Below are 72,089 nucleotides of genomic sequence, written 5' to 3' on the forward strand. Positions count from 1 at the left end.
AGGAGGCAAGGTTCAGGGTTGCTCCTAAATATTAAATTTAGGGACGTTACTGAAAGGTACAGGTCAGGACCAATGGGTCCATTCCTTGGGGTGGGTACACTCCCTATCAAGCCACCCTCCAGTGGGAAGGGGTCATTTGCCTCTCTCTGGTATGCAAGATGGCGAGACTGAGAGTTGTGCTTCACCTCGCCTCCCCCACTTGAGGGGTGGGGTAGGGAAAGGTGGGCACACCTCCCTTCCTCACTTGGTTTTCCTGCCGATCCTCCTGCCCAAAGTGAGGAGCAGAACCGGTGGGGACCAGCTGCTGGAAGCAGAAATGGCTGGGGTAGCTCACAAAGGTGGCATGCCTTTGAAGCTTCCCCTTTGTGGACCCTTCCCATCCTATCCTATGGAAGGAGGCTTGGCACCTCTTCCCAGGATACGCATTGTTTCAGACCACAGAGAGCAGCTGCTCTCGACCCAGGGCTCTGCTAGTGGCAGCTGGCTAGTAGCCACTCAGCCAGGACACCAGAGTTAGGTCGTTTTTTGGGGTCATCTCTAAGATGCCCTTTGAGTGCATTTTTCATTAAATCCCACACTGGCATCTGTGTGGGATAAATGTGCTGAGAAGTTTGATACCAAACTTCCCAGTTTTCAGTAAAGCAATCATGGTGCTGTGGAGTTCGTAATGCAAACTCCCAGTACCATATACTCTTAATGGAATTACTGCACTTACAATGTCATGGAATTAGCTTAGTCACTGTAGGGGTGTAGGGCTCATGCACCTGTACTCTCACCACTAGTATAGTGCACCCAGCTAGATGGGTGGCTGACCTATGTCAGGGCAGTGAGTTGTAGGCATGGCACACACGGATGTGTGCCATGTCAACTCTTCACTTTGTTCTGCACAAAAACATGCACTGTGTGTGTGTAAAGGTACAGGGGCTCTAAGGGTAGCACAATAAGTGCTCCAGCCCTTAGAGGTCTTCCCTGCCACGGTGACCTTGGTACCTATAGTACCATTTACAAGAGACTGCCATGCGGCAAAGAGTGCCAATTGGGTTTGGTTTTAATGCAGTTTAGGGAAAGAGCATAGGCCTTGGGTACCTGGTTGATAGGAACCCAGGGCACACTCAGTTAAAGTACATCAACAGTTTGGTAAAAAATAGGGGTAACCATGCAAAAAGAGGGCACTTTCTTACAATTCACAAATAATTGAGCTTTTCTAAATTCAATTTGAGGCCACACATCACCCAAACCACATTTTGTTTGATTCACTGCTCCCACAAATCGATCTGAGGATACCAACTTAATTTTTAGCCTCCAATTTCAAATTCCTTCAATTTTGCAAAACATTTAAAAATGTTCAGTTTTAAATTTTTCTTCTTTATATACACATCATTAATCTGTTCATATTTATTTTTCTAAGTCTATGGAGCACTGGTTAGCAACTGCTGATCTAGCCAGTTGACAGTATCCTTGTGTATTGTGCACATGTGTTTTACATGGGGACCCTCCTGAACCCCCTAACAAGACAAACTGTCCAAAATTGCTAGGAAAATGTTAAAGAGCAAGGGAATGAGGGTCCTGCTGGTGGGACAGAACTGTCCTCTCCACTTCCTTAGTTGATCTGCCTGCGGAGACTTTTACTCGAAAAACTTGTTGCACTAAAGTCGACGGTTTGTATCACTTTGCATCATGGGAGAACCCGTGCAAAACTTTAAAAAAATCTTAGACACTGTATAGTGCGTTAGAGGTTGCTCATGCCACAAGTCAAGGTTAATGTATAAATGATTTTGTTTTCAATTGTTGACCAGATGCAGAATTTTTCAGTTTATATAGATGCGTACCATGATGACACCAAGCTGAACAAGGGGGTTACCAGCGGGTGTGGTGGTGAGGCGACTGAAGTGCCAAAAGTAACCCTTTTTAGCTGCAAGTAGGACTGCCTTGCTCTCCCTTTACTATCATGGAAAAGTTGTCTGAGCTAAAAGTTCAAAACTTAATAGCTCATGGTTTGTCATAGTCAGAAGAATACCCTACAGTGCCAAGTATGGTTGGTTGCAATTAGCTCTTTATTTCAATGCTGAAACGTGAAAAATGTGATGCATGTGACAAACAGGGTAAACTTACAAGTTCAAACAAAACCGTGATAGTTATGATGATTGTAGCAGTCGGTTGGAGAAGGATACGTTATGGCTGGCAAATATTCACACTGCATTTCCAAATAATGGCCCAATTATTTATTGCAAGACAGTAGTTCCGGCACACCTGGTTACTGGAGAATAACTTCTGCTCTCACTTTCAAATTCCTAAAGTTGTGCGTGCAGACCGGGTATCGCTCTCTGACTCATGAACGTGGAGAACGACTAGGAATAGCACCGCCCCATTGGGGGGGGGGGGGGGGGGGGGAGGAGGTGTCCACTCAATGCATAGCGTGATGTCCGTTGATTTGCATTAAAACAAGAGACCACAACGCTTTAAGGAGTTTAACATTAACCTGATGAAAGGCTCCCAGCAGCCCGGAATGCATTAGGATTATAACTTGGAGTTTTCAGTTCTATTTTTCTTTTCCAAGTTCACTACTTATTGAATTAATGTGGATCACAAACTACATTTAAAGTGAATAAATTCAATTCATGGAAACAGACGAACTTGCCTCAAACTGTTTTAATGCAAATCAACAGACATCACGCTGTGCATTGAGGGGACCCCCCCCCCCCCCCCCATAGGGCAGTGCTATTCCTAGCCAATTATTTATTGGAAATCTTCATTACTATGAATCATAGTCTTCCCAGTCACATCCTTACACAATGATCTCTCACTCCTGAAGGCAGAAATGTTATCTAAGCACTAAAATACATGTAGTCAACCATTCCTATTTATTGTAATTTCCAAGCCTTCCACCATCACTTGAAAATGAAAACAGTCACCTCCAAAGGCCTGGGTGGCATGGGAAACCTTGCTGCGATGTGGGAGAAGGAACGCCATCCACTTCAGCATTGGTAGATGCGTGGAGTATGGGAAAGTGAAAGGAAGGCAGAGTGTAGTCTTCTCAATGGTTGGTGGAAGTTAAGGCAGTGGTTAATTGTGGTCAATATATACATTATCTTCCAGACTGAAGTATACTAACTCCATTATTGCTTCAAAAGTGAATCCACACGTTGGAACCAAAGGTTGAAGCCACACTCCTTCCCTATTGTTTATCTGTGGTGTCTCAGGAACATATGAGGGTGAACCTTGTAGCGCCATACAAGGTATCAGTCATAGAAGCTGCCTTCAATGCTGCTCAAGATGTAGTACTTCCTTGCACTTGAGCCGAGAGAGACATCCCCTGATTCTTGTTGCAGATTATAATGGCTTGTGTGAGCCATCAACTAATGGTTGGTGACAATGGTTGCAGTCCTTGACTTGAGAAACCAATAGTAACAAATAAAAAAACAGCCTTTCTAAAAGGGTCTGTCCGCTGCAGTACATTTCTATGACTCTTTTAACATCTGCAATAATTCCTCCACAGGAAAAGAAGGGGTTGGAATGTAAACTTGCAAAACCAAATCATTGGAAGTATAATGATTATGGAACATTTGGACAAAATGAGGACTTGGACACAAGACAACATTGTTTTGGAAAAAGTAGTTCTGAATCCAAGAGAGCTTCAAACTGTCTGGCCCTTCTACCTGAAGAAATTCAACTAAAAATAAAACCTTGTACGACAAAAACATAATGTCCACCATTTTCAGAGGCTCAGACATAGCCTTTTGCAAAACCTGTAGCACTAAAGGAACAACAGTGAAATCACTGGCTTCTTCAAAAAGAAACTCCTTAGCAGGTTCCCCACCTAGGGAACTATGTGATACAGCTGTGGACTTCTAGAAGCCCTAATAGTTGCCCACTGATATTGCAGAGGAGAAACTATGACAACAGTAAGACGCTGTCTCAAAAATTCAAGTGCTGAGTAAGGACCCCGAGAAGTGATTGTTGAATGAATGCCGCCACTTCAGGAGAACACCAAACCATCTACAGATGTGCCATCTCAAGTAGAATACACCAACAAGAGGCAGTCTAGAGGATGTGAAAGAGTGCCCCTCCACGGTTACAGAAATAATGGCAACATCAACAGTGCCTGCACTACCAGTTAGAGAAAAAGTTAGAGGAGAGGAGACCATGAAAGGCAGTTCCAGCATGGAGGCACTAACAGAACTTACACCTGGCTGTCCTGAATTCGCCTTAGTACTGTTGGGATTACTGCAAGTGGGGGAGCAGCAATTTAGGCCCCTGGAAAATAAGCGCCAACTCTCTATGCCTTTGGACACAGAGGCTGAGGCCATCTTCCCAGGAGCAAACAAATCTACTTCTGGCATTACAAATCTCAGTTTTTTCTAGTAGAAGATCGTCTGGGTCAAAACCAAAGACTACAAGGAGGGGGATAACCTGCTCAGCTGGTCTGTAGACCGATTCTCCCTCCCTGGGAGTATGTACTGTGCACAAAAACAGGAGGTTGGTATATGGTATTAAAAACAAATAAATGGTGCTATGGGGAGAGTATTGTCCCCTCATCGTTGTGGGTGTGGTCGATATGTTTCTGTCTTTTGGCCCAGTTGGGTCCATAGCATTCATCAGGACCTAAAGAAAAGAGGGGGCTCCGTTCTTACCAACTTTGTGGTGATATGGTGCCACTTGGTGGGGTGACCTGTGTCACACTCCACTGTAAGCCCTAGGACAAGAACCTAAATGCCCCATGGGAGGAGGGCAGAATGAAGACCCCTGTAGTCAGACTTGCCTCAAGGTTTGTCACCCGTAAGTGCACCTAGATGTGTGCTCCTCTCCTCCCTGATGAAAATCAAGCCCCAGCTCATGGGGACCCTTAGGACACAGGGTGGGTGAGATAGACTCTGAATCTCAACTTTGTTGTGTTCCAGAACAAAGAAATGTGGACTCTGGGTTGCATTTCTTTATTTTATGACGCAGTCCATGGGCTAGCGCTCCAGCAAGCTTCACTTGAGCGATGGTAAGGGAATGAGAAATTCTGAGTAGGAGCACCTCAATGACTGTGATCTCTTGTTATCTGTGCTCCAGGGCAGGCTTCATAAAAGTTTTATATTGCATGCAAACCTGCGTTCCAGTAGAGCTTACAAATAATAGAAGCTCTATATATAATACAGGCATTGGGTTGCATAATTGCATTTTTAGTTGGGGTTTCTTTGTCTGCAAGGTTACGTTTTTCCTTTGCTAGTTTGGGTTTCTTTTTTGTTGGTAAATTCCGGCTCCAGGCCCATGTTTTTTTCCTTTCTCCCGCTCCTCATTGGCATTCCCTCACGTCACGTTCCTTTCTGGCGAGTGGCCAGGTCGGATGGCTTAGTGGGCTAACTCGTCCACTGTAGGGGCCTGTGTTTGACCTCATGGTCACTGGTTAAAATTCCAGCAGACAGGAATCAGCATCTTCAATTAATTTTGATAACTATCAATGTGTCAACAATTCCGTGATTAATGTACAATCTTTCTATTGTAGATTTGTCTTTTTAAAAAAAAACGAATTTTCATCTCTTTTTTTAATCATGTATATTATTGAATATGTTCATATCAATTTTTATAAATGTAATTACATTTTCTATGTTATCATATAATAATTTTCTTTGAGCCTTTTTCTCCTTATGGAGTGTCTACCTCCGTGCATATTTGTTTTTGTCAGACATTGTGTTTTCTATTTTGCCTGGGCTTTTACCCTTGCACATAAAATTCCAGCAGATCCATTCAGCCTTTCATCTTTCTGAGGTCGATAAAATGAGTACCATTGAGTTGGGTAACAATAAACATCTGTTATTCAGCGCCAAAATACCCTTTGGGGTGAACATGTGCTTTACAAATACATATGTTATGTTATTCATCACATATACGTAACCTCTAATGCCATCTGTGAAGGTAAAGTGCGGAGAGCTTAAAAGCCGCCCCCTGATGGCTCGTCCTCGTTTGAGCTTGTAATGGCTTTCAATGCAAAGGGCCACGGATGGAACCCCGGCTCCGTCACCTCCATCTCTTCCTCCAGGTCTCACCTACCCAAGTCTAACCACTACTTGCTTCTATTAAAATACAGTCCCTCTTCCCTCTCCAGTCCCAAACAGTGTCCTGACTAGTGGGCTGTGCCTCGGTCTCTGACTTGGCTCATTAACTAGACAAATCCACTGGTATCCTTGCTGTGGTACATTCAAGAGCTGACAGTAGCCAGCCATCCATGTACAGACAGACCTGAAAGCCTTGCCACTCAAGTTAAGCAGTGACCTCAGCAAGACACAAAAACATGGTTGGCAAAGATTTAAGGATACAGGGTGAAATGTGAAGTGACAGTGAGAGTCTCCCACTATGAGATGAAGCAGTGGCCTTTCCCGACTATTACACGAGATAACCATTTTTGAGGTCTATTGGCAGTGCCTAATTTGTAAAACTGTAAGTACCAGGGTCTTCGTTAGGAGGCCATTGGAGCATGCACCACCCATTACACCTACCAGCGCTTCCAAAGACAGCACCAAAACAACTTCTACCCGTCACACCCCAACAATTGTGACAATTTTGACGATTCCAGGCTCCCAAACCTATCAGAATGGCTAGGGTGGCAGGTATTATTTATTTTTAACATATATTGAAATAAAAAACAACTGATGTTGTGCTAGGTAGACCAACAGTGCCACCATGTGGCAGACGGTCTTAAGTGCCGGTGTTGACAATTAAGTGTCGGTGCTGAGCACGGAAACACACTGCTCAAATTAAGCACTATTGTAACCAAGAAGCCCTCTCGATTAAGAAAAGGTGCAAATGACTGCAGTGTAAGCCAAGCCATGCCAAATTACAACTTGGAAACTAAACCAGACTCTGGCCTGTGATGAAATCCTCAAAACCAGAGTGGGAAGGTACCCGACTCTGTTTAGCCAAGCCATACCAACGTCGGGGTGCATGCTCCATAACTATGTATTACATGACAGTAGATATTGGTTTAACAGAGGAATTGGCCAGTTTTCATTCTTCAAACCACACAGCAAGGCTATCACTATGGCAACCAAAGCAAACAAAAATACACATCAAGATTAAACACTTTTATTAATAAAACATCCTACAACGGAAAGGATTTCAAGAATTAAAATAGAAAGTACAGGACATATATTTTGGAGGCAATATTTACTGGTCAGCAAATATAAACAACAAATGACAAAAGAAAGTAAGCTAAAGCTGCTACAAAAATAGGAGGCGCTCCATTTGTCTACTGATAAACCCTATAGCTTGTGTTTGAATGTTCCTTTATTAGGTCTGGCATTAGCCAAGATCTTTAGTTTCTAAAAAAAAAATACATATACTGTACATACTTACAGGTGCTTTCAGTCAGAACCCTTCATACATTGGGCTGCTATAGTATTATTCACTGTCTGCTTCAACCCTCCATGACCACAACATACAGCATGGGGAATCAGGATCAGCCCATTTGCTAACCTGACTGAGTGATGCAAATCTGCTTTTGCACAATGTGCAAACCCGCACAATAAGTAGTCCTCTTCAGTGCTAGGGACTACTGGTGAATATATATATATAATACATTATTATATCAATCGAGCACTCTCCAAGTCAAACTTCCCCCACGGTCCGAGGACTTGGAAAAAGCAGCACAGCCAGGGACCAACGAGTTTGTAAGTAGTCCTTACTTTATTCAGTTCTCATAATTCATCCACCAACAGTGCCTTCAACAGGGTCATCTGCACCCCCTGACCATGCGTGGGGGCTTAGTGTAAGAACCTGCATGGGGGCTTAGTGTAAGAACCTGCATGGGGGCTTAGTTCAAGAACCCGCACAGGGGCTCGTGACCATCTGAAGGGCATCCCTCATGCATGTCCTGCGTGGTAGCGCTCACACTCTCTCGCTGCCATCTTGGTGCTGTATTCATTTCCCTTCTTTGGGCAACTTTAAGAATTATGGGCTAACAAAAATTGACCAACTCTTCAAGAATATCAGCTCATCATTATTGATCTTCGCAAAAACACTGATTCGCTATTCAGCATGATGCATGCATCCTTCACTACAAACCCACATCTCTCTCGCTGGGATCTTCTTGCTGTTATACTGGCGCAACCAGGTTGTTTTTGTTTTGATGCCAAAATGCTTCTTGGGCTCGGCCAAGTCTGCAGTAGTGTTGTAATTCTTGAACGGAAGTGGGGTTCAGCTGCATGGAGTGGCCAGGGAAGGTGGACTCCTGGTTCTGGTCTCGGTCTCTGGCACAGGAACTGGATCTGTAGGAGGAAGAGGAGAGAGATGCGTCAGTTGCACCAGGAGCAGCGCGCAGTGACTAAACTCGCCATTGCAAGGGAGTGTGGTCGCAAAGTGACATGTGCAGAGCTCGAAATTGGCTTTTCAAATGGCGGGTGAGAATGTAGCTAAACCCGTCTTTACAAAGCCCTGAATTCGTTCTTCGTGAGTGTATCTATAATAGTACAATCTGACACTCAGACGGAGTCTCGCCAACTTTTGTGAATGCCCTCAGACCCACCAAATAAAGGCACGTGCAAATAAAAGCATTCAGGAGGACTGGGGAGGCAATCAGGCGTGAGAGTAAAATGGCTGCCATGTGTGTCTTATTCAATCGCTTGGAAACCCTCTTAGGTGAAAAGTGCACTATACAAACCAACATAACAAAACACACACACAAAACACAACACATAACACAACAGAACATATAACACAACATAACATTTTGCTTAGCAAACATGAGCACAGAAGCTTGGGACCCATGGACAAGCAGTGTGAAGCAGGTTACATACATAGGCAGTGCCAGCATCTCGGTAGAAACATACCGTGTGAGGTAGCTTGGGTCACAGACAGCATAAGGTATTCAGAACATACACAGATAGCATGAGGTAGCTTGGGTCACAGACCGCATAATGAATTCAGAACATATACAGATAGCATGAGGTAGCGTGGGTCACAGACAGCATAAGGAATAAAGAAAGTAAACAGATAGTGTGAGGTAGCTTGAGTCACATAGATCGGTAGTGTTTTTTGTACGTTAATTTAGGGTGCAGGGGTAGCATGAGAACACAGAATAGACAGAATGTGGTAGGTGGATGCATCTGGTATGAGATCAAAGATGATGTTTAGGGGCCAGATGTATGACCATTCAATTTTGCGAGTCCCAAATTGCATCGAATTGTGACTTGCAATTTGTGACACGCAAAATTGAATGTACAACAGTGTCTCAGACATTGTTTGCGATTCCTAATGGGGTCGCAAATTGCATGCCTCATTAATATTAATAAAGCAGTCGCAATTAGCGACCCCATTCGGAATGGCTAGCACTACCAGGGAGGGTGGCCTGCAGGGGCCAGCAGACCACCTTGTCTGTAACTGCTTTTTAAATAAAGCAGGTATTTTTTTAATGCAGCTCATTTTCCTTGGACCACTGCCTGCTCTTAAAAAATATTTTCCCACACACTCACAAAGGGGAAAGGGTCACCTGGGGACCCATTCCAGTTTGTGAGTGGTTTACCACCTACTTGAAGTAGATGGCAAACTGCAAGTGTTTTGCAACCGCAAATGCAGTCGCAAAACAATAGTACATTGCATTGACACTCGCTGTTAGGAAGGGCTGCCCCTTCCTAATAGATGAGTCGCAAACACTATTTTGCGAGTCCTTGACTCCCGCTTGCGACTGCAAAAAACAGTCGTACATCGGGCCCTAAGTCCTTCGGGATCTTGCTCTGATCGGCCTGCAGTACCAGCTGGCTGCTTTAGCTAGGTATGCTGGTGCCATCATTTAGTGGTGATGACAGTAAATCAAAAGTAATGATATTTGGTTCATGAGGTCTATCCTTACTGGACAAGGAATGATAATCCACTGGACGTTGTTAAGAGCTATCACTGTCTGGAGAAACCAAGGGCAACAACTGTTTTTGGGCTTCCCATATGCATTATCAATACCAAAGGTTATCTGTGTGGGTTAAGGCTTATTATGATTTTTTAATGTCCAGAGAAAAAGAGACGTCATGTTCCTACTGAAAACGTACGGCATTGGCTCTATATGTGGCAGAATCCCAGCGTTTTTTTTTTTTTAGGTACAATGGAAACAGACTGATTCTCTAAAACTTTCCACAGGACTTACTAAATCTTCTTCAATAGATGCCTATCAACTAGAAATGAGCCTCCTTGACTTGTATTTCAGAGGTTGTGCTAAACTTCTACTATTTAAGTAAAACCTCTGAGATGTATTACAAAATAAACTTATATAGATTGAGATGAAAGATGATCCTATATCAACATTTTCCTTCTCTGAAAACCTAATTACCTCATTGAGAATGCTTGGAATATCTATCACAGATATATTAAGCCAGGACTACACACTGTTAAGTAAAGTCCAGCTGAAATCGATTAACTATAATAATACGGATCATGAGAGTTGCCTAATGTTATCTCTATGTACTCCCCGTTCACCCTCAATTTTATATTCAGGTAAACCTCGATTCTATAGTAAAAATACTATACATGATTCTCTATAAGGAGGGGCCTGATGATTGGTGATAACGTCTGTTTAAAAACACCTTCTGAAACAAAACTCGCTGGTGGTGCACTTGTAACTGCTTGGGATAAGACCTATGTGATGTACTCTTTTATTGTCCAGGATTATTGACCTGGCAAACTATTTAACTTTCCTATGTTTCCATCTTGAGAGACCCCGATTCAGTTAATGTCTGTGTTGCCTTTTTAAATCTTTTCTGTATATTTTAACTTAGTTATTCATAAAATGTATAGAATATATTTCTGCGAACATATCACCAAATAAAGTTCATGATTATGACATAAAAATATTTTTCATATCTATTTCGGGAAGAGTTAGCCTCAATAGAAAATAGAAAGGCCTGTTGCAAATCGAAAGTGCCTGAGGGCCACTGGGGATGGGGAAAAGTCAGCTATGTTACTCGAGCCTGTCATGTGACTGAGGGAAACAGCCATCACATCACATGAGAACAATGCATGCGAATACAACGCAGTCGTTACAACAACTGCTTTGTTACATCGCAGTACCATTACAATGCAAGTCGTTACAACAACTTTCTTTAGGGGCTGTCCCAACTAAGGAATAGTATAATTTACTATTTCAACACCTTCCCTACTGTTGCACACACTGGAGTTGGAATAGTAAATTATACTATTCCTAAGTCCAGCGCGCCCCCTAGAGCAAGTCGTAGTAACAACTTGCTTTGTAATGGTATTGCAATGTAACAACGCGGTTGTTGTAACGACCATTTTGTACACGCCTATATTCTGTGACTGACTGCGTTAGAGACTGATTTCTGTAATGAACATCAATAGCACACTAGCTCACGGCACTGTAGTGCTTAAACTGCTTGCAGGTGGACGACAGCAAACAGTTTGAAACAAATAGGGTTTCAATATACCCCTAGAATGGAAGCCAGACATTTCACACTAATAGCAAGTGAGACAAATCTCAAATTGATCACAAATCACCGATGACAGACATTTCTTTTGGAGTTCATTATCCTTCTTAGAGACGTGAGACACAATAACCAATTTTCCATCACCTTTTTATGTGGCCAGAGCCTAGTTACATTCAAACTCTTTCTTGGAGTACACTTTTCCTTTTAAACGTGTTGGAGCCCCTGAGAAGTCTTACAGTCCCTGGGCTGCTACAAAATCAGAATTAATCTGTCAGCCTGCCAGATGTGCCCCTTTCTTTTTAGAGACATGCACAAGATAGTTTAATATCCATATAGGTATTACAATTTTCACCCATTACACGCGTTTACAGGTGTACTCGATTAAAGATGGCCTTTTCTCCAATCCCCAGTTTTAAACATACTTAGAGCCAGTCGTGGTTCTTATAACAATCAAGACTAAGTTGTAGCTTCTTTCTCGTCTCACTGTCCAGTGATTTAGTGTCTCCAAGTGTGTGGAGATTATATTTAGATCTAACTTGCCAACGCAGCTGTCTCCCGACGGTATGTCATCAGCAGAGAAACTGATGTATATATTGCTCCCTAAATAGGGAGCAATGGCTCCGCCCCCATGCTACCTTAGCAACAGCATTTGATAGGACACAATTTGTGGTCTTTCTCCGAAGAAGATTGCCTGTTGCACAGTTATTGGCCAGTGAAGGGTAGTATCTCCTCAGTAATATGACCTTCGCGTGACCAGCAGCAAGCGGCCGGTAAAAACGCCACGCGCGCGGTCTGTGATCGCTGTTCCTAAACTCGCAGGAAGATCGCCACAATTAATAAGGGAAATCATTTAATTATAAACAGCTTTTAACTTCTTCTTTAACGTTATTTGATATGAGAGACAGGCCCAGTCCAAACAGCTCTGTTTTGGTCTGTATCTGAATGTATATTTCAATGGTAACACTTGCAGCAACAGTTGGTCCCTGATAAGTAGCAGGCAGCTGTATGGAAAGCTTAACATTTCTTTGGAGAAAGGAAATTCCTGGATTGGAGTCCAAACGTAAGATAGTTTTCGAAACAATACCTTATGCTAGAAAGCACCAGGCTTCTATCCTGACTGCACGGTGACGTGTACCAGTGCGTGTGACGTTGTGTTCACAGAAGACACTAGGCGCCGCTGGAAGAGTTAAGGAGCGAGGACAGCAACAATGCAACCGGAGCTTTCTGGCCTATCCCCACCTCACCAGAAGTCCTCTGACCTGAATGTCACCACCTCACCGGAAGCTCTCTGGCCTATCCCGGTCTCACCAGGAGCTCTCTCGCCTTTTCCCCAACTTACTGAGAGCTATTTGGCCTGTTCTCGCATCACCGGGTGCTCTCTGGGAGCGTAGCTGAAGTTGCAAAAGTTGGTTGACTTTTGTTTCTCTTCTCAAAGAATTTAAAAAGCAGCAAGTTTTAGTTGTCCCCAACTCCAAATGGTAACATGCAAGGGCATGTCACAGGTGATTGATTTCTCTTTTGTGTACTTTCTCAGCTCTCCGTGGGGCATATCATCAAAGGACGTCGATAAATAATGCAAAGCACGCTTAGCGCTTTTTTTTTTCCGCTGTCTATCTCTGGAATTTATCGCCCTGGTAGCGCGTTATTAACAAGGCGTTTCACCAGGGCGATAAAAATTCCAGCGATAGTGGGGAAATCGCAGTTTTGCATGGAACATCGCTGGTTTTCCAGCGATGTTCCCTGCAAAACGGCGATAACCTTGCTGATACGACCCTGTGGTCATATCAGCATAATCCAACCCCAATGTTAGGGATAGGTAAGTCTGCATTTTAGTAGACGTTTGTTTTTGTCGAAAACAGCTGTTTTCTCCAAAAACTAACGTCTGCTTAAATGCTGGGGCAGCCTTGTAAATATTGCGATGTGCACATCAGTGATATTTGCAAGGTTGTACTGGCCAGTGACGTCCACTTTGCATCTCATTTGAGATGCAAAGGGAGCCGTCGGGTAAAAGGGTGCTAACATGCCCTAATGCATGTTAGCACCCAGTTGTAAATTGGGCAAAAAGATTATCTCTGCTTTTTTGGCATTTTAAAGCCGAAAAAGCGGAGATAATGCCCTTGCTTGTTGGTTGTGTTGATTGGAGTCTACCTTGCTGTTTGTACTTGTCCGTGTTTGCATCCTGTCCTTGTGGAATGGAGGAGGAATGCTTATGTTATTGTGCAGATGATCGTTTTGGTAGATCTTTCTGCCCAGCTGTTCACTAACGAGTGGTTTGCAGTGTTCTGTCGGATAGAATGCTAGGGCTGGCTGTCGCATGGGAGCCTCCCTCCGGTGTGTGCAACAAAAGGAACTGGATTAAAGGAAGTGTGAGTGCACATGACCATTAGTGCCAATATCGGCAACACACCCAACCCGCAAATACAGCAATACCATAATAAAGAACCCACAAGACACATTAGTTGTTGGAGAAAACATTGCGGCAGGTTTACTTTGCATAAGAAATATGCCAACATTGTGGGTATACCTGCCCCTTGGTGCACCAGAAATAACTCAGTAGCTCCGGACCCCCGGGGGTCCAAACACTAGCCCCGTCAGGTTTGTGCCCTCATGTGGCACTAAGGTGGCCGCCCTCCTATGGGGGCCCCCTGCATGGGCTGCGGGCAGCCTCAGTTATCTAATCCGTAAAACCACAGCAGCAGTCTTCAGCCTGGTACAGACCCTGAGAAAGCGGGCTTAAGGAGCAGCAGGAAGGGAGAAGACTGCGGATTCTAAGGGGTACTGAAAATTCAATATTTTTTAAAATAATACTTTTTTAAACTTTAAAACAGAGAGGAGAGAGTGTGTGTGTTTGTTTCTGTCTGCATGTGTTTGTAAAAATCCCAGGTGAAATTTAACAAACACCTCATTTAAAGCACCTGTACCCAACTATTTGCTACAGAATGCATTTATTAGGGGAGTGTAAGACCCCAACCAATCCCCTCCCCCTAGGCTACGCCCCTGTACAGCAGTTTAGCTGTGGCCATAAGCAACAATTCACATCTCAAGGATTAAATCCAGGGACCTTTTAGACTGGTTCCAGTTCTTTTTTGGTGCTCGGCACCTGCACTTGTTTCACAACGGTGCTTATTTCTGGAAGTCCACCACAAGATGGCACTGCGTATTTATTTTTAAGCAGAGGTTGTTTAAAAATTGATGTAACATTTCTATAATAATACATCTGCCAAGCTATCCTTACAGCTTTGGGTGACAATGAACAGTGCAAGCTGCAGTAGTCCCCCGTTAAATTCCTCGGGCCTGGCACTTCCTTTTTTTTGCAAATGAAGCACTGCTTTAAGGTTTACTCGCGCGAAAGAAACAAAATCCTTAGTACCTGCCCCGAGTTCCCTGTTACTAAGCGAGTAACACTCGAAGCTTGTGGATTTAACTCCGGAAAGAAGATCTAACATTCAGGCACAGAAGCAAAAGATAGGTTACACAAAACATGGTGAAGAAAGCCCCAAAGGAATTATTATCTCTAGGGTTCAAAGTTCAAACCATTCCTCTCAAGTTGCTGATTACTGATTTTCCACACAAAGCCAGTTTTATCCTTCATTCTCCAAATCTTCCGTTTTTTTATTGTGAGTCCTTAACATATCTTTGCTTCCCATTTCTCCTGGAGATACTTATATTATGTGAACAATAAAATGATACCACCAGTACCTACACCAGGCCCGGTTCTAGCGGGTGGGCCAGGCCCACCCAAACATGAGCCTGGCCCACCCAAACATGAGCCTGGCCCACCCAAACATGAGCCTGGCCCACCCAAACATGAGCCTGGCCCACCCAAACAGGAGCCTGGCCCACCCAAACAGGAGCCTTGGCCCTCGCAGTGAGGGCTTGAAGGCAGGTGCGCAAAGGCATTGGGCTCAACAGGCTATCTGTGTGTGTGTGTGTACGCCCGGGCTGAGACAGCTTCCTGGGCGCACACAGACAGTTTTAGAGATAATCGCAGCCACACCGAGCACTTCACAGGTCTTTAAAAGCCCATTAACATGTTAACAAGGTTTTGTTTATTTTTCACCCCTTCCTCTCCACATGGCAAAGGTCACAAATCCTTTTTAGGTTTCGCCTGTCGAAAGCTGCGCAAGCAGCGTTTTGCGCAGGTGAAAACTTTTGTGAAGAGTATGGTGCCTTTGTCACGCCTCTCACTTCTATTGGCTAGCTCCATGAATGGAGGCTAGCCATTGGAAGTGAGATCTGTCTGTCATGGTTCGAGGCGACTCGTGGGCGTTCCTGAGATATTTTCTCATCCAACCCCTCTGGTAACGTCATTGCGGTGGTGGGCGGTTCCTATTTTTTTGGGGGGGGGAAGGTTTGTTTTGGTCATTGCAGGCCGACCGCCGCCGGAAGAAGTCCAGGTGATTGCTTTTTCTTGCCGTTTGCCATTCCCGCCCCCCCTCCCGCTGTCCGTACCTTTCCCGCCCCCCCTCCCGCTGTCCGTGCCTTTCCCGCCCCCCCTCCCGCTGTCCGTGCCTTTCCCGCCCCCCCTCCCGCTGTCTGTGCCTTTCCCGCCCCTCTTTTTCGAGCTGTTTTTGTCGGAGTGGGCTGCGTTTTGCGTGTCTCGTTTGTCTCATGTCGTGTTTATGTTTGTTTTACTTCTTTGTGTGTGTCTCGTTGCTGTTGTCTTTGTTTTCTGTCCATGGAATGCTTGAAGCGGTACGTTTATCCTGTCTTATGTTGTTTACCTCTTTGTTTTACGAAGGGTGCCGAGGCTGCAGTCACCAAGTCCGGAGAAATCTATTCCCGATTGAAGCGGGCACGGGGGGAATGGGTTTCCTACAAGGGTTTTCTGCTAGTTCTTTTTTTTTCTCGAGGGCCACCCCGCATTCCTTGGATTCCGGATAGGCTCACAGACCGCCCCCGAGCCGCGGGTACTCGCACGGTAACACTGGTGGGTACTCACGACGGGCGCACGCCTCCGCTGCAAACAAGTACAAATCTGTGAGGCGGAGAGGGAAAGAAACTTTCCGCCGCTAGCTGGCCTCCAAGGGGACCGCTCCGTCCTCCAGATGTTATGTTATGTTATGTTAAAAAGTTTATACCGCGCACGTACACCGAGACGGTTTCTTGGCGCTCATAACAGACATAACGAGCCAGGGCAGAGGGTATTATTCTAAGGCCGCTTTGAAAAGGAAAGTTTTTAAAGTTTTTCTGAACAACTCATAAGAGGGGCAGTGGCGAAAAGAAGAAGGGAGGGAATTCCAGAAGGAAGGGCCTAAAAAAGAAAAACGCATTCCGCCGTGTTTTTTGCGGCGGTTAGATGGAATGCAGAGAAGATTGTCAGCAGAAGATCTTAAATTACGGGTAGGGAGGTATCTCTTTAGCTTGGAGGAGATGAACTCGGGGGCGCGGTTATGGAGAGATTTGAATATGGTGCATCCGAGTTTGAAGGAGCACCGTTTAGCCACTGGGAGCCAATGGAGGCTCCTCAGAAGGGGGGAGACATGCTGGTGTTTAGGTTGATGGAACACCAAGCGGGCGGCCTGGTTCTGAATTAACTGGAGTTTTTGAAGCTGATAGGCAGGAATCCCCACATACAAGATATTAGCAAAGTCAACCCTGGAGATGACCAAAGCCAGTATGACTAGTATGAGTGCCTCTCTGGTAAGAAATCGACAGATCATACGGATCCTGCGCAGTTGAAAAAAGCAGGATGATGTAACAGCCGTGATCTGAGATTTCATAGATAAGTCCTCAGAGATGACCACTCCAAGGCTTTTCACAGAGCTGACCGGTTGAGGGGGGGTGCCAAGAGAAAGGGGCCAGTAATTGTCATCCCATGGATTGGTAGGACCACCCACCAGAACAAGTTCCGTCTTAGACGGGTTCAGCTTGAGCTGGCTGTGAGCCATCCAGTCAGAGATGAACAACATTGTTGTTTGAAAATTAGAGCGGGAGGAAGGTGAAGTGTCCAAAGGGAAGACCAATTGCAGGTCGTCTGCATAATTATATATAGTGGCAGGGGAGTGACGAAGGGAGACTGTTAGACCTGTCTGGCTTTTTGGCGAAGTCCCTCCTAATTATTATTTATTTTGTCCCCTTTTTGCCCCTCATACCCTTGTTAATTTTTTGTCTACTGACTTTTTTGTAGGTGTTGGCCAGGGGGATAGGTGTTCTTTCTCCCCCTCCTAATCTTTTACCTCAGGCCCAGAGGCCTGTTCTGACAGGAAAGTTGGCACCACCTAAAATGGTGGCCACCAACTGCCCCAACTGTCACCAACAGAACTTGGCCATAGCCTAACATAGGGCATTCCAGAACCTTCTGGTCCATTCTGGACCACTGAAGGGCAGCCTATATAAGGCGGAATGCGGGGAAGCCATTTTGTGCTGACCAGAGAGTGGAGGAGTGAGGCAGTGGTGAGAGGAGGAGGACGCACTGGGAGCAGTTAGTTTGTCCCTGTGACAGACAGCCACTACAGGGAGACGTTCCCCCTTCAACCCCTGACCAATCCCTCCCAACCATCTTCTTCGGCTGCAGCTGCATAGGACTCAAAAGACGTCGGGAATCCTCGTTGACGGACCAGGAGCCTGGAAGAAAGAAGTTGCTGGCAGGCGACCAGTGAAGAAAGTTCGGTGGATCCAAGCCTGGATCGATGGAAGATGACACCTGAAAGCAGAGGGGACCAAGTTCGAGACTACTAGCCAGTAGTCAGTGGGCACCAGGAGGGCACCGGATGGTAGCCACCTCGACAAGGCGTGTGGGTGACGCTGGGCTCGGAGATCTCACGGACCAGGAGGCGTTGTCGGCGACCAGGAAGGAGGATCGAGCTGGCCCACGAAGATAGAAGCTGTCGGCGTCGCTGGACCCAGGATTGGGCAACAAAGCCTTGGCAAATTCAAGCCCACGCGGTGGACCTAAAATGGCGTCTGGAGTGGACCAGGAGGGTCCGGGGTGCCTCTCTTCAAGAAGGAAGCAAGGGCCAGTCTGGAGCAACCAGACCAGCAGCAGTGATGTCGTCGGGCGTCGTTCAGAAGGCCACAAGCCAGCCGGCTAGTAGCCAAACAACGCGGTGCACAGCAAACAGCCGAAGGGCCCCACGCAGATCGTGGAGATGCAGGGAGGCTGATCTTGGGTGCTGGAGCTGCGCAGGGTCGGGGCTTCTCGGACCCCAAAGCACTCACCCGTGGAGGACACGGTGGGCTTGCAGTAAAGATGTCGTGCAGTCTTGGCGATCGTCGGTCCCTCGAGGTCTCGTCGCACTCACGGTTCTCAGCTTGGCTGTAGAGGTGAGTAGAGGTCAGAGGTGCCAGGGAAGCCGGGTCACGTCGAGCTGGGTCGTCGGATTCGTGATGAAGGACTTGCAGCAGACCGCAGTGTTCTTTAGGATGGTGCCTGCGGATGCAGGGTGACTACTCCTTAGCCACAAGGGAGAATCTTGATGAAGAAATCTTGAAGTCCTTTCGAAGAAAGTCGTGTCTTGATTCCAAAGATGATCTAATTTGAACAGGGGGCCCGCTCCCATCTTTATACTAAAAAAGGGGGCTGACCCGGTGACTAGGTCCTGCCTATGGGTGGGACTAGGTGGGGGGTGGTTACACCCCTCAGCCATGCCGGACTTCCCCAGGCCAGGGGCTGGTGTGCCCCTGGAACTGGTTCAGACCGGCCTATGCGTAGTGAGCACCGGGGTGCCACTCAGCAGTCACCTTCCTGAAAAGCCCTGCCTACCCAGGATACACAAAACCATGTCTGGGACGGTGCTAGCACCGCCCCTGACAGGAAACCCTTTGTCCAGGCTCCCCTCACTGGGAGGACTCCCAGCTGCAGGGGGTCAGACTCGTGTCTGTGGTGGCAGCATCCATTTTGTGGAGCTGAGGCTTCGTTTAACTTTAACCGGGGTTCACAGTTACATACATGTCGTGTCCCTCTAGAAGGGTGGAATGCTAACCCCGTCGCCAGAATTGGCGAGGGGTTAGTATTCCAATTCGTATGACACCTTACTCGACATGTTTTGATAAAGCAATACCAAAGTTAGCATTTAACCGCGAGGATTATAATGCACTTAAGAGTATATGGTATGCGATATCATGGAACAGCTATTAGGACTTGGTTCCGCAAGCTGCAGACAGGCTCAGCTCATGCCAGAGCACCATCTCACACGATTCCAAGCACTCTGCCTTCAGGATTGTCAAGGCCTGCCATAGGAGTGACTGATAGGAATCTGTGTGTCCATTTTAGGGTTAGGTATAGGTATACTACACCTACAGCAAAGCGTGATTACACGACTTTGCCCCAGCTGTCATGCAGCCAGTTGTGTCAAATTTAGGAGGCCAGCCAGGGGTGGCATAATACATGCTGCAGCCCCTGGCAGCCCTGGGTACACCTATGCCCTGAGTTACAGGGTCTGATAAGGTGGCCCAGTGCCAATTGGTAAATGCACCTAGGGTACATGTCGTAATTTAGAAAGAGAACAGCCAGGCTGTGGGTCTGATTGGCAGGCCCACAGCCAGAGAAAGTCGTAAACCAGTGAAACAAAAGCAAAAAATCTGGGTGATCATAGGATTGCAGACCCTACTCTCCTACAGAAATCAATCTACTTGTGAAGAAAGTCCCTTCTAAATCTGAGCCCCAGTGAACCCTGTCAGGGAGCTCTCAATAGAGGATTTCCCACACTTCCAATTTCCCCTTGCCAGCGCCTGGGGGGCGAGTGCGCAGCTCGAGAGTATACTTCCCCTGGAGCCAGGTGAGGGAAGTGACTGCGTGAAAGGAGCGGCGCTGTTCTGGCCGTCTGCGGGACCCCGGGGGCACCAGCCGCGTCATCGTGGAAACCCCAAGGGTTGGGAAGTAAGAGAGCGCTACCGCGCATGTTCCAGGCGCGTCCGCTTCTGGAACCAGGAGGGGCCTAGGATCGGGCAGGCCCAGGAGTATAGCGTCCGCCCTGTGAGCAAGGGCCTTGCGCATGCCCCGGGGATCAGCGCGACTCAAGGAGATAGGCGGGAGCGGAGGCGGAGCTGTAAAGGAGCTCCGCGCATGCCCAGGAGTTCAGCGCGACCATCGGGTTGTGTGGAGAGGCGCCGGAAGGGTTCCCTGAGCGCCGCGACTTCTGAGATAAACCCCCTCGCTTGAGCGCCAAACAGAGGAGCCGGCGTGAGCGAGAGGGGGAAGGCGAAGAGCTGACTGCCGGTAGCAGGTGCCGGGTGCACGTGATCCCGCCCTCGAACCTTCCTGCTTCCTCGGGGACAGAAGGCTGACTGCGAGAGAGATTCCCCTCAGTCTCTGCCAGCCTGGACTGCGGCGGAGCCGCCCGAGTGAGCCTGACACGTGGAGGCTTGGGGAGTAACGCCTCCCTGATGCAGTAAGGAGTGTGTGGGGCAGGTGGGGAGAGGTAGCCGGTAGGGCCTAATCTCCTTCAGTCATTACAATAGAGGAAGAGTCCCTAGGAGAACTGTCTAGGAGGGAGAGGAGGGGCGCTAGAGCGTGGTGTAAACAGATCCAACACCCTGACTGTCTTCCTCACCTGTACTTGAGGAAGCTATCTCTAATAAGTGCTGGCTCTGGGAAAAGTAAGCTATTGTGATAGAGCCTGAGAGAAGGTGCACGTGCCAAAGTGGTGTTGAGGGTTCTGGTAACTTAAAAGAGGTATAAGCCCTAATTAAAGTGGCTGAGACAACTGTTGACATCTGGGATCTAAACCTCTCATTGAATGTGCTCCCTGATAATGGGTAGTAGTGTGAGGAGGTAAAGTCTAGAGCACTTCTCTAGAGTATAATCTAATTAATACTGAAATCTGAGGAAATTTACCATAGATATTGATTATTGATTCAAGTTAACAAACCTGAGAGTGTATACTGATTTAATGACATTTGTACTGTATTGTTGAAATTGGCTGTTTAATTGCTTAGCAGTTCAAATGAGATAATTACTGATCTAAAGTGACTTGAAATGTTCTAAACTATTTTATATTGTGAGAACAGAGAGTAAATTATTTTTATATAAAGCAGTACGTATTTTCACACATTTTTGGTGTAGTGTTTTCTTTTTGAGTGCTATTGCGTGGAATTACTTTTGGGTGGTCTGCAACCTTTACACTGTGCCTCTGATATGCTAGTCTTGCCCTAGGCCAGGCTACCCCAATTCCAACATATTGGTGCCTAGCGGTGGGATCCTGACTTGGTCGCAGCTACTCACTAGTAATTTGACGTAATACACCAAACCTACACCAGGAGTTTTCTCCTTGCGGCCCTCCCAATTAGTCTTTTTGTTTTTTCCAAATTTATTCCTGGTGGTGGGTGGAGTTGGCTTTAGGTTGCCCTTGCCACTCTGAAATTTCTGGTGCGTATCTAGGTATGCCTGACTCGCAATGGAGTTCGCTGTGGAAAACCTAGAGGTCTACTCCGTGTCACAATTGAAAATGTTCTGCCAACAAATGGGGGTATTTTTCAAACATGGTGCCAGGAAGGGGGAGCTCCAGACCAGTCTTAGGGCTTGGGTGGAGGCACACCAAGGAAAGAAGGAGGAGGATGAAGAGGTCGACCAGGACACGGTGGGGGAGGTAGAAGAGTTATTCCGCCATGAGGAGGAAAACTTACTCACAGGACCAGTGTCCTACTCCAGAAAGGGCAGTAGCATCTCTGGGGGAAGCCTAACGGAAGCCGAGCTCACCGATAGGAGGGAGAAAAGACAGTTATGGTGGGAGTTGGCTAAGTTGGAGCAGGAGAAAGAGGAGAGGAGGATGGCCCACGAGTTTAGACTGAAGGAACTGGAGCTCCAAAGTCTGCGACGGGGGTCCTCTCCTAGTAGGAATGGTGGCAGCGAACCAAAGGAGTCAGCCAGGGAGACCAAACCCTATATACCAAAGGACCTGATAGCGAGCTTCAGTCAGGGGGACGATGTAGCAAAGTGGCTGGCCGCTTATGAGGTTTCTCTGAGGGTTTATGGAGTGCAGGAGAAGCACTGGGGGGGTAGTTTGTACAAGTACATGCCTCCTGCTGGTCGGGACACCTTGCTGGCCCTGGATCCAGAGGAACAGACAAACTACCCCACCATGAAGCTGGCGTTGTTAAGGAAGTTCGGGCTCACCCCAGAAAAGTACCGACAGAAGTTCAGGGGGAGCCACAAGTTGAGCACTCAGAACTGGGTGGACTTCCTTGACTACGCCAGAAAGGCCTTAGAGGGTTGGGTCAAGGGCAGTGAGGTAAAGGATTATGAGGGGCTGTACGATCTATTTTTGAGAGAACACCTCCTCGAGAAATGTTTTCCTGAGCTGCGCCAACACCTGGTAGACAGCAAGCTGACCAATCCCCGGAAGCTTGCAGAGGAGGCGGACATCTGGGCAAGTACCCGGGTGTCCTCCAAGGGGACTGGAGGGGAATCTCAAAAAGCCGGACAGGGTGCCCCCCAGAAGAAGGAGGGGGGGGGAGAAAAAGAAAGAGTTCTCTAAAGGTCCCCAAAATAACTTCCAAGGGAAGGGAGCAGGTTTCACCCCTAGGGCAAACCCGCCCCGAAACCCTAATCCTGGCCAAAGCCAGCAGCCCAGGGTTCTCCACTGTTTTGAATGCGGTGGCGTTGGACATTATAAGGGAGATGTCAGATGCCCAAAGAGACCACCCCCTCCCACCGGAGGAAAGTCACCGGGAGTAGCTAGTGTAGCGCTCGGGGAGGAGTTGCCCTTAGATAAGGGGGGTGAGTGGGCGGGTGTCACCTTGGTGTCCCTGGGAGAGCGGGAGATGGTGCCAAAGATCCAGGTGCCCCCAAATACTACAAAGTATGGGCAATGGGTTACCATCAATGGCCAGAGAGGGGAGGCTCTGAGAGATACAGGAGCCAGCATGACTATGGTGAGAAGTCAGCTGGTGTCTCCAGAGCAGGTTGTTCCAAATGTACTCCACCCCGCCGCGATGGCTGACGGCAGAATGGGCCACTATCCAGTGGCTGAGGTTCCCTTTGAGTGGGAGGGGGTTGCAGGTTCACTTCGAGTTGCCGTAAGCCCTGCCGTGCCAGTCGATTGTCTGTTGGGGAATGACATGGAACACAACACTTGGAGAGAGGTGGAATACCGGACGCATTCTGCGATGCTGGGTACACCTGACTGGGCCTGTGTCAGCACACGGTCTGCGACTGCCCGGAGAGGGAGTTCGCCTGGGTTGGAGCCTGGAACAATGGCCCAACCCGCTGCTAAGAAGGGACAGACCCGGAGGCAGAGAAAGCCTGCTCCGGCTTCCACACCCCATGAGACAGATCGGCCACCTGCGGTGGTGGACCAGGAGTCCGTGGAGGGGGAAGTAGACTCTCTGGAGGATTTGCCCATCCCTGCGGAGTGGCATGTGGAGGGAGGTCCTACCAGAGAGGAATTCTGTAAGGGGCAGAGGGAGTGCCCCACCCTTGAGGGACTGAGGTGACAGGCTGAAGCCCAAGCAGCAGGTGATGTTACGGGACATTACCATATTTACTGGGAGGATGGACTCCTCTACAGTGAACCCAAGGTACCCTTGCCTGGTTCGTCAAGGGCCTTGGTAGTCCCGCAACAGTACCGAGCCTTTCTTTTGGAATTGGCTCATGCCATACCCCTGGCAGGACACTTAGGCCAGGACAAGACCTTTGCACGGCTTGTCCTCCTCTTTTACTGGCCTCAGATGAAAGTGGCGTCCAACACATACTGTAGGACATGTGTAACCTGCCAGGCCAGTGGGAAAACAGGGGTGAAGCTAAAGGCTCCCCTGGAACCACTTCCAGTCGTTAGCACACCCTTTGAGAGGGTGGGCATCGACATTGTAGGGCCTTTGGATCCACCAACAACAGCTGGTCACAGGTTTATCCTGGTTCTGGTGGATCATGCCACACGGTACCCAGAGGCAATACCTCTGAGGACAGTCACTGCACCTGTAGTGGCAAGAGCCCTAATGGGAATCTTTACCCGAGTGGGATTTCCCAAGGAAGTTGTGTCCGACAGGGGGACCAACTTCATGTCAGCTTATATGCGGGCAATGTGGAAGGAGTGTGGAGTGACCTACCGGTTCACCACTCCTTATCACCCCCAGTCAAATGGACTGGTTGAGAGGTTTAATAAGACCTTGAAGGGCATGATCAGAAGTCTGCCCGAGAGCCTGCGGAGGAAATGGGATGTCCTCCTACCCTGTTTACTCTTTTCCTACAGGGAAGTGCCCCAGAAGGGAGTGGGCTTCAGCCCCTTTGAGCTTCTGTATGGGCACCCTGTACGCGGTCCTCTCAGCCTGGTGAAGGATGGTTGGGAGAAGTCTTCCAGGAAACCCCCCCAGGATGTGGTGAGCTACATGCTGGCCTTCAGGAGCCAAATGGCAAAGTTGTGGAAGCAAGCTTCTGACAACTTGGAGGCCAGCCAGGCAGTCATGAAGGAGTGGTACGACCACAATGCTCACCAGGTGGAATTGGAGCCTGGCCAGAAAGTGTGGGTGATGGAGCCTGGAGAGCTTAGCGCCCTCCAGGATCGCTGGACAGGCCCCTTTGAGGTGTTGGAGAAGAAGGGTAAGGCCACATACCTGGTGGACCTTAAGACCCCTCGACAGCCCCTTCGGGTGCTGCATGCCAACCGACTCAAGCCCCACCATGAGAGGCCCGAAGTCATGTTGATGATGGTGACTGACGGGGAAGAGGAAGCGGAAAGCGAACCTCTCCCAGATCTCTTTTCGTCCCAAGAGAAGGATGGGTCAGTGGAGGGAGTGATTCTCTCTCCTACTCTAACTCCTGAGCAACGGGAGGACTGCCGCCAGATCCTGGAGCAGTACTCTTCGTTGTTCTCCCTTGTCCCGGGAAGGACCCACCTGTGTACCCATGATGTGGACACAGGAGACAGCCCACCAGTGAAGTCCAAGACCTACCGGCTGTCTGACAAGGTGAAGGCTAGCATCCATGGAGAAGTTGCCAAGATGCTAGAGCTGGGAGTAATTGAACCTTCCAACAGCCCTTGGTCCAGTCCGGTGGTGCTCGTGCCAAAAGCCGCACCACCAGGCACCACACCTGAACTGAGGTTCTGTGTGGATTACCGAGGACTGAATTCAGTGACAAGGACTGATGCTCATCCGATCCCTAGGGCGGATGAATTGATTGACCGGCTAGGAGCTGCCCAATATCTGAGTACCTTTGACCTCACTTCAGGGTACTGGCAGATCTCCTTGACAGATGGAGCAAGGGAAAGGTCAGCCTTCTCCACGCCTGAGGGACACTACCAGTTCTGTGTGATGCCCTTTGGGCTCAAGAACGCCCCTGCCACATTTCAGCGGCTGGTGAACCAGGTCCTCTCTGGAATGGAGAGCTTCTCTGCTGCTTACTTGGATGACATTGCTGTCTTCAATAGCAGTTGGGAGGACCATCTGCAGCATTTGCAGGCCGTTCTCCAGGCCCTGAGACAAGCTGGATTGACCATCAAAGCCAGCAAATGCCAGATTGGGCAGGGGTCGGTTGTGTACCTTGGACACTTGGTGGGTAGGGGGACTGTGCAGCCCCTGCAGGCAAAGATTGAGGCCATCATGGCCTGGGAACCCCCCAAGACACAGACTGAGGTCCGAGCTTTCCTGGGCCTCACAGGCTACTACCGTCGCTTTGTGAAGGGGTATGGCACTATTGTAGCGCCCCTCACAGAGCTCACCTCCAAGAAACAACCTCGACGGGTAGTTTGGACGGGAGCTTGTCAGCAAGCTTTCGAGAGGTTGAAACAGGCAATGTGTGCAGCGCCGGTCCTGAATGCCCCAGACTTCTCCAAGGAGTTCATTGTCCAAACAGATGCATCAGAACATGGCATTGGGGCAGTGTTATTGCAACTGAATGAAGAGGGCCTGGATCAACCCGTAGTCTTCTTATCCAGGAGGCTGCTTCCCCGGGAACAGAAGTGGAGTGCCATTGAGAGGGAAGCTTTTGCGGTGGTGTGGGCTCTGAAGAAGCTGCGGCCATACCTCTTTGGCTCGCACTTCCTGGTTCAGACTGACCACCGACCCCTTCGTTGGCTGATGCAAATGAAGGGGGAAAATCCCAAGTTGTTGAGGTGGTCCATCTCCCTACAGGGAATGGACTTCCGGGTGGAACATCGGCCTGGAGTGAACCACGCCAATGCAGACGGTCTCTCCAGGTATTTCCGCCTTAGTGATGAGGACTCCCAAGGGGTTGGGTAGTTCTCCCCACTTTCAGCTGGGGGGGGACGCGTGTTAGACCTGTCTGGCTTTTTGGCGAAGTCCCTCCTAATTATTATTTATTTTGTCCCCTTTTTGCCCCTCATACCCTTGTTAATTTTTTGTCTACTGACTTTTTTGTAGGTGTTGGCCAGGGGGATAGGTGTTCTTTCTCCCCCTTCTAATCTTTTACCTCAGGCCCAGAGGCCTGTTCTGACAGGAAAGTTGGCACCACCTAAAATGGTGGCCACCAACTGCCCCAACTGTCACCAACAGAACTTGGCCATAGCCTAACATAGGGCATTCCAGAACCTTCTGGTCCATTCTGGACCACTGAAGGGCAGCCTATATAAGGGTAATGATATAATGATGATATAATGACATCCAAGCTACGCTACTGTCTGCCATCTTTAATATGCGCTCACTCTGACGATGCACGGTCCTTGGTGACAAGTGCAGGAGCTCCGCGTCTATCGCATCTGCAGTCCGGTGAGAAGTGCGAGAACGCATCAAGAGTGCTTGTGGTCTGGTGAACAGTGCAGGCACTCACTATCTGGCAGTGCCAGTGCTCCGGTGAGAAGTGCAGACATTGAGGGAGCTCGTTCTCTGGTGAGAACTGCTGTTCTATCTATCTGTAGCCTGGTGAGAAGTGCAAAGACTGTGAGAAGGGCCTGACACCACATATAATCAGAGGGTAAGTGCTGGTGCCTAGTAACAGTGCCTGTGGTCTGACGTGAAGCCACTTTGTCTGATGAGAAGTGCAGGTACACACTGACAGTGCGTGTGGTCTGGTGAAAAGTGCAGGGACTCGCTACCTGATGGTGCGTTTTCTCTGGTGAGAGCAGGTGCTCAATCAGGATCAGTAGCATGGTGAGAAGTGCAGGGACACACTACCTGACACTACACATAATCTGAGGGTAAGTGCTGGTGCCTACTGACAGTGCGTGTGGTCTGGTGAATAGTGCAGGGACTCACTGGCTGATGGTGCATGTTCTTTGGTGAGAACAGGGGCTCAATCTGGCAGGGTCTGTAGTATGGTGAGAAGTGCAAGGGACTTACTGCCTGATACCACATATAGTTTTTTGAGAAGTGCGGGTACACAGTGCCTGAAAGTGCCTGTAATCCAGAATGAACTGTAGAATTAGATTGATGTAAACTGAAACGCAGGTGGTCTGGTGACCAATGCAAGTCTCTCTGTCTCACAGTGCCTGTTTTCTGGTGAGAACTGTGGCATGAGGTTTGTTGAGAAGTGCAGGTACTCGCTATCTGTTAGTGCCAGCATTTGTGTATAAAAGTGCTAATATACAGCCTGACAGCGCCTGTAGGCTTGTTATAGGTGCTATCTGCCAGCGACCTAGAACTGCAGAATCCAATTGAGGCAAAGTTCATGCAGGCTGGAGAACCCTGCAGGCACTCAGGCTCTGAGAGTGACAGCAGTGTGCTCACCAGTGACAGCTCCCGTAGTCACCACTAACAGCCCCTGTGGGCTCGTGAGAAGGGCCTGCGACTGTCAGCCAGTCACTGTACTTCATGCACTCGCTGTCTGATGAAATGAACAGATAACCGACACCAGGGATTGCCTGTACTCGAACGAGAAGTGCTGGTGCCGACTGTCAAAAATTGCATGCAGTCTGATGTGAAGTGCAGGTACCCAATGGTATGTCGTGATTGTAGAGTGAAGTGCAGTGTGATGTGCACGTACTCGTTGTCTGAAAGTGGTATCACCAGGATGAGAAGACGTCCTAGCCCTCTGAAAGTGCCTGCAATAACGAGAAGTGCAGGCCCAGAATGTTATAATGTTTATAGACCAATGAGAATTCTAACCATGTGCTCTCTGAAAGTGTGTGTGTTCTGGTACTTTCCGATTGGGAGTTCCTGCAGTCTAATGAGAAGTGCAGGTACTGACTGTACGAAACTGTTTGACTCTGATGAGAAGTGCAGGCACTCTGTGTTTAATCATGTTTAGTCTAATGAGGAGTGCAGGTCTCCATGCCCATTCAATACACGGCCTATTTGCTGAGAATGAAGAATACCCAGTGGAGTTAGTATGGTAATTGAGGCGTGTTTTGGAGAATTCTGAGCCTGTGTCCTCACAGACCGAGGATTTAGATAGTTTGTAATACTAGAAAGTGTTCAATATACGTATTGTTCTTTTCCTGTTTGCACTGTTCTGTTCTTGTACGTTTCTAGCACTGAGTGTTTCTCCTGCGGGTACCTTCAGACGCTATACAGCAGGCTATGCCTAGCCAGTCCCCTGCCTTCGCCCTCTTGGGTGCTGTGATAGCATTCTGCATGGGCAAACCTGCATATCAGTCTGTTGGCGCAAGTTGTGTGTGCGCGTTAAAATACCAGGCTCTAGTTTTTATCTAGGTCTACTTGCCGAGTCTAGGCGCTGTACAGTGGGCGGGCATGCCTTCTTTATATATGGTTGTCCAAGCGCACCGAGTGTTTGCTGCATGTTGTGTGGCCATGCTGTGTGTTTGCGTGCCCTGCTCCTCAAACACATCATATGCAGGGTTAGCTTTTAAAGGATGTTTTCCAGGGTAGATATTAAGACAGTTCTAGTTGTGTTCCGAATAGTGTACGCGTATGTTTACAGTACGCGGGCGCGCATGCGCACTCTTTGTGTACAGTATAGTTTGTGTGAGCTGTGTATAAGTAAAGTACGTGCATACTTTTCAAGTACACGTATTTCCATGTCATGTTTGTATATTGAATAGGGCGTGTGCAGACTGTGTGTGCTATACTCACGAACTAACGTTGTCTGCACAGTTTATTTTGTATGCATTGTCTGTGCCATGTCAGTTTTGCTCAGTTTGTTAAGAGTATTTTCTATAAAGTTATCAAAGTAAGTATTTTCTATATGTGGTTAACCTATACCGTAAGCGCGCTCCTTTTACAATATACTCTGCGTCCATTCCATGCATGTATGGTATGATGTGCATTAGGCGTGTTTAAACCTAAACAAGATGTTTTTTCGTCGTCTCTTGCGTGCATGGTAATTGTGCAGAATAATGTGCTTACATTTTGTGCACACCATATAGTGTTTACAAGATGTGTGAGCATTCCATCGGGTTTGCGCCCCTCAACATGTGCACCATAGACATGTAATACAGATCACAGTTTATAATGTACATCGCATTGCGTGAGTATGTATGCCTTCCATGCACGCAATATTGTGAATAATGCCACTTGGTGGACAGTAGGCTGTGCTCATTGTGTGTGCATTCTGTTGATTTACAAAAGGACGTGGGTGCACACCGCCTATGCAAGGCACAGATTGTATGCATTCCGCGTCTGCCTGCTGCGTGTTTAGGGTATATTGCGTGTGCATGGCTTATGGGTTTAGCACGTGTCTGTAGGCTGTTTTTAAACAGTATAGTCTGCTTGAATTTTATATATGCATGCTATAGGCGTACAGTACTGGGTGTAGATGACGTGTTTTACAGTGTACTGCTTGTGCATGTTTGTGTATGTGTGTGTGTGCAAATGCAATAGGTCTCACATTTGCGAGAGATTAAGCTATTGGCAATGTAAATGACAATGCCATTTATTTATCTGTTTTTAAAAGCAACACATAAATAAAAATGTTGTCATTTACAATGCCAATAGCTCTAACTTTAGCAAAAGGCGAAACCGTTGCATTGTAAATGCTTGTTCAGTTAACGATAACCTTTGCCTACTATTGTGCTGCATGGAAATTTATTTTTCTATGCAACACAGGAGAAAAGAAGTTTGTTTATTCATATTCACCTTTCTTGATCCCTGCAGCCGCTTAACACATACTTTGTGCGCTTTGTTTAAACAGTTTTTTATTATTATGCAGGACAACAATAAGACAATACTAAATGCCCAGTGAACGCTGGTGATTAATGATCCTGCTGGAGAGCAATCATTTGTCTGCTACTTGTTTCTAAATGCAGATGAACTTGGGGGCATATTATCAAGGGGGTTTATCTCCGCTTTTTTGGCTTTAAAAGCCAAGAAAGCGGAGATAAAATTATCTCCCTATTACCTAGCTGTCGCTAACACCAGTTAGTAGGAGATAGCGACCATCTTGGGCCCCACTTTGCATGTCAGTGATATTTATCACTAATGACATGCAAAGTGGGCGTGCCAAGATGTTAGTGACTGAAAACAGTCGCTAACATCGCTATCTCCTTTTACCAACTTTTGGAGATATTCGCGCTAAGGGCGAATATCTCCAAAAGCTAACACCTGCCCTGAGCAGTTCTTAGCCATGTTATCCAATGGGAAGTGGATAACATGGCTAAGAGCATTAGCTCGGTAATGCATGAATATCGCTGACTTTTCAGCGATATTCATGCATTGCGGCGATTTTTATCGCATTTGCGATAAACCTTGGTAATACCAAGGTTTATTTGCTGTATCGCCGCACCTCAGCGATAATTTTTTGTCTCTAACCAAGCATATTGCTTGGTAATATGCCCCTGTATTTTTTGTGGAAGCTCAGTGGGTCACTGCCTTTGTCATAGAGATCCAAGTGTTACTTGCAGTTCAGAAGTTACAATCCTAACATATGACAGTGACGAATGAACTATAACCAAGGAGCTATATACAAACATGAATGGTATAGTTAGAACTTCGCTTTTTTTGTTTTGTGATATAGTTAGAACTTCCTCAGTCTTTCATTATTCTAATATTGTTAAAATGAGCATGTTTGGGCAGATATACATTTTTATCAGTAACGCTGACCCCAATGGAATACTCTTTAAATCCTAAGGTTGTGTTTCCCCATACCAAACCCTCTTAAAATATACTGTCCACCAGTATGGATGACACATGATTCCTACACCTTGTAATCCTCATTGGCTTATGTGACATTCCCGGTAGACTGATTTACATTGTTTCTGTATAATGTGTGTGTGGTGTAAAGTACTGACACACCCAACACTGATATGAGTAGCGCTACACAACAAATGAAATGCATATGAGAGAGGGGCTACGTAAAGATGAGGGGCACTGTTGGAGGGTGGCAGTGAGGGAATCCAAGGAGGAGGTCAATAGGGGGAGGGGCTAAGGAGCAATGAGGGGCACTGGTGGAGGGTGGCAGTGAGGGAATCCGAGGAAGAGGTCATGGGTGGAGGGGGAGCTAGGGAGAGATGAGGGGCACTGGTGGAGGGTGGTAGTGATTGGAGTCTGAGGAGGAGGTCATGAGGGGGAGGGGCTACAGACAGATGGGGGCACTGGTGGAGGGTGGTAGTGAGGGAGTCTGAGGAGGAGGTCATGTGGGGGAGGGGCTACAGAGAGATGAGGGGCACCAGTGGAGGTTGGCAGTGAGGGAATCCAAGGAGGAGGTCAATAGGGGGCCCATGGAGGGATGAGGGGCACCGTTGGAGGATGGTAGTAAAGGAATTTACGGAAAAGGAGAAGGAGGTCAGTGGTGGGGCGCCAAAAAGGACTTTCGCACCAGCGCTAAAGCCGGCCCTGTCATGGCCTTTCTGTTTTTGTTTATTTAGCAGTTGGGTCATAAGGGCTTCTGTGGAACATACTTTAAAGTGTGTGCTAATTATATTTACTGCTATATTCAATGTTTTAAGTTTGAAGGTGATTTTACTAATATTTTTACTGGGAAAAAATTAACGTGGAGCACTATGGTGCCTGATATGGGGCAGGGGCCCAAGGTCAGCTGTGCGATAAGGTGCACAGGAGAGGAGTAGTGGATAATCAAGCCTGTAAGGGAGAGTGTTGCAGAGTCCGGGGTCAGGTGGCGGTAGTAATGAAGAGAGATTCTCCCTGAAGGCTCACACAGAGAGAGCTGGTGAAGTATCACTTGCCTGATACTCCCACCTCAGAAACCTCCTCTTCCCATCAAAGGAACATTAGATGGAAAAAACACTTTTTGAGAGTGATAATATTTAGAAAGAGATTTGGAAAAGAGTGCGTTTTACTGGGCCTTGTAAGAGATAAAGGAGGTTCCTGAAGCAGGCCTGCCCAGACATATATTCAACAAATCAAGCACGCAGTGGCCCACCCAAATAAAAATTCTTGGAGCCGGGCCTGAGCTACACACAACACCACAAACAAGTGTGTGCGCATACCAACACACATAAAACAACACACATAAAAAAACACAGAGCTGCGAACCTCCGACCTCCTCTCTCCTCCCTCTTCCCCCCTCTTCCGCCTCTCTTTGCCCCCTACCCTCCAATGTGTGTGTGTGTGTGGTGTATGTATGGGTTTCTATGGAATTTCAAGTTGTTGGTGCGTTTGTCTTACATAACCACTTAAGGGCTAAGGACGAGATGGTCTCATCCTCAGCACAGCCAGCTTCAATGGTGCTGAAGGCAAACTCATCTCACCCGTGGCACTGTAGGGGTTGAACAGCCAATCACAGCAGTCTTTTATTACCCTTCACTGATTCTGTCGGCCAACGGCCGTTGCGAGCACTACCTTCGTAGTGCTGCGCCCGTCCGTTGGCCAACGTGGTCCCGCCCACTTAATGAAACACCCGCAAATCCGCCGCGGTTAAGGCGTTAAAGGTACCATTGCGTTGATTACAATAAACATCTGTCTTTTTTCTCAAAGGACAAAGATTCTAGGAGGATAATGTGCGCCTTGCGGTGTAAAAAGTGTAACATAACCCCTCCTGGGTCCCTGGTCAGCCTGGTGGTCTGAGGGTGGGCCCCTGGAGGGGGCGGAAAAGGATCAGAGGTTGGGGGCCCACTCCTCATGTGCGCAGGTGGGTTGCACCTTGCGTGGATGCTCTGCATGGGAGATGCCAGCTGGAAGGCCCCTTAGTGCCAGAGGATTAGAATCTTGCTGAAGAAGATCTGGAAAGTCAATAATAAAATTGTGTTGATAACTGTAAATGATGAATTTGAAATGCCTTGTCATATTTATTAAATGTCAAATATTAAACATGGCCTTTTTACACTCACGAAAATCTCTGTCGATGATTTTAATGTGGGTTGGCAAGTTATCAGGAGGGAGCGGGGAGCATGCTGGGGGATCCAAGTCCTATGCCAAGCGCGAGCATCGTGAAGTGCGCCCTTAGGCCTGGCCCCCCGGCCCCGCCGCTACCTCACCTAGTCTTTGGGCGGCCGGCCAGCCCTAAGGGGCGACCGTCCGCTTAGTACTTCCGGGGCAGCAAGAAGCGACGCACTTCCGGTTGGGCGGGGACTGGGGACCTATTTAGGTCCCTAGGGCAGGGACCCCAGTCTCTTCGTCCTCTGCTGCTCTGTCCGGTTGTAGGCTCCCAGAAGCGTCTCCTTCGTCCCTCATTTTAAAATTTTTAACTCCCACCCACCCGTCCCGGTAGCTCATTAGGTTGGAGGGGCGTGTTGCGGTAGAAAGACCTTGGAACAGTAAAATTGACCGACGAAATGGACGGGAGGCCGCCTTGCGTACTCCCTAGGCCAGCACTGAGGGGGGAGACGGTAAGCTCTCCGCTGTAAAATATGGCCCCGGCTGGGGAGGCTAGGGCGACAGGTTACGAGCCTCCTGGTCAGCCTGGTGGTCTGAGGGTGGGCCCCTGGAGTGGGCGGACAAGGATCAGAGGTTGGGGGCCCACTCCTCATGTGCGCAGGTGGGTTGCACCTTGCGTGGATGCTCTGCATGGGAGATGCGAGCTGGAAGGCCCCTTAGTGCGGGAGGATTAGAATCTTGCTGAAGAAGATCTGGAAAGTCAATAATGAAATTGTGTTGATAACTGTAAATGATGAATTTGAAATGCCTTGTCATGTTTATGAAATGTCAAATATTAAACATGGCCTTTTTACACCCACGAAAATCTCTGTCGATGATTTTAATGTGGGTTGGCAAGTTATCAGGAGGGAGCGGGGAGCATGCTGGGGGATCCAGGTCCTATGACTGGGTGCACGGTGAGGAATGTGGCTGTATTAGAGTAGTGAAGGGGGGTGTCTGTAATAACAGTACAGGGTGAATATTGTACCTAAATGCAGGGCCAGTGATGTGACTGGGAGCAGGGCGAGTAGTGTGACTGGGTGTAGAGCGAGGAGTGTGGCTGTATTAGCATACTGAGGGGGGGGGGGGTGTCGGTAATAATGCAGGGTGAATATTGTGCATAATTGCAGATAGAGTAGTGTGACTGTGTGCAGGGTGAGGAGCATGGCTGTATGAGTAGAGTAAGATGTGTGTCTAATAATAGTGCATGGTGAATACTGTGTGAGTGCAGGACGAACAGTGTGTCTGAGTGCAGGGTGAGGGGCGTGGCTGTATGAGTAGAGTGATGTGTGTGTAATAATAGTGCATGGTGAATACTGTGTCTGAGTGCAGGACGGGCAGTAAGTCTGAGTGCAGGGTGAAGGGTGTGGCTGTATAAATGCAGTGAGGGCGGTGTATAAGGGGAGGGTGAATGTTTGAGTTTAGGGAGAGCAGTGAGCCTGTGAGTGCAGGGTAAGCAGCGTTAACAGTGCAGGTTGAGTAATGTACCGGAATGTACCAAAATGCAGCGTGAGCGGTGTGCCTCTCCACTGTACCTTTTGGGTTGCCCGTCTTTACAGTGAGTGCTCCTGTCAATCATCACACATGAGCTCGAGTAAATAGGGGTGTTGTGATCCTGGTAAAAGCAGGTCACTCATTGGTCGGTGTGACTATAACGAAGTGATGGTAGGATAGCACGGTCTGAACCTCCAGCCCTCCCCCCTCACTCCTACGGAACCAGGAGTCCTTCACTCCTCCCGAACCGGGAGTCCTTCACTCCTCCGGAAAAGGGAGCCAATCACTCCTCCGGAACCGGAATCCCATCACTCCCCTGGAACCGGAGGTCCGTCACTCCTTCGGAACCGGGAGCCCATCACTTCTCAGGAACCAGGAGTCCATCACTCCTCCAGGACCGGGAGTCCATCACTCCTCCAGAACCGGGAGCCCATCACTCCTCCAGAACCGGGAGCCCATCACTCCTCCAGAACCGGGAGCCCATCACTCCTCCACAACCGGGAGCCTATCACTCCTCCGGAACCGGGAGCCCATCACTCCTCCAGGACAGGGAGTCCATCATTCCTCCAGAACTGGTAGCCCACCACTCCTCCCCCTCATGCCCCGTGTTCTATCCATGCTCAAGGATTAACTCTTGTCTTTAATCTCTGGAGGGGTGGAGTGAATGGTATTTGACAGCCTGTGTACAACCCTCCCTCCCTCTTCGGGGCAGGGGGATTAGATGTGTATTACTAGCAGAAACACCAGGCGTCATCAGGGCCTCTTAAAGTCACCACAGTGCATTGTTGCTGTAAGAAGAGGTGCTGGGAACAATGCAGGACCCACAGAATAACCATGCTGGTGAAGGTGAATGAGCAATAAAGAAACCTTTACATGTTGCTTTATACATTTACAATGCTTTCAAAGACAGAGCTACAGGCTAGGTCTTCTGACAAACTGCTGCTTATTCTTTTAACATGGAGATTGGTGTTTATTCTATGATTGCAAAGTGAAAGGGTTTTGTAAAATGAGCAATGTGGCAATCTTCCTGGTGTTCAAAGAAAGGCTGCAGGATGTAGTATTTTCTAATACTCAACATTTAAATACCAATAAACGAACTGTACAAATATTTCAAAATATATCAACACTTAGGATAGCACAAAGTAAGCGCTTTTTAGGTAATTCGGAAATGTGATGGAAACAAAGATTTCAAAAGGGTCAAAACAAATCAAGACACTTTACTTGGTAAATCCCCAAATGACAAATATTAGCAGAAAAACGATTTCCACACATTATTGTTTGAGCGCTATATAGCTTTATCATTAAAACGATGTCTATGCAAAGCTAGTGGCCATTTCAATGACATGACAATGAGTTACCATACCATGCTGTAGTAATATATTATCGACTGTGCGCTCCAAAATTCACCACCAGATACATACTACACCTTTACCACTCCCTTGCTGAACGGGCACATTTGCTACACTTGTTCTTAGTGTGACACTCGAATGTTTCACAATCCCTATGAGTTCAGTGATGTCATATAGATGGCAGCACCCCACTCTAAAAAGTGTTCCAGTACCACTGCCACAGTATGAGAGGCGAATCGGTTCCTTCTGTGCCAGGGACTAACTTGAGCGAGGTAAGCTAACTGGGGCTAGAGGGTTTCCAGCGCCATGCAAAAGCCTGAACCACTGTCCCATGGATACACAACACCCTTTACCCCTTCTCTTCAGACATTAGAGATTTAAACCAATCTTTGACCTCTGGCTTCAGGCCCTGCCAATGTTAAATCGCACTCAGGGCCGGCTCTAGGGCTGTACGATAAGTGCCACTTCGCCGGTGCTGACTTCTGGGGCGCCGTGTTTGCAAGCTAATAACGGTTATCAAAGACCTCTGGTACTTGTAGTGTTAAACCCATGCTGACCTCTGGTACTTGTGTTAAACCCCTGCTGACCCCTGGTACTTGTGTTAAACCCCTGCTGACCTCTGGTACTTGTAGTGTTAAACCCCTGCTGACCTCTGGTACTGGTGGTGTTAAACCCCTGCTGACCTCAGGTACTGGTGGTGTTAAACCCCTGCTGACCTCTGGTGCTTGTAGTGTTAAACTCCTGTTGACCTCTGGTACTTGTTGTGTTAAACCCCTGCTGACCTCTGGTACTTGTAGTGTTAAACCCCTGCTGAGCTCTGGTACTGGTGGTGTTAAACCCCTGCTGACCTCTGGTGCTTGTAGTGTTAAACTCCTGTTGACCTCTGGTACTTGTAGTGTTAAACCCATGCTGACCTCTGGTACTTGTGTTAAACCCCTGCTGACCTCTGGTACGTGTAGTGTTAAACCCCTGCTGACCTCTGGTACTGGTGGTGTTAAACCCCTGCTGACCTCAGGTACTGGCGGTGTTAAACCCCTGCTGACCTCTGGTGCTTGTAGTGTTAAACGCCTGTTGACCTCTGGTACTTGTTGTGTTAAACCCCTGCTGACCTCTGGTACTTGTTGTGTTAAACCCCTGCTGACCTCTGGTGGTGTTAAACCACTGCTGACCTCTGGTACTTGTAGTGTTAAACTCCTGCTGACCTCTGGTACTTGTGCTAAACCCCTGCTGACCTCTGGTACTGGTGGTGTTAAACCACTGCTGACCTCTGGTACTTGTAGTGTTAAACTCCTGCTGACCTCTGGTACTTGTGCTAAACCCCTGCTGACCTCTGGTACTTGTAGTGTTAAACCCTCTGGTTCTGGTGGTGTTAACCCCCTTCTGACCTTTGGTTCTGGTGATGTTAAACCCCTGTTGACCTCTGGTGGTATTAAACCCCTGCTGGCCTCAGGACGGTGTCGGTGGTTCCTGACTGACTTGTACTTACTGCTGCGCAGTGGGCTGGGCTCGGTCGGGGTGAAGGCCTCTCTCAGCAGGCCCAGCTCCTCAGCCTCCTTCCCGCGTGCCTCCTGGCCTCCTGTTTGTGGCTCCTCAGCACCTCCACGGCCTTGCGGTTCTGGAAGGCCACTAGCGCCAGCGTGATCTCGGCGTGCCACGCGCTGGCCGCCCCGCAGCGGAAGTCCCTCTCGCGCCCGCCGGCGTCCACCAGCGTGAAGTAGACGCGCTCCCCTTCCCGCGCGACGCACTCCAGGCGGGCCAGGGTCTCAAAGCGCAGCTCCCTGGTCGGGCCTCCCGCGCCCGAGGAGTATCGGAGCCCCTCAGAGGTCAGCACGCATCGTCTCCGCTTCCAGAGCTGGAGGATCCCGCCCCCTCGCTTCTCCAGTTCGCCCTCCTTCAGGGCGAGGATGGGGGGTTGCATGCCGCCTGCAAGCAAACGGCGGGGTTCACCTGAAGACGTGTGGCCTCGGGGTTCTGGGTCGTTTGTTTGAGGTGACTCACTCCCTCAAGATCAGTCTACAAACCCAGTTTCTGGGTCTAGCTAAATTTCAAGTTGTTATGTTGAGATGAGGAGCCGCCAGTCTCTGGGTCTAGCTGAATTCCCTGTTAAATTGAGACGATGAGCCGCCAGTCTCTGAGTCTAGCTGAATTCCCTTTTGGTATGTTGAGATAAGGAGCCGCCAGCCAGTCTGTGGGTCTAGTTGAGCTTCCTGTTATGTTGAGATGAGGAGCCGCCAGTCTCTGGGTCCTTCCTGGCGTCCTGTAGCTGCGTTGAAATGAAGAGTTGTCCACCTCTGCAGCTTCCTCTAGTTGGGTTGAGGCCAGGAGCCGTCACACTAAGCGCACAGCTGAGCGTCCTGTAGTTATGTTGCCATAAGCCTCTGGTCACAGATAGACTCACACTGTTTGTGTTGAAATGATGAGCCCTGGTAGTCCCAGAGTTCGGTTTCCTTTGTCTAACCTGTGGATAAAATGTCCGTCGGTCTTTGGACCCAGTTTGCGTCCTACAGCCGTCGGACTCTACGCCCAGCAGAGTTTCCTGTAGTAATGCTGAGATAATGGGCCGCCAGTTTCTGAGCCCAACTAGGCTTTCCTCTATTTAGGGTTGAAACAAGGTGCCGGTCTACGGCCGCGGTTCGTTGCCTTATATGAGCAATAGAGGATGATCAGTCGGACTCTGGACACAGGTCGGCGGATTAAAGTAGCTGTGTTGAAATGCGGAGCTATCGTTGTCTGGACAAAGTTGCGCTTATTCTAGTAGTGTTGAAATGAGAAGCTCCTCCACTCCCCCGTGGATACAGCTGAGCGTCCCACAGCAGCGCTGAGACGAGGGTCTGCCAGTCCTTGAGTTTCGGGTGGCTGAGTGTGAGAGCAGCAGAAGCCCGGTCCATCCAAGGGAAGGGTGCTGCGTTCTTCAGGGAGGTTAGTGCCTGGTGGGGTCGGAGGCCCCTCCTACACACGCCCCACCAACAGGAGCTGGAGACAGTAAAACCAGCGTTTACAGGAGATGGAACACTAATCCCGGGGATAAGCTGCTCTGTGGGCAGCAGGAGAGCGCCAGGAGGGCTGCCACTGCAGAGCTGATTGAAAAGATGGGGGGTGGGACGTACCAAGGATTTTTACATGCACACTAAGACAAACACGCACACTAAGACAAACACACACACGCTCTCTCTGTTTTGAAGTTCATAAAACTGTTGGTTATTTTACGTCATATTGTTGCACTGTGCTTCCATCACAAAAGTGACGCAAACCAGCACAAAATGTTTTTACTATTTACTTGTCTAAAAATAGTAGCGCAAAGCGCTGCTCTGCGGTACATAGTATCAGGTGTGCTTCCAGTTCCCATGAAACCACCCATGCGTTTTGATGCAAAACCCTATCCTTCCAAAAAACAGAGAGCGGATTTTACGTCACAAATTAATGCATTTAAAAGCAGGCATTAAAAGGAGATTTTTTTTCATTTCTCTTTTCTTTTCTGACTTTGCACTGTACCGCACACATACAAAATAGGAAAAGTTTTACAGCTTGTCTAGGTATAGTATTTTGTACTGGAAGGGAACGCTTACAGTACAAAACTATGCAAGACTCACGCACACACCCTTGCACTATGGTGCAAAGGTCAGTGCGGGGCACACAGCAGCAAAATTCTTCACTTATACTAGGGAGAGGGGAGGAGGATGCCATTCACTGTAGATATGGTGCGCTTCTGCTCCATCCCTGTCTCACAATGCAGCACGCAAAAAGAACCAGAGTATACCCATAAACAGGGTTGAGATTTGGGTAAGTTAGAGTGCCGTCAGCCACCTGCAGATCGGGGCTCTGACCCAGGTACACTTCCAGTGCATTGCTACCACCACTTCACTCTTGCCGCCTCCGAACCAACATCACTTGTGTCATCGTTGAGCCGACTCCTCCTCTCCTCACGAGACCCTATGGGGCTCGCTCCATAGGATTCAATCCTCTGCCTGTGTTACTTACTCCTTGTAATTCGCTTCTCTTCCTTAAAGGCATAACCATTGGACCCAAGCCACGCTGGCTGTCTACCCTTCTTGCCCATCCCTGCAGATCCCCGCGAACAGCATCCTTCATTCAGTAACCTCGTCCTTATGACGATCCTAAACCATTTGGATCGAAACGTCGTCGACATCCCAGTGCAGTTTGTGGCACACTTTACTCTGGTTCACTAAAACAATTTGACTTTGTATCAATTTATGTAAATACCATTTTATGAACCTCAAGTTGCTTACAAATTACTGTCACTTTTTCACTTGTGCCGTTTATCGCTGTCCACTTACCACCTGCGCCATCCACTTCCTGTATCAAGAGTACTTGTGTGCACATATTGTTTCGGGTTACACTTGTATTTATTGCTTACAGTGCTGTAACTACTGTTTTCGATTACTTTGTACCTCCCCATGCCTTTTTGTTCCTCCCTGCTTTAATTCAATACATAATGCCTTTGGCACTTTTAACTAAACCATGATTCTCCCTATGTTCTTCACCTGCAATGTCTTGTGCATGTTTATTTACTAGTCTTACAAATAATACCAGTTGAGATACAACGACCCCGCCACCGCCAGAGCGAGCCTCCAGGAAGGAATGAAAGACGTCGCGGAAAGGATGATACTCAGCCGTCTGAAGCTGAACTCGGACAAGACGGAAGATCTTCCGGTGGATCCCCACGGAAACCAGAAGGACTGTCACCCAGGCCCTCGTCACCAGCTGTCTGGACTACGGGAACGCTCTCTATGCGGGTACCACAGCCAAACTACAGAAAAGACTCCAACGCATACAAAACGCCTCCGCACGACTCATCCTGGACATCCCCCGTCACAGCCACATCTCTGCCCACCTGAGAGACCTGCACTGGCTCCCCGTCAGCAAGAGAATCACATTCAGGCTGCTCACCCACGCACACAAGGCTCTTCACGACAGGGGCCCCAAATACCTCAACAACCGCCTCACGTTCTACACACCCACCCGCCAACTCCGATCCACCAGCCTCGCCTTCGCCACCGTCCCACGGATTCGCAGAACCACCATCGGGGGAAGATCTTTCTCCTACCTGTCGGCCAAGACGTGGAACTCCCTCCCCACCCACCTACGGCTGACCCAGGACCATCTCACCTTCAGGAAGCAGCTCAAGACGTGGCTGTTCGAGCAGTAGCAACCCCCCCCCCCAGCGCCTTGAGACCCTCACGGGTGAGTAGCGCGCTTTACAAGTACGATTGATTGATTGATTGATTGATTGCACACAATGCAGCACAGCATTTTTGGCTGCTGCGCTGCATTGCTTGATATGTTGTCCTTTAAGTAACCCTAATAGTCCACACTGCTCTCCTTTCCACTGTCTCTAGCCCCCTCATGCTCTGTTTCTCATATAATATCTTTTAGCAACATATGCCAGCATGAATGTTGGGAAATTTGAAGCTCACACCTCTACAGTTTTACTGAACAAGCTACTCCCCTGGCTGGGGTACATGAAGGGAGGAGGGGGCCGGCGGGAGGGTGGATGTGCTACTGCTTTGTCTCTTTTTTGACTTCCAGTGTCCTATTCAAACAACTGTTGTAGCAGGCATGAGAGGGCGGTGAGTGGCCCATGTCCGAACGGTTGGCAGGGGCGGCCTTAGGCATGTGCAAGCTGTGCACCTGCACAGGGCCACCAAATCCCAGGGGCCACAACGGCAATATATATATCCTTAATATAATAATCCTCTCTGGATTGATACATATTTGCGTGGCGGCCCCTGGCAGGGATTTGGTGGCCTCCGGCTTTGTTTCACTTCCAAACACCCTGACTCCCCCCCCCACCCCCCTCTTTACTGGCCTCCGCCCTCCGCCCCGCCCGGACCCCCTCTTCCGGGGCCCCCCACCTACGCTCCCTGCCCAGGGCCGCCATGAGCCTAGAGTCGCCCCTGCGGTTGGGCAGTACCAACCATTGTTGACATGAATGGCAAGAGTTGGCAGGGATCCAGAGCACACTATACGTATCCAAATGATATTCTCATCCTCAAGTATTCATTCATTCGGGATAAATCACACCAAACGGAAATTTTCAAAAAGTTTTATTCATCAACAGTGTCCACCTCTTGGGAATCACTGTACCTGTCACTCAAGCCTACACGTGTTTCATCACAGCATGTGGCTGTGACTCTTCAGGGCTGATCTTAATGATCGAGGCGCGTGGTCGGGGAGCCAGTGATAATTCCAACCCGGTCCTTATCGGGTGGTTTTGTTGTTTAATAGGTCACGGCACCAATCGGTATTTCGGGGTGCCGTCAGCAAACTGTTGAATTTGAAGTTTCACAGCGAGTAAATATCTCTAACTGTATTCAGGCCGTGTTCAGCCCGTGAATCAGCTTGTATAGCTTCGGTCTCCAAGTGCGGGAGACCGAAGCTATACAAGCTGATTCACGGGCTGAACACGGCCTGAATACAGTTAGAGATATTTACTCGCTGTGAAACTTCAAATTCAACAGTTTGCTGACGGCACCCCGAAATACCGATTGGTGCCGTGACCTATTAAACAACAAAACCACCCGATAAGGACCGGGTTGGAATTATCACCGGCTCCCCGACCACGCGCCTCGATCATTAAGATCAGCCCTGAAGAGTCACAGCCACATGCTGTGATGAAACGCGTGTAGGCTTGAGTGACAGGTACAGTGATTCCCAAGAGGTGGACACTGTTGATGAATAAAACTTTTTGAAAATTTCCGTTTGGTGTGATCTATCCCGAATGAATGAATACTTGAGGATGAGAATATCATTTGGATACGTATAGTGTGCTCTGGATCCCTGCCAAATCGAAATAAGAGGGAGGTTTCTGTACCTCTTCTCTTTACAGAGGTTAAGGTTTTCCTCTGGCCAAGAAGCACCTACCTTGATACCACGACAAGCTAATACTTTACCGTAAGAAGTTGAGCGCCAAATTTCTGAACACTTAAAAAACCTACCCACAGACTTTACATGAATGGCAAGAGGACATCGTAGGGCCTGGGGGGGGGGCAGTATTATTTGGTGAATGGGGCCAAGGCCAGGGGTCGGTGGCGCCAGGGCCAGCTTTGGCACTGGTCGCCCCCGGTGCGAATATGTTTGTTGGCGACCCCCATCCGTGGTGGACGTGGTAGCCATGGATTCCGTCACCACCACCTTTTAAAACAGTGACTCTCAAGTCTCCATAACCACTCTCTTTCAGAAGCATTTAATTAGTTATATAGTGTCACTCATGCCAGTGTAGGGTGTCAGAGCAATTTGCATTACACACACATTACATAGAGATAATCAATCATACATGTGTAAACCAGTGTATAGGAAATGTTACATAAGTCAGAGGACTACAGGGTGTAACAGTGACATGTCATACATACTGGTAGGCAGTATGGGTTAAGAATGCTTGGTCTGGAGAAGCACAAACTCCGAATTGAAAACAGAATACCATAGCTGGGGGTTCTCTTTCATAATAAGAATCGATTTCTATCCAAGTGAATCCTTAATGCAACAGTAATCTAAGCTGTAATCCATACTTTGCAATCTACATGTAGTTCTTTGATGTCTCTTAATTCACCGTTCTATATCAGGATTTTAATTTATAAACTTTAAGTAACAGAAGGATGTCTTAGCAAAGTAGTAACCCACTGACCTATTTACATTATATGCACTTTGAGATCTGCATGGTACACATTCATTGCAGCAGGCATATTAACCTTTTGTGCTATTTTATGATCAGTAAAAACCTCAACTAGGCAAAACTCCAATTTTTCTCCGGGAAGAACATTAATCACTGGAGTTAGCTTGACATTTTTATAGTTGCCTGGTAATTGCTGGAGGCAAGGAACCTGCAGCAGGTGCTTTTAAATCCCCCAAAAACTTGCAAACCCGGCACCGGTCGCACCGCACCCGGGTGGAGTCAGGTACAGGTAGCACAGCACAATACCTATGAGATGAACCAGAGGTGTGTGAATGTAAGCATCATGTTTTTTAGACCCAGGGTCTGCTTCACTTGCCGGTAAGTAAGCCATAATTTGGGTAGGAATTGTCCTGATCTACAATTCGTCTGGTCTGCATCCTCAGCAAATTGTTTCTTAAAAATCGAATCAAACTGCTCTTTCATATAAGGGGAACTCAGGAAAGGAAATCTGAAAAAGCCATTAACAAAATTGTTGTACTTGTCTAGGTAGAATGATGCGTCTTCTATTCCTAAAGATGTAAAAAGAAAAGTCATCAAAATGTTTGAAGAAGAAGCCATTAAGCCGACCTTTTGTACCCAGCGCAGCCCTCCTGCAGCAGCGCCACGGGCATGGTTGGACTGGCCGTTTATTTCATCAGGCATGTGGGGGGATTGGATGACAGTGTTTGAAGGTCAATGAATGTGGGGCATATCTACAAAGCCCCCCAGCACTTATACGCTGCCGGAGCGTCACACTCCGGAGGCGTAGTGTGCCTGCCCATATCTACAAGGCCACGCAAAGCCACCCTGCATGGCTTTTCATGGCCATGTCACTATTGAGTAAATTAATCTGCATGGAAGGGGCATTTCATGCTTGTTGAGTTGTGTTCCCACTCATGGTTTTAACACTGCCCCAGATTTACAATATAGTGTAAATCTGGGGCAGCGACAAAACTAACGCCTTCCTAAAGCAGGCATTCTGCAGCACACACAGAATGAGGAAAATGCCTCCTTTGATTATTTTTGTGCAGGAAGGGGTGCCTTCCTCCACAAAAACAATCATGTATATAACACAGACACAATTGCCTGCTGTGGCATCATAACAACTGACATCACAAGAAGTGACTTCAAAAGAGGTGGCATCAGATCTTAAGGCCTCACACATATGTTTAGCAGATCTATCATAAGTACATTTGAGCGCTTTATGAGATTTAACAAATGAGATTTTGCATCTGGTTTCTGCCAAAAAAATAGTGTAATTCCAAAGCAAAATCTGGACCCAATTTATACATTTACTTTTTAAAAACTCTGACACAAAGAAATTGCCAACAAGGAGAAAAGTGACATTACATATATTTTGCTCAATTGTTTGCAAAGTCTGGATTTTAAAATATCTTATGGTGTTAAGCAGCACCTGCTGTAGAGATCTTTGTGTGCCCAGAAAATCTCTGGGAATAATAATAATAACATAACTCTGTGGGTTAATACATTGGCTGGAGAGATTTCTGTTTTATCCAGTCCCAGTTTTGAGTCAAAGAAGTATAGAGGGTTATTATGTCTCCTGCAAAGCACATCATGTAATATGCAGATTACAGATTTTTATTTTTATGTAGCTAGGTAAGTGGATTACTGCTTTTAACATGGAGATCCTTTTGTTACTTGAAGTTCATAAATTGTAAACACACCATGCACATTGATTTATACACGCATGATTTAATGTCACTATATAATGTGTACATGTGATGTAACGTGGTCCGACACCCTACATCCCGATGAGTAGCACTATAAAAGAAATAAAACAAAATAGTGGTATTTAAATGTTATTTGTGTAAATACAGTGACAAACCAGCACATCTGACATTCTTATAGTACATGTATTTCTCTTAGTAACATGGACTTAACTAAATCAAAAGCAAGCCTCTCTCAAGTACTTTTTGAAGTCATAACAAGCGCTGTGCCTTTGCTTACCCTTCATTGTGTTTGCATTTAGGTGTGACGATCAAGAAGCCCCAGCCAGGATACTGGAATAAAAGGAGGCCTGATGGCCTTTGTTATGGGCCCAGCTGAAATCTGATAAGCCCCCTTCAAGTCTGCACTTTGCTGCTCAGAATGAAACCCAACAACATGCAGGCGCTGCTGAATGTGTCCCGGTGTCTTAAACTGACACCGGGACGGGTTCAGTATATTTCGGTCAGGGCTAACTTCTTAACAGGGCAGACGTTGTCGACCCTATGAAAATAGTGGGTAGATGCCATCTACCCACATGTACCCTCGACTCGTGCCCTGATAAAACTCCACTCCATGGAACTGCACTCTACGCCACTCCACTCTACTCCATATCTGTACAGTCTATGCCACTCCACTCTACACCATTCCATACCACTCTCCTTTACGCCACTAACATTTAGCCATACTGAACAGCAGCCAAGTGGCTAAGAAATATTGGCAAAGCCAATAGCTCTTGCATAGGTGAGAGCTATTGCCTTTATAAATACTTGTGTTAGCGATACCATCATATAGTGGCCACGTGAGGGCCTTTCGAGACTTTGGAGGGAGAGAAGGCAGAGACATAGCACAAAGGATGACAATATTGGTTTGAAAGGACTGCTGGGTCAGCTGGGAATAGTGGGGCAGGGCACAGAGGGCAGATTGAGACTAAGGGAGCGGAGAGTGAATCTCAAATAAGCGGAGAGGGTTGCAGGAAAGGGTCTGGATGTAAAGGGGACCACAGGTTAAGGTTAAAGGGAGAATTCCTTCCTGTTCCCTGTTAGAAACCTTTTTTATGGCATGGGTCAAACAGAAAGCAAGGCCCTTATTCAGGTTTGCAAAGAAGGACATCTTAGGACAATTGGGGGAAATGTGTGCATTTTCAAGCACACTCGGCTTGCAGCATTGGTGAACACCACATATGATCTGAAGAGAAGAAATTGAGGCGATGTCCAGGCGCGGCTCCTCTGTAATGGCGGATGAGCATCACCCCACAGCCCACGCCAGCAGACAGTAAATAAATTGACAATACCAGAGTTATTGTCATTTTATTTATGCTGCCTGTCCGAGCCCTGCAATGACTATAGGGTGGGGCCAGGCATGTCAGGGAGTAGAGTGCACTTATTAGTGTCCATGTATGCCACCCTACACTGGTCAAGCACACATGAAAATGTATGTTTTTCCAACCCGGCTGTGTAACACAGCCGGGTTGGGGAAAAGGCACAGGCTCCAATGCACTGTCTGAGTGGCAAACAAGGACGCTCAGACCAATCTTGGTGCTGCTTTCATGTGAGAGCAGCGTCTGGATTCAGTGTGGAACCTGTGCCCTGAGAGCTCATCCCCTTCCACCCAACAGAGATGAGAGGAGCAGCAAGGAGGCCGTTAGCAGAGCGGTAAGGCAGGTAAGTCTGTAATTTTTTTCTTTTGTATTATATTAACCCTCCCTGCCCTTTTCTCCAAACTCCTGCCCTCCTCCTGCAGCCGCCCTACCACTCAGGGTAGGCGGCGGCAGTCACTGGGGATGTCTATAAATCGATTTTGGAAGTATACTTTCAAATGATTAATTTGCCACATTAGGGTCAAGATAGGGTCTGAAGACAACTTTACAGGTTATGTAGGGGGTCCCCTCAAATATTTTCGGGGAAAGCTGCATTTTAAAGCTCAAAGGCTGTAATATACTAATTTTATTATTTAACTATGTTACAAGAAGGCACAACCCCTCTATAAACATGTGAATCATGGTGAGCTACAAATGCAGCATCAACACTGCCTATGGTTTCACAAGGTGGAGTGGTATGTTGTTACAGGACTTGGCGGAAAGGTAGGAGAAGGAATGACCTCTGCTGTAGCGCCTCGCATTGCTGGAAATTAATTGTGCCTGTGTGTGTTCCTGGCGCTCCACCGCTCGCATTGCTTGCATTGCCCCCTGAGGTCGAGTATTGCCTGACTGTGCCCACAGCATTATTTGGATTTATTTAGCATTATTTTAGCCCCACTAGCCCCATTATCGTCGTGTTTGCCTTTATTTTGGTTGCTGCCATTTGGTTGTGCCTCAAGCCCGTCCCTCCCCCCACGCTACCTCCTCCCAGCTGCCCCGCCCACGCTCCGCCCCCTCCACTCCCCATTTATGACAGATACATTTGCGCGCAGCGGACGCGCCCTATGCGCGCCGAAGGCGCGCCAAAGGTAAGCCCGTCTACGCCCGTCCGCGCCTGGACCGCGCCCAGCGCCAGACCCCCTGGCCCTTGCAAACCCATCACCTCCCGCATCACATACGACGCCGCAACCCTCTCAGCCCTCAACCCAGGCCGTCCACCAAAGTGCCACCAAGCCGCCCCAGGACACACCCATGGACCATTCACCTGCCACTCCTGCAAGTTCGACTCCATCAGGACACACACCAAATCCACAAACCCCAAACAAAGCCCCAACACTAACCACCTAAAATGCATCCTTCTCAACACCCACTCGGTTCACAAACACGCGATCGACCTTTGGAATCTACTTGACACCATATCTCCAGACGTCGCCTTCCTAACAGAAACCTGGATGAATGCCTCATCAGCTCCAGACATCACCATAGCCATCCCGGACGGCTACAAGATCATCCGAAAGGACCGCACCAACCAAACAGGAGGAGGCATCGCCATCGTCCACAAGAACTCCATCCGCGTCACGACCAGTTCAGACGATAACCTCACTATCGCCGAACACCTTCACTTCCAGATCCACACTGACCCCAAGACCACACTCAGAGGCACCCTCCTCTACAGACCACCAGGACCCCGCACACAATTCAGCGAAGACATCACTGACTTCATCAAACCACACGCCCTCCCCTCCGAGGACTACTTTCTACTGGGAGACCTCAATTTCCACCTGGAAAAGAGCAACGACTGCAACACCACCACCCTTCTGGACAACCTCGCCAATCTCGGACTCAAACAACTTGTAAACACCCCCACCCACTATGCAGGGCACACGCTCGACCCTATCTTCACTTCCAGCAAGCACATCTCCTTCAATCACACCACAGCTCTCCATTGGAGGGACCACAGCTGCGTTCACTTCAACTACAAAAAGACCACGATCCAGAACCACCCTCAACCAATTCTGCGAAGAAACTGGAACAAAATCACCACCGACCAGATCTTCACATCGCTTCTCCAAAACCCTCCTGCCAATTCATCGGACCCAAACCAAGCAGCCATCAACCTCACACAATGGATCACCCACAGCGCCGACGAATTAGCACCCTTGAAAAACCATCAAATCAAGCAAGGCAGCAAAAACGCCCCCTGGTTAAAGGATGACCTTAAGAAATCCAAGAAGCTTTGTCGTACCCTTGAGAAAGCCTGGAAAAAAGACCCAAACACTATCACCGAGCCGCATTCAAAAACGCCACCCACAAACACCACCAACTAATCCGGACAACCAAGAAATCAGCATTCAAAGACCGACTAGACAACAACGCCCACAACAGCAAGGAATTATTCAACATCGTCAAAGAATTTACCAACCCCACCGCCAGCACCAACAACATCACTCACTCCCAAGTCCTCTGCGACTCCCTAGCTTCATTCTTCCACAACAAAATCGCCGACATTCACAACAGCTTTGACAACCAACCCGGAGACCAGTCCACCCCACTCACCTCTGAACCAAAACCCCCCTGGAACAACCTCTACGACTGGGACCCAATCACCACTGATGACACCATTAGCCTGATGAACTCCATCCACTCAGGATCCCCAACAGACCCATGTCCCCACCACATCTTCAACAAAGCAGACTCCATTATCGCACCCCATCTCCGAAACGTCATCAACTGCTCCCTCAACTCCGCCACCTTCCCAGAAAGCTGGAAACACGCCGAACTCAGCGCCCTGCTGAAAAAACCCACAGCAGACCCCACCGAACTCAAAAACTACCGCCCCATCTCGCTCCTCCCATTCCCTGCCAAAGTCATTGAGAAAGCCGTCAACAGCCAGCTCGCCGCCTTCCTCGAAACCAACAAATCCCTCGACTCCTCACAGTCCGGCTTCCGAGCCAAACACAGCACCGAGACCGCCCTCATCGCAGCAACAGACGACATTCGAACACTACTGGACAACGGAGACACAGTCGCCCTCATCCTACTTGACCTCTCCGCAGCCTTCGACACAGTCTGTCATAGCACCCTTATACAACGACTCAGCAACATCGGAATTCAAGGAAAAGCATTGGACTGGATCATCTCGTTCCTCGCCGGAAGAACGCAGAGTCCGCCTTCCCCCTTTTAGATCAGAGGCCACCGAAGTCATCTGCGGCGTACCACAAGGATCTTCACTCAGCCCTACCCTCTTTTAAGTATACATGAGCCCTCTCGAAACCATTGCGCGACAACACAACCTCAACATCATCTCCTACGCAGATGACACACAGCTGATCCTCTCCCTCACCAAAGACCCAAACACCGCCAAAACCAACCTACACGAAGGGATGAAAGAAGTAGCCGAGTGGATGAAGAACAACCGTCTAAAACTGAACTCGGACAAAACGGTAGTCCTCATCTTAGGTACATCCCCCTCCGCCTGGGATGACTCTTGGTGGCCACCGGCCCTGGGAAACGCACCCATACCTACGGACCACGCACGTAACCTGGGCTTCATCCTGGACTCCTCCCTCTCGATGACCAGACAAGTCAACGCTGTCTCATCATCATGCTTCAACATCCTACGCATGCTCAAAAAAATCTTCAGTTGGATCCCCACTGAAACAAGAAAGACGGTCACCCACGCACTGGATTACGGAAACACCCTTTACGCCGGAACCACAGCCAAACTACAGAAAAAACTCCAACGCATCCAAAACGCCTCAGCCAGACTCATATTAGACATTCCCCACAAAGATCACATTTCCGGTCACCTGAAAGACCTTCACTGGCTCCCCGTCAACAAGAGGATAACGTTCCGTCTCCTCACCCACGCACACAAAGCCCTCTACGAACTTGGACCCGAATGCCTCAACACGCGCCTATCCTTTTACACCCCCACCCGCCAGCTGCGATCGTCCAATAAAGCCCTCGCCGCTGTTCCGCGCATCCACAAAGCCACCATAGGAGGAAGATCCTTCTCCTACTTAGCGGCCAAAACCTGGAATTCCCTCCCCATCCACCTCCGCCTTACACAAAACCACCTATCCTTCAGAAAACAACTAAAAACTTGGATATTCGATAAGTAAAATTCTCCCCCTTCCTCAAGCGCCTTGAGACCCTCTGGGTATGTAGTGCGCTATATAAGTGTTGACTTGACACCACCGGATGCAAGGGGCATCTGCAAGGGTGAGGGAGGCGAATTGGAGTTCTGTGACTGGCTGGTGGTAATTCAGGCGGTGGTTGATGTAAGAGGGTCCGGTGTTGTGGAGGTTCTTGTAGGCGTGGGTCAGTAGCTTGAAAAGGCATCTCTTCTGGACAGGGAGGCCAATGGAGGTTTCTAAGGTAGGGCGATGCTGGTCTGTATGAGGAGGTTGAGGATGAGTCTAGCTGAGGTGTTCTGTATATATAGTCTGTAGTCGTTTGAGGAGGTGGGAGATTGTTCTGGCGTAGAGACCTTTTCGGCAGTCCAGTCGGCTGATGATGAGGGTTTGAGTCACTGGTTTCCTGGTGTGGACGGGGATCCATCTGAAGATCTTATGAAGCATGCAGCGGGTGTGGAAGCAGGAGAAGGCTACTGCGTTGACCTGCCACTTCATGGAGAGATCATTGTGCAGGATGATGCCGAGGTTGCATGCGTTTCTGTGGTGATCCAATTGTGGTGGGCTACCAGTTGTTATCCCATGGGCAGGTGTTCTTCCCGAAGAGGAGCACCTCCTTTCTGTCCATGTTCAGCTTCATATGGTTGGATCTCATACAGTCGGTGATGTTTGTCATGGCGTTCTGGAAGTAGGCTCTGGTGGTGGCGGTGTCTTCAGTGAGAGGAGGAGTTGGGTGTTGTCAGCGTATGAGATGATGTTGAGTCTGTAGACGCAGGCAATGCTGGCCAGTAGAGTCATATAAGCGTTGAAGAGGATGGGGCTGAGGGAGGATACTTTGGGGACTCCGCAGATAATGCTTTTGGGCTCAGAGGTGAAAGGTGGTGGGTGGATTCTTTCTTTGTGTCCTGTAAGGAAGGAGCTGATCCACTATAGGGTGTTTCCTCTAATGCCGATGTGGTGGAGTCTGGTGGGGAGGGTGTGGTGGTATACTATATCAAAGGCTGCTGAGAGGTCAAGGTGGTTCTAGGCTGCAGTGTCGCCACTCTTGAGGATGGATCTGATGTTGTCGGTTGCGGCTATTAATGCGGTCTCCGTGCTGTGGTTGGAGCAGAATACAGATTAGGTGGTGTCGAGTAGGTTGTGGCACTCCAGGTGGTCTGTTAGCTCGCGGTTGATGGCTTTCTCTAAGACCTTGGCCGAGAAGGGGAGCAGTGAGATGGAGTGGCAATTCTTGAGTACATTGCGGTTGATGACGGGTTTCTTCAGGATGGGTTTTAACTCTGCGTGTTTCCAGGTGTCAGGGAAGGTGACTGCAGTGATGGATGACTTGAGGATATCAGTGACGGTGCTGCTAATTTTCTTATGTCCCAGGTTAAAGATGTGGTGGGGGCAGGCATCAGTAGGTGCTGTGGAATGGATGGAGGTTATGATTTCGGTTGTAATTGGCATGGTGAGCTGTGTCCATTCAGTGAGGTGGCTGTGGGAGAGGCTAGCATGTGTCAAGAGGTGGTCGAGGTCGGTTGGCTGCAGGTTGTAGTTGCTGTAGATATCGGCTATCTTGTTGTGGAATAAGTCTGCCAGGGAGTCGCAGAGGGCGTGGGAAAGGCAAATCGTAGTCTCAGTGGACGACGGGCAGGCGATTCCCTGACGATGCTGAAGAGTTCTTTTGTGTGATTGGTGCTGGCTTCGATGCAGGTGGTTAGAGTGTGCTTTTTGGCTTTCTTGAGGCAGTATTAGTATTTTCTGAAGGCAGATTTGAAGTAAGTGAGGTCTGAGGGGTTCCTGCTGGCGCGCCACCATCTCTCCTGTCGCTTACATGCATGTTTGAAAGTGCAGAGTTCCAGGGTGACCCAGCTGGCGTCTTTGGAGGGATCCCTGGTGCTGGCCGTTTCTATAGGTGCAATAGTGTTGGTGCAGCTGGAGATCCAGTTTGAGAAATTGAGGACGGCTAGCTCCAGTTTGCTGATGGTGCAGGTCTGGTGGTGTTGAGGGTGGCAGTCCATTGGGTCTTAATGATTTTGTTCTCTTTTCGGTGGGCATGTGTGGGGGGCATGGCTGTGGGTCATGGTGATCCTGCGATGGAGAAGTGAACGATTCTGTGGTATGTCCAGGTGAGTTCGGTGGCATGGCTAAATTCGATTCTGTCGCTGGCAGTGAAGATTGGGTCCAAGGTGTGTCCTGCATAGTGTGTATGGCTGGTGACCAGTTGTGTGAGTCCGATTTTGCTCATGCTTTCCAAAAGGTTGGCAGAGTTGGTGTCATTGGGGACATCGAGGTGGAAGTTGAGGTCACCGAGGAAGATGTAGTGCATGGAGTTGATTGCCAGTGGAGTGATGAGTTCGGCGATGGCATCGCAGAAGCTACGGCGGGGGCCCGGGGGTCTGGAGGCGAGGGTTCCTCGGTCAGTGGTGTTCGCGTCAATTTGGATTTGGAAGATGAGGTGTTCCATGGTTGATGAGATATCGTCCTTGGTGGTGGTGCATTGGAGGGTCTCCCTGTGGATGATGGCGATGCCTCCTTTGTGTTTGTTGGCCCGGTCTTTATGTATCACCTTGTAGCCATGGGGTGTTGCAGAAGTGATGTCGGGTATGGAGGATGGTGGAAGCCAGGTCTTGATGATGAACATCACGCCGGGGCTGGAGGTGGTGACGGTGTCCCAGATTTCTCTGGCATGCTTGCAGAGGGATTTGTCATTGAGCAGTATGCACTGTAGCTGTTCAGGAAGGTTGGAGGTCGGTTGTGTAGGCGCAGTGAGGGTTTTGGTGTTGCAGGTCAACCAGCATTGGTGACAGGAAAAGAGTCCTTCGGTGTGTCTCAGGGAAGGTATGCAACAGTTGTTTTTGCAGCCCCCGGGGTCCAAGGCTAGGTGTTCGGAGATGTGTAGTGGTGGATGGCAGGAGAGCCAGGGTCCCTGGCATTGGGCACAGTCCAGGCGTGGGCAGGCGCAAACAGGCTTGGCTTTGGTGCACCAGCGGCGTGGCCACACAACAGCCTCTGTGAGTAGTCCTGGGAGGTGGGAGGGGCTGGATGGAAGGCGGGAGGGCTGGAGCCAGCAGGGTGCAGTAGTGAGCAATGGCAACGGTGGCTGTAAACTTGAAAATAGAACACACAACAGTGGGAGCAGGCACAATAAAAATACAGGCAAATACAATAAGGCAGGGAACAATGAAATAGAACAAAAATACAGAGAGCGGCAGGAGGGGCAAAATAAAATAGATTACAACAGTTGCAGCAGGCAGAACTTTGGAGGGCCTCAAGGGGCTGGGGCTGAGGAGAAATCCTAAGTCATGGCACTGTCGCAGAGGCCAAAGGGAAGGGGGAAGGAGGGGCAGTGCAAGACCGGTATCAAGGGCTACTGCAAAATGCAGCACACTTAGAAAGAGGAAACAACGAGAAATAAAGATATTTCTTCTTGTTGCGCCTCTGTTAGGGAGGCGTACAATATTGGCAGATTCCCAGGTCTACCAATATTGGTAAATCTAGGAATATGTCAGAATCCATAAGTGGATGTGCCTCCCTGCCGCAGATTAACGCAAGGCAGCGATTTGCGCTGCCTTGCGTTACTCTAGATCTGTGGTTCCCAAACTGTGCGCCGCGGCGCCCCGGTGTGCCGTAATGAGGTGCCAGGGGCGCCGCGCACACTAGGGTGACCAACCGGGCGTAAATTCCACGGGCCTTTTATCTGTAATTTTGGCCATCACAGGGAGCAGCGCTGCTCCCCTGTGAGAGGCCTCCCCTCTGCTGCTGGAGGCACCTCTCACTCCTCCAGGAGCACGAGAGCAGCCCCTCCCGCCCATTGCCATTCAGTATGCCGCTGATTGCCACTTACTGAATGACAATGGGGCAGTCTGGGGGTGTGACACCATGTGGCGGCCTCCTCCTACCTCAGAGTACAGAAGGGCATTCTGTACGATAAAAAGTAAACGTCAACGTTAGAAAACACTTCATTCAAAGAAGCCTGTAAAATAAGTTTAAAAGAACAGGTTATCGTTCTCTCACTGTCCTGTCATTTTAGAACTGAAGTATTTTCAATATTGTATTCAACAAAGCCATGGTTGCTCCTTTTTTTTTTAAGGAACTAGCAACCATTGACAAAGCCAATAGTCCTGGCTTGTTGGGGTGTAATGATACTTGCTATATTATATATCTGGATGCAATGACAGAGACAACATAATACCAGTGAGGCAGAACACTATGCTAAGCGCATATTTTTAGCCTAGGTGTTTTAAGCTGCGCTCTTAATTACGTCAAACACCCCCTTTGAAGAGACCCCCCAGTTTTTTTACACCGCTTAAAGCCCTGGAAACAACACCATGTTACAGTAACCTCACATCCTGGCACTGTGCATCATGCATGACTTCTACGTTTTCAGTCTGCCTATGTGCAGGGGCATAGTGAACTCTCCACCAGCCCACCCCTTGCTTTAGTTCATTCTTGATGGGACTCTTCTGCCTGCCACTCTGCAAACAAAGGCTCAGCTCATAATGTGAAAAGGTGGGTGAGTAAATAAGTGAAGGAATGTCTGAATGGCTGGATGGATTACTGAAAGGATGAATGCATGAATGAAAGGGGGAATATTATGTTATGTTATGTTAGGAGTATTTATTCAGCGCACAGCTGCTCCAGCGAAGGAGCGTCCTGGCGCTTGACAAGGTATCCAACACAACACAACCAAGGGACCATGGACTCAGAAAGAAAAACTCAGGGGAATAACCAAGTCTTGATGGCTCTACGAAATAAAAAGAGATTATCAGATGCACGAATCTCTAAGGGAAGAGAATTCCACAAGGCAGCAGCCCGAACTCGAAAAGAGCGTCCTCCAGCACGACTGAGTTTAAACCGAGGAACAACAGCCAAATCCTGACCCAGAGATCTCAAGGAGCGGGCAGGAACATAGGGCGTCAAAAGATTCCTAAGAATCGGGGCCGAGAGGCCCTTGAGAATTTTATAAGACTGACACAGCATTTTAAATTGGATCCTCTGCTTGACTGGAAGCCAGTGGAGGGAGCGTAGGGTATTGGCCACGGAGCAGAACCTGGGCAGACCCACCACCGCTCTGGCTGCCGCGTTCTGGACCCGTTGCAGCCGTGTAATTTCTGCTTGATTCACCCCTACCAGAAGAGAGCTGGCATAATCAAGCCGGGAAATCACCGTCGTCTGCAACACCAGCTGCCTGGTAGCGGCGTCAAAAAATTTCAGTGCTGGTCTGAGTCCTCGCAGAATGCCAAAACAACTGGCGGCAGTTATTTTGGTATGGGAAACAAAACTAAGGGCAGGGTCTAGCCAGACTCCCAGATTTTTAATCTCCGTTACCGGAGTCGGGGTAGGTCCCCGTTCCAAAGGCCACCATTTGTCGCCCCAAAGTTCCGGTTTCTTGCCGATGATCATTATCTCGGTCTTTTTTGCGTTCAGCTGGAGATAGTTGGAATTCATCCAGCTGGCAAGCGCCCTCAGCCCATTCTGGAACCTAGGGGCGTCCAAATCGGAGTCCCCGCTGAGCGTGACCGCCAGCTGAGTGTCGTCAGCGTATGAAACCATAGTCAGGCCCCATTTCTTGACGACATCAGCCAGCGGTCTCACATACAGATTAAATAGCGTGGGGCTCAGCGAGGATCCCTGAGGGACCCCCTGGTCCAGCGGATGGAATTTGGACTGATAGGGAGGGATGGCTACGCAAAAAGATCGGTCGGCGAGAAAGGAACGGAACCACTGGAGGGCAGTCCCAGAGATACCAGCTTCTTCCAGGCGCTGGAGGAGGATAGAATGGGATACGGTGTCAAAGGCAGCGCTCAGGTCTAATAAAACAAGCGCTGCCGTTTGACCCGAATCTAGCCCCATGCGTAGATGTTCCACCATGTAAAGAAGGGCTGTCTCCGTGCTGTGATCAGCACGGAATCCATTCTGCGTCGGATCTAGGATATTTGCCTGCAGAAGATGATCCAAAAGAACTCGATTCACATGTGCTTCCGCTACTTTCGTAGGCCATGGAAGAAGTGATATCGGCCGGTGATTCTCCGGTTTAAGAGAATCTAGACCCGGCTTCTTCAAAATCGGCGTAACCACCGCTTGCTTCCAACTGGCAGGAACCATACCAGTGGAGAGCGAGAGGTTGATCAAAGCGCACACCGGTAAAAAGTCCAAGGACAACGGGTCCCTAAAGAGAGCTGGTCTCAGTGGATCTGTCGGAGAACCGGACTTAGTACGTTGGGCCAGTTGATTAAAACCCTCAGGCGATAAGCAGGGAAGAGTGTGCAGGATAGTATGTTCCTCGGACCTGAAAGAGGGTCCGGTGTCCTGGATGGGCGTAGAGAATGAACCCCGGATGGCTTGAATCTTCTCCAAGAAGAAGTGCGCCAATGCCTCACAATGTGAGATGGAGGCGTGTCATTAATGGGGGCCTTTTTAGCCATAAGGTCTTTGAGGGCCTTAAAAATGGCTTTGGAGGGGTTAGAGCTATTGCGGAACTCCAAAGAGTAAAAAGCCGCACGCGCTCTGCAGACCGCGCAATGGTAGACTTTAATGGTGGCGAGATATGACACTTTTTTACTAGTGTCATAAGCTTTCCGCCAATCCCTTTCAGCGCATCTGCACGCACTTTTCAATGCACGTAGCGAATCATCGTACCAGGGGCTAGGGTCCCTTACACTACATTTACTCAGGGTAACCGGGATGATGGAATCCAAAGCCCGGGTAATCCACTCACAGAAATGGTTATAACCCATATCCACATCATCAAACGGGCCCAGTGGATCCTCAGACAGAGTGCGGTACAGGTCCTCTAGTCTGAGTTTGTTCCAGTGTCTTCTAGGGACGACTCTGGCAATAGGTTTAGGGGGAAGCTCATACAGTGGGCACTGGATCCTAACCAAAGAATGATCAGTCCAGGCGAGGGGGGTAGAGGATAAAACCCTAGCCTCCGTAAGGTTGGTGAAAAAAGGATCCAATGTATAACCTCCCACATGGGTGGGGCAGGTGACTCGTTGGTCCAATTGATAGGCTTCCAAATCCGCCAGCATGCTGCTGACAGCAGGAATATTCAAACTCTCGAAATGGAGATTCAAGTCCCCTAAGATAGAAAAGTTAGCACAACCTACTGTCAACATACCTATAGCATCTGGGAGGGCCTCCCTAAACGCCACGTCACTGCCCGGAGGGCGGTAGATTAGCATGCCGGAGAAGGAAAACTGGGGGCTGATGGAAATCTGGAAAGAAGCACTTTCACAGCCCGCAATTTTTAAGCCTCTCCAGTCACAAGGATAACATGATTTAACCGCAAGCGCTATACCTCCACCTCGCGAGGTGCGATTAAGCGTATACACCGCATATTCCGGCGGAAAGGCCAAATTGAGAATGGCAGTATCTGTATCCTGGAACCAAGTCTCAGTGATACAAAAAATATCAGGGGATTCGTCCTTAGTCAGATCATATATAGCCTGGTAGTGACTCACCAGCGACCTGACATTAAGGTTCCAGATACTAAGCTTGCATGGGAGGCAAATACTCCTGGGTGCTGCCGGTTTGCCCACATTGCTAGAAAGAGCGGGAGCACAGAGTGCCCATCTACCACAAACACACTGGTAGGGGCCAGATAGTGGGTTCACAGGTACCGCCTCACAACGGACGGCTTGATGTCTAATAGCTAGTAGGGCGTCTCTGGAATACCATGGTGCCATACTCACTACGATAATGGCAGACGGAGACTCGAGTCTGACCGGCCCATCCGGCCCGGGACGCGGACGAATGGATAGATAATGAAAGAAAGAATGGACGGATGAGTGAATGAATGGAAGTATGGATGAGAGAAAAGGTACATAGATGGATGTATGGTTGGAAGGGTAGATGTATGGGTGGAAGGGTAGATGGATGGGTAAAAGTGTGGATGGGTGTGTGAAAGGATGGATGGATGAGTGAAAGGGCAGCTGATGGGCGAGTGAATTGGTGGATGGGTGTGTGAAAGGATGGATGGGTGGATGAATGAAAGGGTAGATGATGGGCAAGTGAATGGGTGGATGGATGAATTGATAAGTGAAATGGTGAATGGATGGATGAGTGAAAGGGTGGATGTAAGGATTGATGAGTTAGTGAAAGGGGGTAGATGGACAAAAGGATGGCTAGATGAGTGAAGTGAAAGGGTGGATGGATGAGAGAACGGATGGCTGGATGAGTGAACGGATGGTTGGATGAGTGAAAGAATAGATAGATGAGTAATAGGATCAATGGATGGATTCATGAATGGATGAGTAAATGGGTGGGTAGATGGATGGATAAGTGAAAGGGGGATGGAGAGAGAAAGGGAGGATGAATGACTGAAAGGGTGAATGGGTGGAAGGATAAATGACTGGGTGAATGGATGAGTAAGTGAATGGGTGGATGGATGAGTAAGTGAATGGATGGCTGGGTGGAAGAATGGATGCATGGATGATTGTACAGATGGATGGGGTGAAAGGGTGGATAGATGAATAATGGATGGATGAGTGAAAGGGTGGATGGAGGGATGGATGAGTGAAATGATGGACGGAAGGATATATGGTGGATAGGTGTGCAAATGGTTGAATATGTTTGGATATAGATGGGCACAGAGATGGAAGGACAGACCTTTTTAGTGTAAAAATAAGGCTGGGTATACTGATTACGACAGACCAAACTCAATGTTCCATTTTCTCAGAGCGGGTCTCAGTACCAAAAGGTACTGAAAGCAGCAGCTGGCATAAATAAGGGTTTGGGACCAGGTACTCTGTTGGGGAAAAAAACGATGGATTGGGAGGCAGCCAGTGGATGAGATTAATAATTCAAGCATTCCAACCACTATAATACCTTCATTGCGTCCCAAATACTTTAAGGAAGATAACAGGAGGTACACACCACCCACCCACCCACCGGTAAAAAAATGGTGGGGAGCCACGGCCAACTGACGATTAGGTCAGGGGAGCCACAGGTCAAAAAAGTTTGGGAACCACTGCTCTAGATCAAGTCCCGCAGGGCCACGCAACGTGGCCTTGTGTGCTTTTTGCGATTCCCTGTCATTATGACTGAGAAGTCTATGTGACTGCGTGGTCATTGGCTGCTTCGAATGTCTCTGCTCGAGGTGATTAGGTGCTTAGGGACAGCCTAGCAAGGCTGGTTTCAAAGGAGCTCATTTGGCAGTGTAAATGGGAATGTATATCTTTGAGCCTGTGCAATAATGGCAGACTGTAAAGTGCTTTAGAGAAGCTATTGCCGGAAAATACAGAAAGTGGGCCTTTTGCGAAGGTTATGGAGTGCTGGATGCACCCATTCGGCCTCCTCAATGAGCCGCTTGTGTGTGGTCGTACCCTGTAGTGGTGTCTGCCCTTCACATATATATTGTGTTCCTAGGTGCTTACACAAGGCCCTGGACATGTTGCTGCTGCTGCTTTGTAATCCGGACAAGTCTCTAGAGATGGTTTCTCCCTGTACTTTCTGTGCATTATAAAAAATAATATTCCCCCATCCATATTAAGTCCAATGTAATATAGAATATTGTTCAAACTGGTTCAATGAAGTTGACGTACAACTATACTTCCCATAATGCATTTGGTTGCCAGGATTGGTGTACAGAGTCCCTGATGACCTCGAGTTATGTGGTACATTATTTGAGCAGGTCACTAGTTTTTAATAGTCGTGCTTCGTGCACATGCTCTGTTTGCTGTTTGTAGGGTTAGTCTCTTGTTTATTAATGCAATGACTATACCTTAAGGGCAGCTTTCCATGCAGCTGTCCATGCCATAGATGTGTTTAAGATAAGAGTGCACTGTGCTGTATTCATTGTGTGCGGGGGGAATCATCATTCTCCTGAATGAATGATGTTATGTTAAATGGTTTTCTTCAGCGCTGAAATACCCAAGGGTTTCTTGGGGCTAGCTACAGATGCTGTATAAAGAACCCAAAGATCAGAAGCCTAGGCAGAGCTAAATAACCATGTATTCAGGGCCTTCCTGAAGGCCAATAGATTGGGCAAGGATTTGATATGCAAAGGAAGCATATTCCAGGCTTTTATTGCTCCCAAAACAAAGCTTTGGCCGCCAAAGGCCGCATGCCTAAATCTGGTACTATAACGGTCTTGGCATTACCACCAGAGCTCAAGGACCTATTTAGAGTATACCAGCTGAAACTGTTTTTGAAAGTGCTTTGTATACAATGCTAAGGGCCTTGAAGGTAATTCCTGATCTAATTCGCAACCAGTAAAGCTTATTCATAGACTTAGATAGCGACTGGTGCTTGGGAACCTTCAACAGAAGACTGGCAGCGGCATTTTGCAGAGTTTGAAGTTTATTGAGCACATGTTGCTGTGCATTCAAGCAACATCCATTACAGTGATCGACCTTGGAGAGCACAAGTGAGGTAACTAACGTTTTCTGTAGATAGGATGGGATAAAAAGAAGTACCTTCTTTAGCAACCTAAGGGTGTAACGACATTAACTTGGTCAGTGTAAGTCAATTTGTCGTTAATTAGGGCACCAGGATACGGGTACTACTGACTGGAGTAGGAAGAAGGCCCAGGTCTTGCGTCCACCAAGCGGGCGTCCAGAATGAGAACTGAGCTCCAAAGAGCATGACTTCTGTTGTTCCAGAATTGAGCTTTAAACGATTCTCAGACATCCATAGGCTGACTGCCGGCATACAGTCACAGAATCTGGCCCCCGTGCCAGAGTCCTCCTTGGCCTGGCAGATGACAGTTTGCATGTCCTCTGCATAGGAGGTAAGTGAAAAGCCAAAAGATTTAATCAGCTCAGCTGAGGGGGAGACATAAATGTTAAAAAGTGTGGGACTGAGCGAAGACCCCTGAGGGACCCCGCAAGGAAGAGAGTAAGGTTGTGAGGAAAAATGGTCCAGGTCTCGACCTTGGAGGAACGAGTTAAGCAAGTCCCAGGCTAAACCTATGATATGGATGTTAGCTAAGCAGTCCATCAGCAGCCCATGGTTAACGGTATCGAAAGCCGCTGACAGTAAAATCAGGGCTGTTTTAACTCCCTGATCAAGGAACATCCTGGTCTCTTCAGTTGCTTCAATTAAGGCAGTCTCCGTGCTGTGGCCAGTGAGAACGCCAAACTGGGTAGGATACAGTAGATGATAGCTTTGAATAAACTCAACAAGTTGAGCGTTCATTACTTTCTCAATAATCGTGGCTGGCATAGGTAGACATGAGATAGAGCGATAGCTGTTAGGATCGAGAGGGCCCAAGGAAGGCTTTTTTATGAGGATTTACTGAAGCTTTCTTCCAGATAGTCGGAAAAACGCCCGAATGAAGCATTACATGAAAGATATATGTCAGTATCGGAGCACTTATCTCTGCAGCTAGCATAACTCTGGGGATCAAACATGAAATTGTATATTTTATTGTCGTGCTGCACTGGTCTGTTTTAGATAGATTATTATGTATTTTAAATACAACCGGCGTATGTTCACTGCGCAAATATGTATGTTTGTGATATCAGCGTTTTTTGTACAATATCACCTTAGCTGCTTTGGAACGTCCAGCTCCAGTGCTGAACGTTCCATTGCGCAGGTGCAGCTGGAACGTCCAACGGCCGACGGCAGCACTCCCGAGGTAGTGGTGCTGTCGGCCGCTGGTATAGGCGCAGCACTTAAGAGGTTAAGAATAGAGTTTTTGTTTTATAAACGCTGGCTACCAACATAACTGAATTTTAACTTAATTAAGAAACAAACATCACTAGGATAGTATACTATTTTTACTGCCAGGAATTGCGGTTTGATAAATAAAGTCATGGGAAAACAGTTTTGTTGTACTGAGAGAATATTTATGGACCATTTGTAAAAATGTGTATGTGTTAGGATCTGTGTGTATGAGAGAGAGAACGACAAGTCTTGATGTAACATCAACAACCTCCATGTTGTGCCATTACACTAGCTTTCACTGTCAAATGAAGAAAAGCAGAGTAGAATGTACTGGCAGAGGTGATGGGTAGTGCCCATGGGATCATAACAAGGAAGTCTTACTGAGAGGTGTGGTGGCCCGTGATGACCACAATTACACAGTCCGAACTCCAAACACATAGAAGTACTGCTAACAACAGGGGTTCAGCTGATCAAATTATACTTCTTATTCTTAAACAAGATAACAGACGACAAAACAGACATTTTGATGACATCATGAGGGATACATGGAAAGCATCGAAGGTCTCACCAAAAAAACAACCAACAGTTAATATCAGCATAAGAAAGGCGAGCATATTAGATCTGCCATGACGACCTCTGCCCGTGCTGCTATGGAACATGTTAAAGCAAACAAGAATGGGCTATGGAGGGAGCAGCATTCAAGGGCTTTTTCAACAATCTAATACATTCTGGGAGTTGTGATCTTGAGTTGATAGCCAAAAGGAGAGGCCAGTATTGGAACACGTGTCCCCTGTCCCTCAATCCCATGCTCTCCGTCTCTTCTTGGGGTGTCTTCTGCTTACTCAGGAGTTCCCTTTTTATGCATCTGTTGTCTTCTCTCCCCTTCTTTATCTTTCTCACACACTCTTTCTGCTCCTCTGCCTGGAGTTCATTCACCACTTTGTGCACTAACTACCTTTCCCTCTCTGTCTTCCTGTCTATCTATTCTGTGCATCTCACACCCCTATCTATCCACCATGCCATATATTTGCACTTCACAAATCCACTCCACTCCACATCGTTCCACCCCAAACAAATTCCACAACTCACAGTTCCAAGCCAACCCACATAATTGCACTCCACACCACATACGTCCACTCCAAACCAAAACACATGGGTAAAAGACATTGTAATTTACAACGCCATTAGCTCTAACTCTCGCAAATGCAAGACCTACTAGCATTGCCAATGTTTGTTATTGGTTAGCAACTTTCCCACGCCTTGCCATTTGGGCATGTGTTTATATTGCCCTCTCTGCTTTACCTTCTCCTTTACTGTCCCCTCTTCTCTTTCACCTTGCCCCGGGATACAGTGGGTCAGTCAGGGCTGCCAAATTGGCCACTTAATTTTACTTTACATTCTAGTGTTAGCAGCGTGGTTGTGTCTGACAATTCTGTGTTTTATGCGTGACAGTATGTTTAAGGTTCCAGATGTATTCCAGTCATCAAGTACGTACACAATGTTCTAGGTACTGGGGTTTTCATTTAGAAACTCATGGTTTTATGGAGTGTTAATTCAATAGCAGCGAATTTAATGAATCCTAACTCCAACTCCCAAAATACTTTAGGCTGTTAAATGAAAATACTGGATTGAGACACCCTGTTTGAGGGACATGAAATCATCTGGTAACCTTAGCTAGGACTTGAGGCTAACGTAAAGTGAGAGGCATAGTTACATATGTCCAGTGTTCCAGATTATATTTTGAGAGTGAAGTATTTTTTTCTCTATATTTTTATAGAGTGTACTACCAGGGTGTACTATTCTGAATGCATACTAAGTAGAATAAGAAGCCATATATAGGGATACTGAGACTGGGGGTAAAAATCATTACACTCTAAACCAGTGTTTCCCAAACTGGGGTCCATGGACCCTAGTGGTCCGTGACACATTCCCAGGGGGTCCCCAGGCAGCAGTTTTAAAAGCACTGTAAAGTTCCTTGTAGAATTAGCAGTTTTGGAACAACAATAAAAGTGTCAAGATAACACCAGTGATTAATGTACCTGGTGGAGAGAGATGAGAGTTTTGTCCAGTGGCAGATTTGACTTATCTAATGTAGCACAGATGGCTAATATGCCTGCTGCAAAGAGCGTGCACCATGCATTTTAAAAAACAGTATTTTATGGGAATAGGTCAGTGGGTTACTGCTTCTGTTACTCTGCAGCTCATAAGAGACAATCAATCTAGCACAGTGGCATATAAACGATCATCAAAGAGTGGCTTACACACTTCATGTTACAAGTTAGCAACTTGTGTTTTTTCCCAGTATTTCTTTATCCTGATGCTGTTAAAGGTGCTTAGTTGGATAGAAATACATTTTTATTGTTAGTCAATGCTAACCACTGTGTTCTGTTCTGAATCCTGAGTTCGTGCATTTCCAGACCAAGTACTCTTTAAAAATGCCTACCAGTATGAATGGCATGTGAATCCTACACCTTGTAGTCCCCTCTACACTGATTTACAAGTATGATTCATTGTCTCTATATGTGTGTGATGTAAAGTGTTCTGACATCCTACAATGGTATGAGAGATGCTATAAAACAAATGAAATACATGTGACGTGTGCTATGGAGAAATGAGAGGCACTGTTGAAGGGTGATAATAAGGGAATCATTGAAGAACCCCAACAAATATTGTTGTATCCTGCTGCATAGTAAGATCATAATTTACTATTCTTCAAAAGCGAATACAATTCAATATATAATGATAAATGTGTTGTAGAATGCACCATTGTATCCTAAATTTACTTGGGGGGGGGGGGGCAGGGGGTGGATCCTCACAAAGCCCCTTTGTAGTGTTCAGGCCCACTCACTGCACTTGGTGTGCACTGTAAGGGGACTGGTCTGAAAATATTTGCCAGGGCTGCTTTGGGTTTCCACTGTGGCCCTGGCAGAAGCAGGAGCCTTGTACTGCGAAATAAAACTAACCATTTAAAATGCATTCACAGAGACAAATTCCAACAAACTCCATCCAGCAGGTCCATTAATCACCAGAGTTATCTTGAAGTTTTTTTTGTTGCAGGAAAATTGCTGAAAGCACGGAACGCTGAAGTAGGTGAGTTTAACTCCATAATATACTTGAAATAATGTTGTGCCTCCCCCCGAAGTCAGCCCCCAGTGCGGTGGCACCAGTCGCACCGCCCTACAGTCGGCCCTGCTCTCACATAAGTTCATCATCCATTTGGAAAGTGTCTTTCTCTCACACTTCTGTGCCACCAACTATATATTCTCTTTTTCACCACTAGGAGGCTCACTCGCTCTATCACTCACTGAAGAACTCATCTATTTCATTTGGAAACTCCAGTTCTCGTTCTTCCTGTCCCTTCTTTATTAGTCTTAGTTATTAGTCTTAGTGGGAACTGGGTGAGGAGTATGTGGTGGTGGAGGGGGGTGGGGATAACGGATCACATGGCAGTCAGGGGGTATTGGGCTCCAAGTATGATAATTAGGCCAGTTTACCTCTAATGACAGTGTAAAGTGGAGGTCTTTAAACTTTTTTGACCTGAGCCCCCTAAGTAAAACATTTTTTAAATCAGGCCCCTGTAATGGCTGGATTTTCTGAGTAGGTGGGATCAGCCCCCAGGGGCCCCTCCAACCCAGCCAGAACGTACTCACCTTCCCTCCCCAGGACCACCTATATCCAGGCACCTGGTACCTACCTGAGGATGGGGAACTCGCAATATACAAGCTCATATTATTAAGAACACCACTAAATCTATAGGGATACTAAGAATACTCACTGATTACTAGGGATATCCATACCCTACACCACACTTATTCACATCAGTTGGTCTCGCGGCCACCCTGACCCAGACCGTTCTACCCTAGGGCAGATATGACACACAATCCGGTGTGTCTACACATGGGCCTGCAGAACCCAATGCTCCCTTTTCCAAACTGTTCGCAATCCTGCGAAACTACACACTAGTTCAACCACCTAGTGCTCTCATTTACTCAAGCCACAATCCAGTGGGTATACACACTGGTTCGACCCCCCAGTGCTCTCATTAACGCCGCATATCAACGACGACCACATTCCTATGAACACCTATACATATATATATATATATTAGGAAGTCTCTTCACTAAGGGTCTGCTACTACAATATTAGGAGTTAGCCAATTAATATCGTGTGCTCCCTATTCTTGGCATCAAAGGTCCACTCACTCCCTATTTATGTGATCACCACTTACCTGATTGGGATTACTCATCCATTCACGTAGCAACTACCTAGGAGATACATTTACCTTCAGTGAACAAGAATACAAGGGGACACGTTCCAGTTTTCTACAAACTGGGGGTTGTTTTATTATAACAATATAAACATTTACACAGATCAACAAAGGCTATAGGTAGAACACACCGCTTGAAAGAGAAAAGATTAAACATAACAGGAACACTCCGCTGAAAAGGAAAAGATTAGACATAAAGTGTAAGTGTAGCTAATGTGATGAAAACAATATCACCTGATTAGTGTGAAGTCTTGTTCTAGCTGTCATCTGGGTTCCTCTCTCGTCTGTGCCTTGGCTCATCTCAGACTCTCTCTCTCTCCTGCACTCTTGGGTACACCTCTGCGCTGATCACTCTGTCTCTGGACTCCTCTCCCCCACACGAACTGTCTCTCCACCTTCCGTCTTCAATCTTAATGGTTCCTGCCGCTCTGATCACCGTTCATCCCACTAGCTTATTCACTCTGTCTCTGCGCCAATGTCCAATTAACTCCATCTGCTCCCATAGGTTAGTCCACGATCTCTCCTCTATCTCTTCTAAAAGGCATTACTTCAGACTCCAGCTATTCACACCTCCTCCTGATAAGCAACTGCTTCTGACTGCTTCCTTCAGTTCCAGCTCACTATTCAACTCAGCTCTTCTCCAGCTTGAACCCTCTCTCTCTCTCTGCCAACTCCACTCCACTGCTCGACTCTCTGCTGGACTGACCCTCTGCTTGACTCTCTCCTCGACTGACTGACTCCGCCTCTGCACTTCACTGATATAGAATGCTGTTTTCTCATGGAAAGTTCCAGCCAGCAGCTTCCTCCCACCAATCCCATGCACCAGGCTCCTTGCGCTAGACGCTCCCACAGTGACCAGTCTGCTTGTTTCGTCTAGAGACCTGAGCCCGGGAACAATTCCTGATTAGATTCAGCTCTGGCCGGTTCTCTCCGGTCCGCTTAGGGCGAACAACAGTTATAACTATAAACTTTGCCTTTGCCCTGAAAAGTCTCTCAGTTTCATCAAAATGGAGTCCCTCTAGCTCTAGGCCTGTAGGCCTGAAAGGGGTGAAATGCTCCTTAGCTCTGTCAGAATACCTACATAAACCATACCAATATGTCTAATATGTCAAAGCCAATAGGCAATAGACAGGTTAAAGTCAAGAATAAAGGCATATTAAGCAGCTATCCTCTTCTAGATCTGAAAAAAGGGCTTAAAAGGGCCAACACAGGCTAAGAATACCTATACTAGATGCGAGCAAGACTAATGATCTATATCACTGCTAAATAAAGCCAAAAACTCTGCCATTACAGCCCCCCTCTTAAACTTTATGGCAAGACTTGAGGGTGTGGGAGGAGTGGAGTTAATCGTAGGGGACGGAGTTTATGAGATTATTTTACGGGGAACTTCTTTAGCTGATAACCGACACTAAATGTGAGACTTATAAAAGAACAAATACAGCAAACAAAACTACTGCTCCCCATAACTGGGGTGTTGTGAGCCTAGCATTATCCTGGGATCCGTGCAATTGCACCTGCTGCACTAATGATAGCTGCGGCACAAAGTAGCAGGCTTCTTCTCTGCCTCTTTCACCCATTCCCCACCACGCCTGATCGTCACTGTGGGCCCCTCACACTTCTGGGCCCCAGTGGCACTGCACTTGATTCACTAATGAAAAAGTGTCCTATTAACCTCTTCGCTGCTGATTACGAGCTCAGCTCGTCATCAGCCACGGTGGTCGTGTGCGGATGACGAGCTGAGCTCGTCATGTAACGCAGCTTTTTTAAATTTGCCGCACACAGCGGGAAAAACCGCCACAGCGATGCGGTTAATAGACATTGCGCTAGGTACAGTCCAAATACCTACTACTAAAATGTATTCTCTGAAAGCACTTGTTTTGTATTGAATAATAAATGATTTTGTAGCAGCCTAACTTATACTCAAGCCATTGGAATAATGTGATGCTGCAGGCCTTGGCATTTTCTGCATAGTTGTGGATTTTCTGCATTTGCCATTTCTTTTTAGCTCAGACAGTGTTACAATGTGTACAAATGACAATTACAACAAAATTAATATCACAAAATGTGCCTCACTATGCCATATAATTTACCTTTTCTTGCTGCATAATTTAGTCGTCCATGGTGTACAGTTTAGGCCTCCCCAGCCGCATACTTCCAGTTTCCCTGCTTATACTGTGTAATGCATTATTTTTTCCCAAATTTTTTATTGACAACATGAGAAAATAACAATAGACAAATACATAATAACATATATATTAACAAAAATATACACTTTTCTAAAGCTCAGTAGATAGGATTCTAGCCCGAAGTCATTTTAGCTATACATTAATATCCGATCAATTTTAAATGAATGATCCTCAGATTGTTTTAAATTTGCATAACGAACGAGTCCCTCTTATTTTAGCTAGTGCAAATTCCATGTCATATGTTTCTTTAACCAATCCCCACCACTGCAGAACCAACGGTGGGCCCGCAAGATCCAGACCCGAGCTATTGTCAGTCTAGCACATGCCAATAAGATGGTAATTAAATCTTTCGGGCTAGAATTCCTATTCTGCCCACCCAACATTACGTCTAATACCGTAAATGATGTAGATCTCCCAAGTTTCTGGGTCATAATTTAAGCGACCCTCCGCCAGAACTCTGCTAATTCTGGACAGAGAAAAAACATATTTTTCAAATCAGCTGCCAATAAGTCACATTTTGGACACTTTGTCCGGTCACTAGCAGAGTTATTGGGAGACCATTTTGCTATCCTTTCGGGTATATACTATAATGAACATATTGTTCTATACTGCTGCAGTCTTAAATTGGATGAATGTACAGACCCGCTAATGCTGCTGAGAGCTGACGAGATAGTGTTAGCCGTGATAGGAATCCCCAATCTATGACTCCAGCGCTCAGCTAATCTAGCACAATCATCCTCCTTGTAGATGTTAAAGCTTTTATACCCGATATAATCAGTGATTTATCATTGACTGCAAACAAACAATTCCATATATCAGAATCCAAAACATTTGTAAGATTCAGACTACGTATAAAATAATCTTGAATCTGATAATACTTGAACTGCATGCCATCTGAGAGATTATATAAAATCTTCAATCTTTCGAATGTCATAAACCCACTGTAATCATACAGATCCCCAAGAATTTTAATGCCCAAACCAGACCATCGCTTGCCCGCCACATCATGGAAAATTTCTGGAAGGCCTGGATTATCCCACAAGGGAAGTTTAGTATGATAAAACAATGTGTTACACTTAGTCAAAATAGCATGCCAGATGGTTACACTGTCCCACGCGGTCTTGAATTTGACCCGCTTATAGTAGTTTGGATCGTTAGTTCTGAAAAGAAACATATTGTAATCTTCCCCTAGCAGAAATACATGAAAAAAAGGATTATTCCTAGGGTTTAGTAGACTACGAAGACGACTGAGAAAGGCTGACCAAAAGTATAATTTGAAATCTGGGAAGTCCAGACCCCCCCGATTAAATGGGAGCTTTAATAGATCGATTGCTCGGCGTGCTTTTTTATAGCCCCAGATAAAACTACTAAAAATCCCATCTAGATGCTTAAAGAAGGAGTTATTCACACGCTGAGGGATGGACCGGAACAAATAAAGGAATTTGGGCAAAATCTTCATTTTTATTAAATGTATCCGCCCACTAATACCGAGAGGCACCTTGTGCCACTTTTTTTTAGTGATATAACTGTTTCTTTCAGTAATACCTCATAGTTTAAAGCAACTATGTTATCTATTTTTGCAGAAACTCTAACCCCTAGATAAGTAGCAACACTACAAACTCTCTGTACTGGAGCCAGAGGTTTATAATTAATCAATACTTTTTAGTTTTATTAGTATTTAGTCTGTAGCCAGAGATAGCCCCAAATCTCCTTGCCTCCTGAATTATCCCCTTCATTGCTCCCCCGAGGTCTGTTGAGTATATTGTGATATCATCTGAATATACAGTGATTTTGAGAGAATTTGTGCCAGAAACAAAGGGGATTATTCGGGGTTGATTTTGCAAGGCCGAAAGAAATGGCTCCATCGATAGTGCAAATAATAAAGGTGATAAAGGGCACCCTTGACGAGTGCCACAAGAGAATAAAAAATTGGAAGATTGCAATCCAGCATACATGATTTTGGCGCTAGGATGATCGTATAAAGCTTGTACCCATTGTAGAAACTGGCCTTTAAAACCAAATGCTGATAGCGTAGCTCAGAGGAAGTCCCACCCCACTCGGTCAAAAGCTTTTTCAGCGCCTAATACCGAGTGGGGTTGACTTAGTCCTGGCAACATCAAATGCTGCCACAGTCATATTTACATGGGCCGTGGTATCCCTTCCTAAGATGAACCCATGTTGCTGAGGGGACACCAAGCCAGACATTATCAGGGCAAGACGGGTTGCCTAAATGTTAGCAAATATTTTTGCATCAGTGTTAATAATAGATATTGGTCTGTATGACCCACATTCTTCTGCTGGTTTGTTTTTAAAAAAAAGAAAACGATCTGTGTAGTGTTCCATGAACTAGGGGCCTTTCCTCCTGCTCCAATAAATCTAACTACCTAACTGAAGAGTGGAAGTAGCTCATCCATGTATGTCTTATATAACTCCAGGGGTATAGAGTCCTCTCCTGATGCATTACCCGACGGCAAGGCAGTAATTGCAAGATCGGAGAGCGACGCCCTAGGTACGGCGAGTAGCCAGGCCCGGGCACCACAGATTCACGGAGTCGGAAGCCCTGGTGTTGATCGATCCCTACCCAAGATGGCGACGGGAGCGCCCGCGATGTGAGGAAGGTTGCAATGGGATCGTCGAGCCATTGCCCTGGGGGCCCATGAGGTGAGCGGCGGAGAGGCACGAGGCGACAGCCTTACCAGGGGAGGGACCTGAGAAGGAGCCCCGGAGGATCCATCGTGGGCCTGTTTTTGGACTCAAAAGCTGCACAAAGATGGCGGCCGGAGCCGCGAGCTAAGGAGGGGGAGACCCCGATCCCGGCCTCGGACCCTACAGCGACCCCGACGCCCTGTAGCCGGGAGACTA

At 47.7% G+C, this 72,089-nt stretch overlaps 1 protein-coding gene across 1 annotated transcript; it reads right to left on the reverse strand.

Annotated features, from left to right (window-relative positions):
* Positions 1–7,605: 7,605 nt before the first annotated feature.
* On the reverse strand, positions 7,606–38,491 carry LOC147701476 (pleckstrin homology-like domain family A member 2). Its single transcript, XM_086928660.1, has 2 exons — positions 37,776–38,491; positions 7,606–8,246 (listed from the first exon to the last, which is right to left on the reverse strand). Exon 1 carries the CDS (start codon positions 38,205–38,207, stop codon positions 37,818–37,820), a length of 390 nt encoding a protein of 129 aa, XP_086784786.1. The 5' UTR covers positions 38,208–38,491; the 3' UTR covers positions 7,606–8,246; positions 37,776–37,817.
* Between the last annotated feature and the right edge of the window lie 33,598 nt (positions 38,492–72,089).

This window comes from Lissotriton vulgaris, chromosome 7 (genome assembly GCF_964263255.1).
Source record: "Lissotriton vulgaris chromosome 7, aLisVul1.2, whole genome shotgun sequence".
Classification (NCBI taxonomy): domain Eukaryota; kingdom Metazoa; phylum Chordata; class Amphibia; order Caudata; family Salamandridae; genus Lissotriton; species Lissotriton vulgaris.

What these genes read in the sequence shown, in the direction of transcription:
- LOC147701476 (XM_086928660.1), bottom strand. Translation starts at nt 38,207, where the DNA reads ATGCAACCCCCCATCCTCGCCCTGAAGGAGGGCGAACTGGAGAAGCGA.